The 72,089-nt window shown below is 42.7% G+C and overlaps 2 protein-coding genes across 2 annotated transcripts in view; both read left to right on the top strand.

Moving 5' to 3' along the window:
• Window positions 1–15,936: 15,936 nt before the first annotated feature.
• On the top strand, window positions 15,937–41,262 carry opn8a (opsin 8, group member a; the record flags this gene model as incomplete). The annotated part of the gene is made up of 4 exons (XM_080047482.1): window positions 15,937–16,009; window positions 29,926–30,219; window positions 37,567–37,892; window positions 40,870–41,262. The coding sequence occupies 4 exons, from the start codon at window positions 15,937–15,939 to the stop codon at window positions 41,260–41,262; spliced, it is 1,086 nt and encodes a 361-aa protein (XP_079903608.1).
• Window positions 41,263–62,830: 21,568 nt separating this feature from the next.
• opn8b (opsin 8, group member b) overlaps window positions 62,831–72,089 on the top strand; it is a gene marked incomplete at its 5' end in the record, with an annotated part of 34,747 nt that continues 25,488 nt past the window's right edge. The window contains one exon of the mRNA XM_080048455.1: window positions 62,831–62,900. Coding sequence (XP_079904581.1) covers window positions 62,831–62,900 — 70 coding nt within the window. The remainder of the gene's footprint in view (window positions 62,901–72,089) is intronic.

The raw sequence follows: 72,089 nt of genomic DNA, 5'->3' as shown, positions 1-72,089 counted from the left end.
AGTTATGTACAATTAGTCTGTCTTTCTGTCGAGAACCAATGTGCTTAAGTATCCGTCTCTTCAACGAAACGGGGCTCACTCTTGCAACATACTTACATGTGGTTGCATTAGTGGCCTCTCCGCGGAGATCCTTGCTGTATGATTGAATAAAACCTAATGCTACTATTAACGTATCACTATTGCTTAATTTTCCTATTACAGTTTGGCGAGCTAGCCAGGAGGGAGAGACGACCGGAGCAACACGGGGCCGACAACAGTTTTCTTGGTTGATCACCTGATTCTTTGAACTCATCTCGCACAAAAACTTCCTTTTTAAAACTCGGGAAAGAGAGGAATTCTGTTGCTCGTCCCGTGAACACTCTGCCGTCTCCTCCTAAAAAGAACCAGTAAGTGAGGGGTTTTATTCTATTAAAAAGCAAAAACGATTGGGTTAAAAGATTTGAATTCTGAAGTTTTCTCTGTGGGAAAAGTCACATACAGCATGCCAGGGTGAAGCACTCCGTTGTGTTTAATCCAGAGTTAACATTGACTAGTTTGTTTTGATTCTGTATGTTGTGTGGGGGACGGGTTTAACACATTTGAGATTCCTTTCGATTGTTAAGTGGCACGCGGCTGGTTTGACGAAGCAGTCTTAAAGTTTGACGGACAAACAGAGCCCATCGGTAAGGTAGGCTGTCATATAATGTTTTCTTGTAAGGGTCTAAATCGAAGGATTTTGGGACAAGAATTTGGCCAAGGAAGGCTTTCAGTTATATAGATATCGCCGAGGGAGGATCTTCAGAATTGTTTATCTTTGACAGACCAAGATACTGTTGTTTTAGCGGGGTTTTTCGTTTTAATCATACAGCAGGGACTTTGAAATTTCATAAGTGTTTATTTGTCTCGTCTTTTATTGTTTTGCCTTTGTTGCAACTATCCCTTTTCATTTTGCTGTGCTTTGTGGTCACTAGGCACAGAGCCGGAAAGACGCGAGAAAAAGGTAAGTGATAATTGTGAGGGTTATTGTTGTCTTTTGTTAACGTTACAAAATGGGAAGTTTTTCCAGTAAACGGGCCGATTTTGTCGCTCCAACTTCGCCAAACATACAATTCATGATAACAAATTATGGGCCTTCGGCTGTTACACAGATGCGTGCTTGGCATGAGCTTGGGTTTCCTCATGGGGGCAGTTTTAGTGTCGTTCAAATTAGCAGACTAAAGGCACAGTTGCAGGCGGAAGAACAACGGACTGCTAACAATAGAAAGTCAAAACGTTTCCGTGCAGACTGGCTTGCGTTTGCTCATTGGTCTGTCGAGACACTCCGACGGGCAAATTGTCAGCCTGCCGTGGAAGATAAGATTAACTGTGTCTCCCAGTGTTTAAATTTACAGGACGACTTAAACGATGTCAGGAGGCCTGGTCTGCTCCGGCGGACGGCGGAGGCTAGACCCGCAGGCTCCATTCCTGTGACCACGGAGCCGTCTGTAACAAGCATTGTTGCGCGGGTCCACACTTCTCCCACAGCGCCTCCCCCTGCCTTGCTCCAGCCTCAGTGCTTCCCTCAGTGGGCGCACTCGCAGGGTTGGCCGACAGCACCGCCACCATCAGCCTTGCCGACCAACACCCTCCGCCTTACGATCAAACACATTCAGGTTTGTTTTTCCAACCACAGCCGATTCAGTACCAACCGGTAAGTACGAATCCTTTTTGCACAAATACCACTGCATTTGCTCTTCCTGTGATACAGCCAGATACACAGGATCCTTTCTCTGAATTGCCTTTACAGCCACTTAATCCTTTTCTCCCCGCTAACACTGTATACCCTTTTTCCACTACCCCAGAGTTGCGGCGTTTATTACTGGCAGAGATTGGTAGTGATTGTGCTACCCTTTCTAACACATACGATCACGATTCCAACGCGCTCTACATATCGATGTTAACCGATTTGGCCCAGCATTGCATTTCTGCTTCTCCGCCCAAAATAGACATGATGGAGATCTCTCTATGTAAACAAACCGATGACGAGACTACTGCCTCTTTTCTTGCTCGTCTAACTATCGTCCTTAAGAACTTTTGTGAGCTTCCCACCCCCGTGATTCTGAACGAGGGACCCGTTACAGCTTTCGAGGCCCTTTTACGCGACAGTTTCTTAAACGGTCTGCTACAAAGGTATGCTGATATGATTAAGTCTCATTGTATTACTTGGGATTCTGCTAAACTGAGTGTTATTGTGGCTTACGCAACATGTGCAGAGCGGTTCTTCAAAGACCAATTACATAGCCAGACGCCAAGGCAGGCGGCGGATTTACATACTGCCCCCCTCGCCAGATTCACTGATTTTACCCGGTGTTCTAGACGCAAGGGGCGGGTAGTTAAGGTTAACAGGGGCCACACCAGGGTCGATCGCGATGTTTGTTTCCGTTGCAAAAAGGCGGGACACTGGAGAAATGAATGTCCTCTTCGGGACGTGACTTTTTGACTAGCGAAGGCTCCACAGGACGCTTCGCAGAATACGGATGACCATTCGCGGACGCCGGAGGTATGAACATCACACCCACTTGGCCCCTGTTTTTTCGCTGACACATTTTCTAGCCTAGCTTATGGATATTCCTTAGTCACTTTTTGCCTTCAACTTCAGCTGCCCATGTCAGTATTGTTTTGGTTTACACATTTGCGAATGTTGGTTTTTCAGCTTAGCTATTTTAAACACTTTTTGGGCCCAACAAAGGTGCCCACTTTTACCTTCTGCTTAGAGTATTTCTTTTGTTATTGTTATCATTCGTCTGCTGTGGCCCACTTCCAAGGTGTGAGTATCCTCCCTGTGTTTTGCTTAGTTCAACCATCTCATCATTTGCATCTTCCTTTTGTCTAATCCTGCGTCCTGGCCATGGCCTTTTGTCTAGCGTTCAACATGTGTAAATTGCTGGGATTGCCTGTGTTTTCACTCTGCCTGTTTTTACACCAAAGTTTCTCTGACTATGGGCACTTTTGCTAAACTTGCCTGATTTAATGCTTTTGTTTTTGTCCCAATCTTAAATAATTTAGTTTTTGCTTGTTTTTCAGTCTTCCTTCGGCTGGCAAATGACACTGCCTAAGCTGACTCTGTTAACCAATTCCTTTGATCACACTTCCTGTGCAAACAAGGAGCCTCGATTGCAAATGGCTACTCAAACTTTTGCAGTCTTGGAGGGACTAGCCTGTGAACCTGCTTTGACCCATATTCCATAGTTGTCCTTTTAGAATGGGTACTTCTTTTGATGCCTTGACTCTAACATAAATCTTATTTCCAACAGCCACCTTTTTGGATAGAGGGACTCATTAATTTGTTTTAGACCACTACATCTCCTGGTTCAAGTCAGACTCACTCATTTGCTGCTCTTGTTACCACAGATTAACATGCACAGTCACCCTTAGAGAGGCTGTTTAGTTATCTTTGTTTGCTCCTTTGCTTTTAGCTTCTCATCTTCTAGGACCAGAGTGCCTTGCCATTTTACTTCTTAAAAAGAGTAAAGGCCACCTTTGTTTTGTTAATTGAGGTTATGCAGCCACACACTGGTTAAACATGATTTCACTTGTTCTGCCGAGCTGTGATTCCTTTCAGAACGTTTTACTGTGGGCTCGTGCAAAAGCCATTTTCGCTATTTGGTCCTCATATGGGTAAGTACCTGCATACACACACTAGAGACCCTTTTTGGATCTACTTGTTGTATCTGCCCATTTACATGACCCCCTGTTGAGCTTGCCTGTTCCCCTTGTCGGCCCTAGGTGAATATTTTGCTTTGTTTTCCCTTGCTGCTTTTACATGTCAAAGCACAGCCATCTTCCTACATTTCTTACGCGCCCCACACACATCCTACCTCTACTGCGCGTCTACCTCGCGTCTGCGTCTGACTTTTTGTCACAGACTGTGAAATCAACGTAGAGCGAGCACACATCCAACCTCAGACGCACTGCTGAGGCGCGTCGGAGGCACGTCTGCAGCGACGCTCCCCTTCACCTCAGGAGGCTCGCCTATTTTTTTCTGAGAGCAGCGCGTCTCTCTCGCGTCTCTGTGCTTTAACTGATAGAGAAATACTCTGCTGACAGTCATACCAGCAGCATTCACTCTAGTTACACGTTTACCCGGTGTGTTTATTTCAAAATAAAACATCCCTCAGTCGTATACGCGAATAATCCCTTTATTTCACGATTTAATTGTGCAATCAAAATCCGAGGGATTTAAAACCTAATTTTCAATTAGTTCTGGCATTTCATTTTTGGATAAATGACACATATAGAGATCCAATATAGTGAAGAAATAAAAAAGATCATGATGAGCGCAACAGTTTTCCGTTGCTCTATCTGTGTCTACGGCCTTCTTCTTCCCCGACCACACCCCCCTCTCTCTCTCCCGTATAAATCAGTAAAGTGATTTTTGAAATACTCTGCTGAGAGTCATTTTGACTTCATACTGGCAGCTTTCGCTGTAGTTTCACCATTTCCTGGTGTGTCCCCTTCAAAATAAAACTTCCAACCAGCGAAAATATGGCAAAAAAAAAGAAAAAAAATGGCAATGGGGCGCACGGATTACAGTCCAGACTCAATATAAATCATATGCATCATAGATGACATGAAATAACTTCCTTTTTAATGGGAATTATCTATGAAAACTCTATGTAGAAAGATAGGGCTTTTAGAAGCAGCAGCTGCTGAGACGTTGCATGTGTGTCCGAGAAAAGTCAGAGAGAGGCAGCAGTAAGGTAACGCGACACGCTCCAGAGGTAGACGCAGGATGTGTGTGGGGCGCGTAAGTAACTGCCCACTGCTACAGCAGTTTTTTTGGTGTGAATGTCTCTCCCCTTGTGTCACTATCGCTTTGCATCACAATCGCGATACCACACATTTACTGAATGCCCACCCACTGTTTTGATCGGCCATCAAAGCCTTTACAACATACAAGGCTAGGCAGTTTTATTTCATTTGCACATTTCAGAAAATGCTTGAACTAACTTTTCCTTCTACAGGTTAGGCACTTCCTTCATGCTGCTTTTGGCCTGATGACTGTGGCATGTTTTCTGTGTTTCTACACAGTGAAGGCATGTGTTGTTTTGTACTCTGTGGTTCTGTCCCAGAGAAAGAGTGAGAGAGAAATAGGGAAAGTTAGTGTGTTTTGGTTATTTTGTTGTTGTGGTTCTTGTTGTTTGTTGTTATTGAGCTTGAGGTGGTTTTATGTGTCTAAAATACAGAGTTCTGATCTCTGGTTTTGTCACGGTTAGACAGTCGGTTTTTGATTATTTTTATTGAATATGTTTATTTCCCTGGATCTAATTCTGTTTCCCAAAACGTGTTTTCTTTTATGCTTCCTTTTACTATTTCCTTGATGCTAACACGACTAATTTTAACATAACTAACTTTGGGAGGTTTATGGTTTTGTTTTAATGCACATTATCCCACATTTTGCTGCACCTTTGTTGATGTTTTCCCCACAGGAGACTTGGTTGGCTTTGCTGGTCCTATGGGTATGTATCTGTGATTTAGTTTTTTCCCTTGATGACTACAAACAACCACGGTAAGTCTACATTGTTTATTTCTTTTGGCTCTTTTTCAGGCTGATTTAAGCTGATTTAGTGGGCCTTTCTCAATTAACCATGTTGATACCTCATGTCGCTGTCTCTTTGATTTTGGCTTGAACCATATCCTTCTCTCCTCTGCAAGATGCGTCACTGTGTATGCAGCAGTGTTTCCCCCTGTCCTGATCTGAAAGAGCCTCCACTGTCCCATCCAGCCCTGGAGCTTTGGTGGATGACTCTGCTTCACGGCATCCGGCCTCAGAGCAAGGCCCAGTTGGCTTCACGGTGATTTCTGCATCCGACACACACATTAGTGACAACCCTTTGATGCTATTTTCTCCCACCCAAAGAAGTTGCAGGGCGCATATGTGATACCCTTACAAACTGTTTATATTTAGCTGACATAGCGGCTATGACTGCCGTTAAACAAAATACTTGAGCTTCCCACAAACAAACTTTTCTAAGCACGCCTGCTGTCAACTGTCACTGTCAACTGTCACTGTCACGGTCACTCCCCTGTCCTCTCTTTCTGCTCTCCACAGACAGGTGAAGGAGTCCCTACCATGCCAGTCCCTGCAAGCAAAGTCCCTGCCGCCTACTGCCCGACGGATCGAGAGAATCAACAACGAGAGGACTACTGCCACCAGCTTGGACCAGACGACATCAGCGGGAAAACCAGCCACGACGAAGAAGAGGACGGCCAAACCACCTCGCTCCATGGAGAGCCAGACGACGCCCTACCTCGCGTTGGGCATTAATCTTGATGTGTCTGGCCTGTGCCCCCCCCCCCATCCAGATGTGAAACACCGCTTTCCTATTGTCTGACCCTCATCGCCGTCCAGGGTGCACAGTGTGCGCCCTCCATGCTTTCAGACCTGATGGAAAAGTCTGCCCCCCCCCCTCCCTACCAACAACCCCAAACCCCTCCCACTCCTCCGACTACGCAGCCATCACCCTGATGGCTGGATTTACCATCAGCTCCCCACATCCTCCACAGCTCCCCTATTCCCTACACCCTGGCAGTTTGGGCTGCCCGAGATTTGATGACCTTAAGCGAAGGTTTATCCTTATTCGGATGGCGATGAACTTGATTTTTGCCTCCAGTGGTGGCTTTTGCTGCATGTCCGTGCCTGTCTGCTACCCTTGGGGCTCCTTGAACTTTACAGGCATTCTAGGACTATTTTGCCTTATCGTTTTTTTGGTTTCAGCTTTCTTTGTATCTTTGGCCTTAAACTTTTGTTTTGTTTCTTTTACACAGAAATTTGGTTTAATGTTTTCCTCTATAACGCCTATTGAGGTTTTTTCCCATTGATCAAGTTTCTGTTTGTGTTATTTTTGGCCAGCGTTGGGTTATGGTTTAGTTTTTTTCCTCTAACTTGCCTTGTGGCGGTTTTATTTCTTAACCATTTTATGGCTGCTATGCTTTCGCTTTTTGCCTTTCACATTTCTTTGGTTCCTTTTTATGCCTTTTTATTTGAGTTTTACTTTTTTCTCAGCATGCCTGTTGGGCGTACAAAAAAAAAAAAAAAATTGTGGAGTGTGGTAGCAGATTTTGCATATGATATATCTCTGGACTCAGATATTGGAATGCTTACTTAACCATTGTTTTATATAGACTTATAAGTGTAATTGGATATATTGCATGTTGTTTGTGACTGAAACTGAGATGTAGATTGCCCAACGACCACTCGGACAGCCACGCCTATGGTTAACTTATGCACAATTACTCTGTCTGTTCTTCTATTGTCCTATGCTCAAACTCCTCCTATGGTTAAGTTATGTACAATTAGTCTGTCTTTCTGTCGAGAACCAATGTGCTTAAGTATCCGTCTCTTCAACGAAACGGGGCTCACTCTTGCAACATACTTACATGTGGTTGCATTAGTGGCCTCTCCGCGGAGATCCTTGCTGTATGATTGAATAAAACCTAATGCTACTATTAACGTATCACTATTGCTTAATTTTCCTATTACAGGGACAGCCGGGGAGGTGAGTCTAGTGAGGGGAACCGCTACTCGACTATAATCCCTGACAAACCTTCGGTAGAAGTTGGCAAAGCGCAAAAAGCGCTGGAGCTGCTTTCGGGTCGAGGCCACTGTGCCACCGCCAGTACCTTCTCGGGGTCGGTCCTCACCTTCCCTCGCTCTATGATGTACCTCAGGAAGTCCACGGAGTCCACATGGAACTTGCAATTCTCCGCTTTAACATACAGCTTGTTCTCCAGGAGTCGCTGTAACACCTGCTTCACGTGTTGGACATGTTCCTCCTGTGAACGAGAGAAGATAAGTATGTCGTCCATGTACACAAATTTTTAATTTAAGAGGTCACGGAGCACGTCATTAACCAAGGCTTGGAAGACAGCAGGGGCATTAGTGAGTCCAAAAGGCATTACCAGGTATTCAAAATGACCGAGGGGGGTTTTAAATGCAGTTTTCCATTCGTCTCCCTTCCGAATGCGGACAAGATGATAAGCATTGCAGAGATCAAGCTTGCTGAAAACTGTGGCACTGTGGAGGGGTTCAAAAGCAGAGTTAATTAAAGGCAGGGGATACTTGTTCTTGATAGTGATGTTGTTATATAAAATACGTGCCACTGCCCAAAATATATGCAGGGACGCAGGGAGCTATCTTTCTTGGCCAAAAAGAAAAACCCAGCTCCGACAGGAGATGACAAAGGTCGGATAAAACCTGAAGCAAGGGAATCCTTGATGCAAGTCTCTATTGTCTCTCGCTCAGGCCGGGACAGGTTATACAGACGACTGGATGGTAGAGGAGCACCTGGAAGAAGATCAATAGCACAGTCATAGGGTCGGTGAGGGGGCAGAGAGAGGGCACGTTGCTTACTAAAAACCTCTCCCAAACTGTGATATGCAGCAGGGACTTCAGACAGGTCAGGGCGCCCTCTGCTGGGGAAAGGGCGGACCGCAGGCAAGACGAGAGACAATAATCACTCCAGCTCTGAACACGACTAGTAGCCCAGTTGATGTGGGGATTGTGTAAGCTTAACCAAGGCTGACCCAAAACTAAGGGAGTGTGAGGGGAAGAGATAATGTGGAACTGGATTACCTCATGGTGATTACCTGACAGGACAAGGCAAAGGGGCTCTGTGCGATGGGTAACCCGTGCCAGCAGCTTCCTATTAAGTCCCTGGGCATTGAGGGGAGTAGAGAGCGGTCGAGTGGCTATGCCTTCTTTAGCAACGAAGTCAGCATCCAGAAAGCTCTCGTCAGCTCCAGAGTCCACCAGAGCGAACAGCGAATGGGTTTGTTGGTTACAGGAGGGTGTAGCTTGCAGTTGCATGCGAGTTTGGGGGAAAGGCACCGAAGTGATCTTGCTCACCAGTATTCCCACCGTTACTGGGGAGCACTCCCTTTTGGCCGCTGGGGGCATGAGCTCAAGAAGTGGCCGGGTTGAGCGCAGTAGATGCAGAGCCCTTCATTTATCTTCTGAGAGTGCTCAGTATTGGAAAGTTTAGCTCGGCCCAGCTGCATGGGCTCCGCCGCCGAGGAGGGAATCAGGGGATTGACTGGAGGAATGGCGTGGGGAGTGTCTTATAGGAGCTGGGGGAGAACGGGAGGAGAACGGGTCATGAGGCCGCCCGGCTCTTTCCCTGCGACGCTCTCTAAGGTGATTATCAAGTCTGATAGCTAGGGCCACTAACTCGTCCAAAGTAGCTGACTCATCCCGAACTGCTAACTCGTCCTTAACTGGATCGGCTAGTCCGCTGAGAAATGCCCCCTGAAGAGCCTCATCATTCCACCCCGTCTCTGCCGCTAGCGCCCTGCACTCTACTGAATACTCAGCTACGCTGCCACTGCCTGGTGGAGGGGGTTAGTCTCCGCTGTGTCCATGTTTTAGGGCCAGATTGTACTGTTACGGCTGGACAGGGAGGACACAGGGGCGGACACAGTACCAGTTTAAGAAGGTTTATTTAACAAAAAACAGCTGGGGGTTGGGCCGGGATCCAGTCCTGGGGGGGTTCCAGGGAGAGAGCAACAGAGAATGTCCAGGGGCTTGGGCGAGAGCAAACCAGAGCAGGCGGGCAGAGGAGTCCGGGGGGAAGTGCTCGCTGGTGCAGGTTGGAGCCGATAGGGGAGCTGCAAACAGGTAGGTAACGAGAGATAGAGCTACTGATTGTGTGAACTGAGACTACAATCTGGCAGTATCTGGAAGGTCGGGCCGAGTATATGAAGAGCGGTTGATTGGTGATTGCTGGCAGCTGTGAGTGCTTGAACTGACTCCCACGCACCTGCTCCAACCCTGCAATAAACCAGACAAGCAGACGGGCAAAGGGCAAAAAACAAAACAGAGGCAAAGAGGCCCAGGCAGAATCATGACAGTGACAAGACCTGGGGCCTGTTTCAGGTAGCTGGTTTTGAGGCAACCCAGAGTTTGTTCGCTCTGAGTTGGTGGAAACTCTGGGTTTTCCGTTTCAGGTAGCAGGTTCAGTGCAACCGAGAGTCAGTTACTGCGGCAACATACGCCGTGGGTCTAACCTGCTGGATAGGTGGTTAGACCTACCCTGAGTTTGTTTTCACTTTACGCTGCAGCTCCGACTGAAGAAAGAGTGTCACTGTCACACGCGTCCCTGTACAGTTTGAAGCAAAATCACTCTATAGAAATCTCCATCGGGATGTTTTTATCATTTCCTGATGATTTTACGTTTGACCAATCATTTATCTGATCAGTAGCCATGTTCTCAGCCCTCGGTCCGTTCATATAGGTGGCCACCTTACACATCGTGACATGCTCTACATTCAGATTAATAAACCTATTTGTAGCCTATTGTATGTTTTTTAACGTCTGTGCCACTGAACAGATTTATGTCAGGTGGATTCATGTAACGCTGCGGCTGCACGCGATCGTTGTTGTTCACTTGTGCGATCCTAAAGTCACAGACAAGCCTCGTTAAATAGCCTAATATGAATATAAAAATGATATAATAATTTAAACTGTGATCACTTGAGGAAAATGGATCTGGTAATAAATCAATCAGGCTCTTCAATGGAAACTGTCACCTAATGTGTCTTGACGTTAATGTATTTCACTCCCCATTTAAAAGAAGCGACAGTCTGTTCTGTTTACTGCACAGTAGGCTTTAGGCACTGTCAGTAATGCTGTGCCGCGCCAGCTTTATTACTTTACAGCTGATATGCGTAACTTTTTAAGATAGACTATGGCTTCTCATACGGAAGCGAAATGATTATCTTGACAAAAAATGTTTGCTCTGTTTTTTTCTGAATTGCCGAGGAGATTAGATCAGAGTTATGAGACAATATCCCGTTAATTCTTCTCCATAGGCTACCATAAGCTCATTCGTTAATATTTCTAACTCTAGTGGGAGGAGCGGAGATTTCTTTTTTTCTTTTTTGAGAAGTGGAGAAGTGGGAGGATCAATCATTTGTTTCTTCTGTTTCCATGGTGAATCATGTTATCAGCGATCCATTGACGATGGCTTTTATGCACACGCTCCACCCAGAGTGAACACGCTCAGAGTTGATTAACCCAACGCTGATCCACTGTTCTGAAACCGAAAACCCAGAGTTGCTCATCAACCCTGCGCTCTGAGTTTACCAACTCAGAGCGCAGGGTTAAACCCAGAGTATGTAAAACCAGCTACCTGAAACAGGCCCCAGGTGTCATCAAAGACCACATTCAAAAGACCACATTCTTGAATAAAGATACGAAAATAACTCCATGAATGCAACTATAATCTTTATATTTCAGTATGTATAAATATTTTATATACTGTATGCAGTATAGGCTACTTTATGTATTGTCATACAACAATTGTTTTTATGGTATGTACAGCGCTTCAAAATGTGAAAAATAAACACTTAGGTTGCGTTCCGAATCGCATACTCTTTCTTTTTTCTATTCTACATACTACATCCGACGATAAAAATTATCTAGTTAGGATGCAGTAGGCATACTATTTTGACATACTTTTACTCTCTCATTTCATCATAACATTGCGCCTTGATCTTGCCTCTTGCTTTTATATCCGTCGCATCCCTGTTTGTTTTCATATGGAGGCTTCGTCGATGTGACGTCACTTCACGTGCGCACTGGATTGTGGGTCAGAATCGCCCAAATAGGATAGCAGTTTTCAACACTAACAATCTTAGCCGGATTAAGTAGGACATCCGGGTACTTCTAACCATCGTAAATCTGGCCACAAGAATCGGGACATCCTAAATCTTTTTTCTACATACTATATAGTAGCAAGTATGCGATTCGGAACGCAACCTTAATATTAAAGCCATACAGTTGAATTTGGTATATATTTTCATGAGTCTATAATAATGTGCTTTATCGCAGTGTGACGCAACTTCTTTAATAAAGTAAAATGCCAATAAAAGCCCAACAAAACTACAAATGAAGAAACCATATTCACCTAATTCTAACAACAATTATTTTGCATTTGCAAAACAGTTGTGCCATAAATACACACATACATGCTACATAAATTAATGTTTCTAAAGTACCTACACTTTGTGATAGGCTATCACCTAATTATCATCAGTTCATGAGTGTTAAATGCCAGTTACCTCATGCACTTATTGATTTGCCAACAAATTAGCTCGCATTGAAAAGGACTGGTCAGACACTTACATTTGATCTGCATATCTGACAGGAGAACAGTATTTTTTCTACAGAAACATAAAGCTTTTACGCTGGATTTTAATTTAAAATTGTTGTCAAATACAACCCTGATTAATATCAATGTACTCACATCTCATTAAAATACACAGATACACAAAGACAACATAAGTAAAAGGGATGCATGAAATAAAGTCCTGCTTGAACGTACGTGAACATCTGGAGCCTTTTGAAGTTTTATTTAGTTTAACCATTATTAATTCATTTTATCAATACCAGTATTTGGTATATTGAATAACAGTTGTGTATTTTAATTTAAAAAAAAAAAAAATCCGGAAATCAATTCTGTGGTCAAAAGACTAAAATAAAACCAATTATTTACCAACTTTTGTATGTGCAAAAGTTAGTGAACCCTGGGCGGCATTGCTTAAATCGATCGGATAAACACAATCAGATGGGACAAATTTAACCAATGAAATGAACCAATGTAATATGAGTTCTTTGTGGGAAGAAATTGGCGGCACTATATAATCAAATCAGGTCAGTTTAGGCTCACCAAAGTGAACCCAAACACGTCAGACATGCCAAGAGGAAAGGAAATCTCAGAGGATCTCAGGAAGCTCAATTGTGAATTGTTGTAGTACACATAAGATTAAGGCCAGTACTGGTTTTGACACTAGTGGCCAAATTCTCAGTATTCCTCACATCTCATTTAAATACACAAACACACAAAGACAACATAGGTAAATAGGATGCATGATATGCACACAAAGACACACCGAAATCACCAATGCAATCACATTCCATTGGGCGAAAGATATGTGTCCAATAAACACCGTAAACAAGTAATGAAGGCTTCAGGAAATGGTATACTACATACTATTATCCCATCAACAAATTATTTTTCCAAAGTGGCATTAAATGCGCTGACTACAGAAATTGAGAGGGATTTCACAGCTGTTGATTACTTTGCCACTACCACTGACCTATTGTCAAGTGGAACAATGGAACCGTGCATGAGCATCACAAATCATTAAATCGACGATTATTTTGCGATGCAGAGTAGATGCCTGCAAACAGAACTTTCCCCACAAGACCACACATTGGAGAGTCAATTACCCAGGGACTAAGGGAAGCGAACTGCAGCCTATGATATAGGACAATTTGTAATGGTAGATGGTCACAGCAGCAACAGCAGTGACACTCTCAACCATTGACAAAATTTTTATTCCTCACAGGAGCGTGAACTCTGATGTTTGTACTGCCCTTTTCACACATACAGAGGTGCAAAGATCACTAAATGTGGAGAAGGTGTGAGGTAAAGGCTCAGGCTCTATTTTAACCAGGGTCAAGGGTTCAGTTATCCCTGCAGGCAGTACAAACACTTCCCCTAAGCCTCACCCAAAGATTTTAAAATAAGAAGGGAATTGCTGTTGCATACAGCTGTTGCTTAAAGCTTTCTAGCTTTGATGTTCCCGATTCTTATACCCATTTTCTACTGACCAAAAAAATCCATGTTCACCCGCTTTTTTTTTCTTTAACTTTTATTTGAATGATTTTACAATTTTTCATATACGGACAAAAAAACTGAATAAGTAGACACATTCAATACATACACAACCCCCACCTCTCTCCCCCTCCCTCACATAAACATACAAGAAATACAAAAATTATATAAATAAATAAGACGAAATGATTAAGAAAAATAAGCTATAAATACACACAAAAAAAAAGCAAAAACAAACAAAAAAACTGGGGCAAACCTCAAACGTCCACTACGAGTGACGCCAAGGGGGCAGACATTTCAGGCCCCGATGTGCTGCAGCACTGGGCCCCATACGGCGAGGAATTTGCAAGAGTTGCCGGACAGCTTGTATCTCAGCCTCTCAACATGCAAAATGCCCACCAGTTCCCTCAGCCAAGTGTCAAACTGAGGGCAGATTTCCACAGCTTCAGAATACATCTTTTAGCAATTACCATGGTATAGACCATGATTGTGCAAGCATTATGGTCCAGCTTTTCCAAGGCTGCGGAATGTCCAAGCAGAGCAGTTTCAGGATCCGGGGTTAAATAAACATTTAAAACACTAGAATACCATTGAAATACAAGACACCAAAAGTTGTAAAGTTTTGGACATTCCCAAAAGTGGTGAGCAAGTGTACCCTTGGTGAGCTTACACCTGTTACATAGAGGTGAAAGATTTGGGAAAATGTTATGTAGTTTAACCTTAGAATAGTGCAATCTAAGTGTAACCTTAAATTGAATTAACTGAAGCCTCGAGTTTATAGAGCAGGATTTTATGCTTTTTAGCGCTCCCTCTCAGACATATGTTGACCCGCTTTGATCCGGATTTGTATTTGCGATGGGAATGGCTACACCCTGCATTTAGATCCTGGTCAATTGACCCTGCAGTAGACTCAGTTGAGAAAAATCTATGTAAAAATCATACTATTACAAAGGACAGTATCCTACATCTTCATGTTTCATTATACATCAGCATCTCAAACAATGCCCACTACATCCATTCCTTTATAATAGCCTACATTCAGAATCTCACATTGATTTAAAGTGTCACAGTGATGGAGAGTTTCTCACACGCAAGTAAAAAAAATAAAAATGTAAAAAAAAGAAGTCTGAGGCACTTGCAGTCTAGACAGCATGTCTATAGTTTATGTAAAATAAAGTCAGTAATGATCACACTAAAAAGCAAAACAATTAAATTCATCTCTCTCTCTCTCTCTCTCTCTCTCTCTCTCTCTCTCTCTCTCTCTCTCTCTCTCTCTCTCTCTCTCTCTCTCTCTCTCTCTCTCTCTCTCTCTCTCTCTCTCTCTCTCTCTCGAATTCACTGCTGTATATCAGAGCAGATTCAAAAACCTGCGTCGACTCGCTAATTTTGGTGGGGAAAGGGTGTATCAGAGATTTGTGAAATCAATGTGATTGTAGACAAGTGAGTTTTTCAGGAGTAAGAAACGAGTCGTTATTCCTCTATGAAAAGCACACTGTAATTATATCACTTAGGGGCAACCACACACATGAGAATACACTCACAAACATTATATTGATCGACAGTCTGTGGCCTGGTTGCACCATAAATCCTCCTGAGTAAGATCCCAGTCTATCTTCTCTGCAACCCAATCCCCAATCAAAAGCATAAGCAATAGACAATACACCTTCTGTCCCTTCTTCACCTTTCATAATAAATGTTGCTAAAAAAGCTTCAGTGAGTAAGTATACATTTTTCTTAAGTAACATGGCATTTGATTAATTCATTTATAAGTAATGTATGTGATGTAAGAAATTAAACACAATCTTTTTATACTGTACGTACACTGCCAGGATCCGACATCATATCGTTTAGTTACCTCAGGCTTTAATCCTGTAAATAGTGTTTTTTTGAAGGACGAGCAAAATGATGGATAATAATCATAATCTGGATTTGTGTGTGTGTGTGTGTGTGTGTGTGTGTGTGTGTGTGTGTGTGTGTGTGTGTGTGTGTGTGTGTTCGTGTGGACGCACCATTGCATTTGTGCACATGTTAGTGGGGCTGGTGTATGCGGCTATAGGTGGAAGGGGTCTGTCATCCTTTTGAGACACTGTGTCCTGCTCTGCACGGTAATTGACTATACGGGCGACATGTCTGTATATCAGGTGCCAAATGCTGCATCGCACGGAAATGATATGAGGGCGGTCCTTTAAAAACACAGTACAGTGATATCTGGGACTAAACTTAACCTGTTAAGGAGGGGACTTCCTACTGGGAAGCACTTGAGTGTCAGCAGTGTGTTTTTAATCTCGCCTAGACAACCATGGATGGTAAATACATGTCCAAACTGTCGCCTACTGTTGATATCTGGGCAGGGATGTTCCTGGTGATAATTGGTAAGTACATTGCTTACTTATTTCACATTGGCAGATTGTGTCGTGTAAATGTGAAATGCCATCTAAGGTTAATGTTGAACTAGCTTATTTTAGGATCCAGAAAAAAATCCCCAGGAATTTACGGGAAAAATAAGAAATATTAATAATGAGAAATAATGATTTTGATTAGCATTTTGAGGGAAATTCTTGGGATGCTTCTTATTTTCGCTGGAGGACAAAAGGTATATAGGATGCATTATTTCAATTTCTAAACGGAAACAGTCCTATGAATCTCAATTTTGTGCAATGTTAGTTTGATTTGCTTTGCTTTGTGTTCCTATTAATTCAAAACTGATAAGAAGCCTTGTTGAAGCTGCGGGGCGTGATCATTTTTACTCATCTTAAATTAGGTCTTCCATAGAGCCTCCAACAAGCACAGGTATTTGCATAACAAACAGTAACATACTATAACGTGAAATAGGATATCTATTTAGATGAATGAGAGCTTTGCATCTCATTTGTTTCGGTTTCCATGCCTCAGTTTGATTTAGTGGCATTTCTCAATGTCATACCAGTACTTAAAATCAAATAATAGCTTAGATGTTTTCCATGTCATCTTTCAGTTGAATGAAGATCCAACGTGCTAAAATACAGAGCCAACAGAGAGAGTGTGTTAACATGCACTTGGGTGCCCTGTTTATCATCGGTTTTTTTTTAAATTGGATGTGTAATCTCAGACAATCTCCCAACAGGTTGTGCTTAGCATGTCTAAACACCTTATCCTGGTTTAAAACGTCCAGACATTTTAGCGCTATTGGTGTTGTTTTAGCCTGGAAATCCAGACCCTGATATCTTGAACGATAGAATGTCTGGCCACGATCAATAGTAATTTCCAACTCAAGGGGCGGCTCCTACTCGTGCATTTCAAATGCCACTGCACGCAGTTGGATAGCACTACAACCAATCAGAGCGATGCACAAGGTGACGTAAGCCCCATTCGTTTAGCGAACAGCTGTTAAACTGTTAAATTAAACGTTTGCCGTTGTCGGTCGGCAAAACAGAACATTCCACTTACTTGCTAATGCAAGATTTGAGTGCCGTCTTCCAAATCGTAAAGGGTCGAGGCCAAAGCAGTCTCAAACTCACACAACATATCCGCAGCCATCTTTGATGTTTACTATCACGGCTTCGACGTCGCATGCACGTCACTGTCATCATCCGGTTACGTCCTCCCCAGAGTACCATATAAAGGGCTCTGGCGCGCCCATATTAGATAGAACCAATTGAAAAGTGAGCCCGTATTTCTGGGCTTCTTGAAAAAGCTTCAACGGAGAGTGTCCAGACCAACAGGCGCAGCAAATTTTAATTTGCCAGCGCCTAGTGGCAGGTCTGGGAATGCCAGGCTAGTGTTGTTTTCCATTACAAGTAATCAGCCTGAGTGGTTAAATGTAGCTCAGACAGCCTATTGATTAGGTCACTCAGCTGGTACAGAAACGAGTGGCGGAGATGGTCAGGAATCAAGGCAAGGCAAGGCAATTTTATTTATAAAGCACATTTCAGGCACAGGGTTAAAATCAAATAAAGAATACAAATACAAATACAAAAACATGGATAAAAATACAACATTTAAATAAAAGAATTAAAACATTTTACCAAAAAAAATACAGGTTAAAAGGGAAACAAAAACGTTTTGAGACCCGATTTAAAAGAGCTGAGAGTCTCAGCGGACCTCAGACTCTCTGGCAGTCCGTTCCAGATATTGGGCGCATATACGCTGAATGCCGCCTCTCCCTGTTTAGTCCTAGCTCTGGGGACTTTTAAAAGACCTGTCCCAGACGACCTAAGGGCTCTGGGCGGCTCATAACGTATCAGCAGATCAGTAATGTATTTTGGCCCTAAACCATTTAAGGCTTTGTAGACCATCATCAATATTTTAAAATCAATTCTTTGAGTGACAGGAAGCCAGTGTAAAGACCTAAGAACTGGGGTAATGTGATCTACTTGTTTGGTCCTAGTGAGGACTCAAGACACAACTGCAGACAGCAGACAAGAAACCTGGATAATTTTATGATCATGTACAGCGCATACGGAAAGTATTCACAGCTCTTCACCTTTTCCACATTTCGTTATCACAGCCTGGAATAATGCTGATTTTTTATTTTTATTGTCAAATATTACACATACAGTAATACCCCATATTGACAACTTAAATAAAGTTTGTTTGAGATATTTGCAAATGTATTAAAAATAAAAAAAATAAGAAATCACTTGAACATACAGCGGGTGAAATAAGTATTGAACACATCACCATTTTCCTCAGTACATATATTTCCAAAGGGGCTATTGACTTGACATTTCACCAGGGGCCTATTTCAGGTAGCTGGTTTTACATACTCTGAGTTCAATCCTGCGCTCTGAGTTCTGGGTTTTCGGTTACAGAACAGTGGATCAGCGTTGGGTCAATCAACTCTGAGCGTGTTCACTCTGGGTGGAGCGTGTGCATAAAAGCCATCGTCAATGGATCGCTGATAACATGATTCACCATGGAAACAGAAGAAACAAATGCGTGATCCTCCCACTTCTCCACTTCTCAAAAAAAAAAAAAAAAAATTCTCCGCTACTCCCACTGGAGTTAAGGCTGTTACATACTCCGCGAGAAGAAAGAACAAAGTTCTCGGTGACAGAGCTGAGAGAAGAAAATGACTTCATTTTCTTCTCTTAGCTCTTGTTTAGCTGTTCTCGCAGCTTGTTCTCGACACATCACCCGGGCCGAACTTTCTTCTCACAGCTTGTCCGAGAACTATTCTGTGATTGGTCAGTCTGAAGTCAATGAGGAAAGCGAAGTGAAATCAGCTGGCGCTACTGAGTCAATTACCATGGTAACAATGCGCCGCGCTGAGGAGTTCGGCAGTTGAGTTCTCGTGAAGTATGTAATGTCAGACCAGAAAGAACTTCTCGCAGCTCTGTCACCGAGAACATTGTTCTTTCTTCTCGCGGAGTATGTAACAGGCTTTAGAAATATTAACGAATGAGTTTATGGTAGCCTATGGAGAAGAATTAACGGGGATATTGTCACATAACTCTGATCTAATCTCCTCGGCAATTCAGAAAAAAAAACAGAGCAATCATTTCGCTTCCGTATGAGAAGCCATAGTCTATTTTAAAAAGTTATGCATATCAGCAGTAAAGTAATAAAGCTGGCGCGGCACAGAATTTCTGACAGTGTTTTATATTCACTGTATAATATGTTGGGAAGCTATAGCCTAATAGCCCACTGTGCAGTAAACAGACTGTCGCTTCTTTTAAATGGGGAGTGAAAGACGTCTGACACATAAGGTGACAGTTTCCATTGAAGAGCCTGATTGATTTATTACCAGATCCATTTTCCTCAAGTGATCACAGTTTAAATTATTATATCATTTTTATATTCATATTAGGCTATTTAACGAGGCTCGTCTGTGACTTTAGGATCGCACAAGTGAACAGTATATCGCGTGCAGCCGCAGCGTTACATGAATCCACCTGACATAAATCTGTTCAGTGGCACAGACGTTAAAAAGCATACAATACAAATAGGTTTATTAATCTGAATGTAGAGCATGTCACGATGTGTAAGGTGGCCGCCTATATGAATGGACCGAGGGCTGAGAACAAGGCTACTGATCAGATAAATGATCGGTCAAACGTAAAATCATCAGGAAATGATAAAAACATCCCGATGGAGATTTCTATGGAGTGATTTTGCTTCAAACTGTACATGGACGCGTGTGACAGTGACACTCTTTCTTCAGTCGGAGCTGCAGCGTAAAGTGAAAACAAACTCAGGGTAGGTCTAACCACCTATCCAGCAGGTTAGACCCACGGCGTATGTTGCCGCAGTAACTGACTCTCGGTTGCGCTGAACCTGCTACCTGAAACGGAAAACCCAGAGTTTCCACTAACTCAGAGCGAACAAACTCTGGGTTGCCTCAAAACCAGCTACCTGAAATAGGCCCCAGGTGTTGGTAACAACCCAAGTAATCCATACATACAAAGAAACAAAAACAAAAACGTTCACAAATTAATTTATGTTATAATGTGAAATGACACAGGGAAAAAGTATTGAACACATTAAGAAAGGGAGGTGCAAAAAGGCATGGAAAGCCAAGACAACAATTGAAGTGTATCGGTAATTAAAAAGCAATCCAGCCCCTTGTCAATGCAAATAATATTAGCTGGTTCAGTCCCAACTGATGGCCTACAAAAAGCCATGATGGATAAAAGCAAAGAGCTGTCTCAAGACCTTCGCAACCTAATTGTTGCAAGACATACAGATGGCATTGGTTACAGGCACATTTCTAAGTGCCTGAATGTTCCAGTGAGGACTGCTGGGGCCATAATACGGAAGTGGAAAGACTATCATTTCACCATAAATGTGTCTCGATCAGGTGCTCCTCGCAAGATTTCTGACAGAGGAGTGAAAAGAATGATCTGAAAAGTTGTCCAAGAGCCAAGGACCACTTGTGGAGAGCTTCAAAAAGACCTGGAATTAGCAGGCGTTGTCTCAAAGAAAACAGTAAGTAATACACTCCACCCTCATGGCCTGTATGCACGCTCACCAAGCAAAACTCCATTGCTTTAAACTTGTTTAAAGTTTGCTGCACAACATTTTGAAAAGCCAGTGAAATACTGGGAGAATATAGTGTGGTCAGATGATAGCAAAATGTAAGAGTTTGGATGCCATAATACACACCATGTTTGGAGGAGAAATATCACTGCACACCACTCTAAAAACACTATACTAACAGTGAAGTTTTGAGGTTCGGAACATCATGATGTGGGGCTGCTTTTCAGCAAACGGTACAGGCAATCTTATCGAGACATTCTTGACCAAAATCTGCTGCCATCTACCAGGGTGATGAAGATGAAACGAGGGTGGACATTTCAGCAAGACAATGATTCCAAACACACAGCCAAGGAAACACGCAATTGGTTTCAGAATGGCCCAGCCAATCACCTGACTTAAATTTAATTTAATTTTTATTTAACCTTTATTTCACCAGGAAGGTCCCATTGAGTTACAGTAACTCTTCTCACTGGGAGTCCTGGCCAAGACAGGCAGCAGAAAAGAAGTTGCAGAATTTGCACAAGGCCACACACACAAACAAAGTACACCGCAATTGACACTATAATGCTAAAATTACACTTCCCAGTAATAGTCCCACTGAAAATCTATGTAAAGAACTGAAGATCAAGATTCATTAAAGAGGCCCACGGAACCTTCTAGATTTAAAGACTGTTTGTGTGGAAGAATGTGACAAAATCACATCAGAGCAATGCCTGCGACTAGTTTCTGCATACAGGAGGCGTCTTGAAGCTGTCATTACCAAAAAAAAGGCTTTTGTACAAAGTATTAAATAAATATCAATACTTTTTCCCTGTGTCATTTCACATTATTACACATAACTTAATTTATGGACATATTTGCTTTGGTTTCTTTGTATGTATGGATTACTTGGGTTATTACCAACACCTGGTGACAATATTATGTCAATAGCACCTTTTGAAATATATGTACTGAGGAAAATGGTGACGTGTTCAATACTTATTTCACCCGCTGTAAGTATTCACAGCCTTTGCGATCAAGCTCAAAATTGAGCTCAGGTCCATTCTGTTTCCACTGATCATCCATGTTTTTACAGCTTAATTGGAGTCCACCTGTGGTAAATTCAGTTGTTTGGAATTGATTTGGAAAGGCACCCGACTGTGTATATAAGGTCCCACAGTTAATAGTGCATGTCAGACCACTAAACAAGCATGAAGTTGAAGGAATTATCTGTAGACCTCCGAGACAGGATCGTCTCGAGGCGCAGATCTGGGGAAGCGTACAAAAACCTTTCTGCAGCTTTAAAGGTCCCAATGAGCACAGTGGCCTTCGTCATACGTAAATGGGAGAAGTTTGGTACCACCAGGGCCGGTTTCTCGAAGCCTTCTTAAAGCCTTCTTAATGCTACGTCATTCGTAACCCCTACTTAGGTGCTGTTTATGCAAAAACACGAAACGGTGCATCCGCAAAGCACTATATCATTTACAACAGGGGTCCCCAAACTACGGCCCGCGGGCCAAATGCGGCCCGCGGCCCGCTTTTTATTGGCCCGCGGCCGATTTTAAAAAGATAATGTAATGTAATGTAATGTAATTTTTTATTTTATTTTTTTTTTTTAATTCTTTTTTAATTTTTTTTTTTTGTTGCATTTCTTAGTTAACCCACTAGTGCAGGGGTGTCAAACACTGATTGATTGGCCCGTGGCACATTTTAAAAATATAATGTAATATGGCGCTTTTAAATAATTTAAATGCACTCATTATATTACAGACAAATATGTCCCATAAAAGAAAATTAGCAACAAGCCCATCCCAGAGGACCCTGCATAATATTTTATTTTAAATTAATATTATTATGGAAAATCTATGTGTCCTTCTCCAATAGCTTCTAATTCATCTGACACAGTGTCTCCATTTTTTTTCATACAAAATTCTTCAGATTTAGCCTCTTAATTTCCCTCTCAAAGTGCACCAAATTCATGCATTCCGCTTTAAAAACTTAAAAAAATCTCCCGGGGGGGCATACCCCCGGACCCCCCTAGGAGGGTCGGGACCTCTGCTGGATACTATTTTCACCCTGCTGGACATTGGATGCAAAGGCAGAAAACACTGGGTGTATCATTGGCATATAAACAAGAGGGGGAATGTGTCTGTTTAATGTGCAAGGAAAGTGTTGCCGTGAAGAAGGATTACAATTTACGAAGACACTATGAAACTAAACATCAGAGCAGCTACATGTCCTGATAAATGTGTTATTTTTGCAAAGTGGCCCGGCCCTTCGTAGATTTTTCTGTATGTGGCCCTCAGTGAAAAAAGTTTGGGGACCCCTGATTTACAAGAAAACAGCAAACGCAGGCATGAAACCGCAAGTTTTTGAGATCAACTCCCAGGGAGGAAATTTTGGAAAACACAACTGTTTTGGTTTCTTGTAAACACCAAAACCATTTTCCCTGGTAACGCTGACGTCACGGCTCCACTTCACACATGCGTAGGCTATAACATTTGCTGTCAAAATACCCACACGCGAGTTATAAAGTTAGAAGACAACATAACACGCAAGGTGTCTCCGCGGCACCATCACTGTGATCAGCGGAGAGTGTTGTGCAGGGCTCAAATATAACACTCGCGAATTTAGTCTAAGCGATAAGTAAGTTATTGAGACCACCCGCCGCTTTGGCTGGGGAAAGATTTTTGCTCTGCCGTTTTTTTTAGCAAAATAAACGTGTGTCACCACCTTTATGCCAGGGACACAGCTCTCTCTACAGTACATTAAAAAAACACTATCTATAGTTCAGCGGTTGAAGGTGCTGTAAGCGGAATGGTTCTTTGAGCTAACTTCCTGTCAGTTACTGCAGTTAGCAGTCCCCTCGCTCGTCCCTACGTCACCACATTAATGCACTGCGGTCTTCAAGCAGCGAGTTATCTAGCATCATCTCAGATCCATAAGTGTGATAAAACATGATAAAAACTATCAAAACAGACATTGGGAAGGAGTTTTACCTGCTCCGCCATTGTAGGCGCATAAACATTCACCCATCTGTCGCTCTGGCTTGCATCGGCAGTTAGACTATGAGTGAGACGGGTGTCGGTATGTAGCGTTCTCTATTGTGATTGGATATAAATTTCGGGTTCCTCCAATAAGTTTATTTGCCGATTACATGCAGAGCAGCTGACTGAGAGATCAGCTTTATGAAACGTGCACATGTAAATTATGTAAGTGATCACTGTATGAATAAAGAGCGATTTAACACTTATATTAACATAAATAAACCGCTTACTTCACCTTTAAGTTACTGTTCACACAAAAGGAGCTTTAAGGCTACGGCTTCACAGTAAAAGCATTTCACTGGACAAACGTGAGTTGACTTTTATTTTGTAGTACGCCTAACAGGAAGGTAGCCGCTCACAAATCCCCTTTACTATCAGCATGACTTCTGTTTTCACGAGTTCAATGCGGTGAAATAAGTAACTTGTCATTTACAATAATTGTAACCCTAAGCTTAGAGTTCTTACTTAACATTTTGGGTGTTTCCCGACACGTTCTATGCTACCAATCTCTTTCGTACGTCATACGTTGGTAAGGTTGGTCTGGAGCGCCCTAACACTGCACTCCGTGGCGCGGCGGTTGGCCGCGCGAATCGCAGGTTCCGCGCCGCGTGATCATATTGGGTCATATTGTGTCCGCCGCTCGACCAGAGTAGCCTTCTCCTACTCTGGGGATATGCTGGCGCTGGTGCTAACCGGTGCTGAGAGCACCAGTCTGCTGTACTGATGGTGCTTTACCCAAGCTAACCGGTGCTAACTTGGTTCATAAAGCAAAACTGATAACTGTACACAGCAGGCAACAGACACATAGGCTATTCACAGAACTTATGGGAGCAAACTGTGACTATTATGTTGTCATCCATCTTAATTTCCTCTGTCAGTCGTCCCGAAGTGAAATACATTGACTTTCTATGTAAACTCGCCGCGCGGCGGTGTACAGTGTGTTCGCACCTTCAGAGCCTTCTTAGCTCTACCGTAGTGATGTTTCAGCTCCTGGCGCTAGTCGCTGCCACTGTACAGTAACCCAGAAATCTGCGTTGCGCATGGAACTGCCACATTGCCAGCGTTGTGTTTCACCAATGGTTTTAAGTCATTCATAAAGAAAATAATTGCTGGAAACACACAAGCACCAAATAAAATGTGCATGCACTTCATCACAAGGCGCTGATTGAAAAGCAATTACACACTATTATAAAAACATAAAAATAACCTATAGTGTTTTATCAGTTAATGGAAGGAAGTGATGGGTGGCGTATCAGTGTAGACATGCAGGATAGGCTAAGTTGTTTAATTGTTCATTCCAAGTAGCATACGCATCCGTAGCCAATTGAAGCCAATTGAAACGGCATGTTTGAATTAAGCATGTAATTAAGGATGTAATTGGCTCAATCTCCTCCGCTGTTTCTGTAATTTCTATATCTTTTTTAAAATCAGTATAGGGTATGGCAGTATGTTCGACCATGGTTAAATAAATGTTTATGCCTAGAAGAATTTCTATCAATGTTTTATTTGAGAAGACTGCAATGCATTTTATAATATAGTGGAAAATCGAACTCTGAGCAATTGATTTCAGCATTTCTTCAAGTGGGTCTCGGTGCGATTGCTGTATTCACACCTGCCTGAAAGATGCGCACTGAAGGCGGATGTGCACCTGAGTTTGTTTCAACCGAACTAAACACGGAAGGTGTGAATACACCCTAAGACTGAGGTTGCGTTCCGAATCGCATACTTAGTTTCTACTATATAGTATGTAGATAAAAGATTTAGGATGTCCCGATTCTTGTGGCCCGATTTCGGATGGTTAGAAGTACCCGGATGTCCTACTTCATGCGGCCAAGATTGTTAGTGTTGAAAAGTGCATCCTATTTGGGCGATTCTGACCCACAATCCAGTGCGCACGTGAAGTGACGTAACATCGACGAAGCCTCCATATGAAAACAAACGGGGATGTGACGGATATAAAAGCAAGAGGCAAGATCAAGGCACAATGTTATGATGAAATAAGAGAGTAAAGTATGTCCCAATAGTATGCCTACTGCATCCCAACTAGATTATTTTTATCGTCGGATGTAGTATGTAGAATAGAAAAAAGAAAGAGTATGCGATTCGGAACGCAACCTGAGTGTCTAAAGGAAATTTTCAACGGGTCAATACAAGAGTTACAAAGTCTTACTTTTGTTAAGCTATACAGATATTATTATTCCATCCTCATTTCTTCATACTGTTCAATACTGTATTCTGTTTCAAGTGTGTGTGTGTGTAATTAAGTATGCTATGACAACTTATGTTAACCCTACCCTGTAATCAAAGTAATCAATTATAGCCTAAATCCGAGAGATCCTTGTCCAGAGACATGCATAATTGATCGTGACCTTTCCTTCTATGAGCCTATTGTTCTCACTCAACCAAAGCTTCTTTCTTTTCCAGACCAAGGAGTCTGAAGAGTCTATGTACATTGACGAGTGTGTCCAGATAATTCACCACATTATATTCAATGTCTGAAGAGGGCTTATTGTTGAAGCCAAAATGAGGAATAGTTCTTTATTTGCATAGTGTGTTGTTGTGACACACACGGTTAGCCTGGTCCAACCAGACCATCGTACTTCATTTCATTTAGGAAAAATGAAATTTGAGCAGAAGTAGGTAGGTGGGCGGAGCCAGGCTAACACGGTCACATTGTGATTACTATTCACTCACTGGAGTCCCAGTCCCAGTGAGTGATAAACTGTGAAAACTTGTTTCTATTTTTCATAACACACAGACAAAAAAGCAAGCATGCAAGCTCTCTCTCACACACACACAGACAAAAAAGCAAGCATGCAAGCTCTCTCTCTCTCTCTCTCACACACACACACACACACACACAAAATTACAATCTGGCTATAATTGCAATCAAGCTTTCTGGCTCCCCCCCACCCCTTAATCTCTTTGTCTATTTGCATGCTTCTATCACACTGACGCATATTGCTTCAGTTTGTTTGCCAGCTTGTCAAACTGAAGGTAGGACCTAAAGATCCACACACACATTTTGCTATTGGGAGATATGTATAATTCTGATTCTTACAATAACAACAAAAAAAAGTACCTGCAGGCCTCAGGTTTCACATTTTTGATCATTAGTTTAATCAAACTTTAATTGTAAATCATGAATATGTAACGGCTGGACAGGGAGGACACAGGCGCAGAGACAGTACCAGTTTAAGAGGGTTTATTTAGAAGGAATCTGGGGATTTGGGCCGGGCTCTGGAGTGGGCTGGCAGGCATGGGGGTCCAGGGGGAAGTGCCAAGGGGAGAATCCGGGGAGACGAGCAGAGGCAGGCAAGAGCAGGCGGGCAGGGGGGTCCAGGGAGGGAGAGCTGGCTGACGAGGGCTGGAGCTGGTGGCAGGAGTCAGGCTGGGAGACTGTGGCAAAAAAGAACAGAATTGGCAACAAGCTAAATGCAGGCGGAACTACAAAAGGTCTAGGTGGCTGGAGAGTTACTGACTGGGGAACAGAGTTTACAATCTGGCAGTGTCTGGAAGGTTGAACCGGGTATAAATAGAGCAGTAGATTAGTAGATTGGTGGCAGCTGTGGATGCTGGTGCCTGGCTCCTGCACACCTGACTCCAACCCTGCAATCAGACCAGACAAGGGAAAGGGGAGAACACCACAACACAGGAAACCTTAGTTTTACCTGGTGAAACAAGACGGTGTGGATCCGCACTTTACTTTAGTATTACCATGTAAACATCTGGTCAATTATAAAATTCCTTCATGATTTTCTCTACTTATGACATCTATTGCAGTATGTCCGTCCTGGGAGAGGGATCCCTTGCTTTGTCGACTCTCCCTGAGATTTCTTTAAAAAAAAAATGTAATCCCGGTAAAGGGTTTTTTACTGGGAGTTTTTTCTCAGTCGAGCTAAGGGTGTAAGGGCAGGGTGTCATATTGTATCATATTGTATGGAATGTAAAGCCCACTGAGGCAAATGTCTATTTGTGATATTGGGCTATACAAATAAAACTGGTTTCATTTGATTTGATTTGAGAAGAGGCAGAAGTAACCTATGTGGCCTCGACGCAGTCCTGTTGAGCTTTTGCATGCAATACATGTTAAAAAATTGTTTTCTATTCACAAAAGCCGGACATATAAATGAAATACATTTCATACTTTTTTCAGATCAAGGTAGATGCGGGAGAGAATAACAAAAGGAGAGAGAATAAATCCACATGAGTCGCATTCAGCATGGACAAAGACTCGGCATTTTCCGCTGTTACTTAAAAGGTGTGCGGCTCAAAGCACCTATTCGTGTACAAAAATACCAAAGCGCATTCACAGAAAAATGTGCTCCGGTATTACGTTAAAAGGAAGTTAACAAACAAGGTATGAATTCAGGTCATTTGTGTCAAGGTTGCTCTAGGAGGGAAAAACTCAATAGGGACAACTAAGGGACAAAAAACCTCCACTGCTTTTTAGCTGATTAAAAGGAGTATCTCAGAAATTAACAGGTCAGGACAATATTGCCTTTTTAGGCAATCAAATTTCCATAAGCTTAAGAGCGAAAGATATTATGTAAAGAAGGTTGAACCCAGAGCACATCTACCAATCTCTCTAATGGAGTAGACACAGTAATTTTGTAATTAAATGTCCAATATTGTTCCCATTAGCTGTAAGCACTTTGCTGATCAGGGGTAAAGGGAATGATTTTTTCTAAAATGAAATCAGTCACAAATTGGTTATCATTAAAGGTACTGTGTGTAAAGTGAATTGGCATTTTTCAGAACAGACAAAACAGTATTCTTTAATATCATTTTAATTAATGTTTAAAATAAAGGATGTCTTTTCTTTAATTACCTTATCTACAGTACACAGGAGCGGGCACGCCGCCATGTTGCACCACCATGTTTATACAGTAGCACAGAACGGACAAACTAAACGGCCTTATGCGTTTTTATATATAATGCATGGATGGGTGTATGGCAGAAATGCAGTTGTTTGGAGACAAAGAAGTACTATAGAATAGATAACTAAATACATCTTCACATCACTTGATATTGTGGAAAGACTTGAGGCAGTGATGGATGATGACATCTTTACTAGGTTCTTGTCCTTGAAGGCCACCGTAGCTTCTGGGAATTCTGGAGGGGTAGACATGGAGCATTGCAAGATGTAATGTGTTGAATAATGTGTTTTCCAGGTTGTGGTTGTTGTGAGGTTAGCCGTTTCTAGTAAGTTTGGCTAAGCCGCTGCTTGCTGTAGCATTACATTCACCACACAGATAAGAGAGTGAAATCAATCTTCCAACCGAACTATTGGCAAAAAATGTGTCTAACTATTTCTTTAAGGGTGTTAATACTCTGATATACTGTAAATCTATCAGAATAAAGAGTAAACAAGTGTAGAACGAAGTGAACAGCAAACAATACATAGTGAGGTAGTTGAATAATGTGTCAGTTGTGGCATGCGCCCACCATGAAAAACAGTTAGAAAACAGTAAAGAGCACTACATTTATGATCACTGGTGCCAGTCTCAATATCTTACAAACAAACAGCCAGCCTCCACAAACCATTTTAAGCTCTATCGCATCTGGAGTTAACCAAGCATGATGTGAGGAGCAGCTAGTCACTAAGCCTGAGCGGGTAGAAAACCACACAGCAAGTGAGGTCTGAGCCATAGTAATGTTTGTTCAATAACAACAAATATAAGCACCATAGCAAACAAAATCCAAGATCTTTCTCTCTGCTTAGAATAAACAATGTGTGATGATCCCTTGGGAATCCAACTGCATGTTCTAATGAATGAGAATCTTTTTTGTGAAAGGGTGACAGTGGTGTCAGAATTTGCAAGATGTCAAGTCAATAATTTTTGTTGTGGGTGCAGATTGCCACATTTAAAGCACCTTCACTACAATAAATAAATATATACAGTGGAAGCAAAATATATTCAGATTAAGTCAAATCTAAAACATGAGAAGTGAAGTGAGCTAACCATCAAGTACTTTGGTGCATATGAAACGTTCGCAAACAATACAGGAGAACGACTTTCAAATGCAATTGTTATTTCCAGTAATTTTGTCACGTTTGATTTGAGAAGACATAGAAATGAGTGCACTACCTAAGTAAGAACAGCGTATCATATGTAAGAGTGCAAATAAGGGACATGACTTGAAACACAATGCATGGATAAAGAAATCCTGCCTGCCCTTGTCAATGTTGGGGTTTGATCCAGCAAATCTCTACAGGGATTGGGAAAATAATCAAAGTGGGGTTTTCAGATGACCCTTTTTCTTGTTTCTCTAACCATTTTTTCCTGTATTCTTTCCTCCAGCTACTCTGTCTATCTTGGGGAATGCAGCGGTCCTAATCAGCACAGCTCGTCGCCTCACCATGCTCAAAGCTCCCGAGCTGCTGACGGTAAACCTGGCAGTAACAGACATCGGCATGGCGCTCAGCATGTATCCGCTTTCCATTGCTTCGGCTTTTAACCATGCCTGGATCGGAGGTGACAACTCCTGCCTCTATTACGGCCTCATGGGCATGATCTTCAGCGTCGCCAGCATCATGACTCTGACTGTGATTGGGATGGTCAGATACCTGGTAACAGGCAGTCCTCCGAAGACAGGTAATATAATGTCAGATGGGATTTATAGGACAACAGTTTAGGTCAGCGGGTCTTAATAAATATATTGAGTCGGCCTTAATAAGTCAATTAATAAGGGGGGGGGGGCACGCCCTACCAACTGAACTAAGGGCGCCCCCCCATCAATCTTTTCAAAGGTCAAAGGGTTTAGCCTCTGAGCTGGACATCAAATGGGGAAAGACTTTTCATTTTTCAGAGCTAAACTGCAACCCTTTTTAATCCTTCAGATTAGCATGGATCATGTACTTTATTGGTGTATCAACAAGGATTTTTGATGAGAATGAACAATTTGCACAAGCCATGCAGATTCAAATTTATTTAGAAATCAGGATCTTGTCTGACTGATCTTTGCACCCATGATTTGCGATATTGACTAATTCCTAATCGGAATTTTACCTCAATAGCAATAATATTTTGTTTGATTGTACACCAAATAATTCATACAGTATGTATGGTATATTCTGAGGTCAATTACCCGCAGGAATTGACCTAAGATTTGCCGGTTGGAGCACATCAAAGAAGCACTGGGTACAGCCATAGATGATCGTGAGAGTAATATCAAAGGTTCTCCACAAAAGCTTAAAATACAGACTCGTAAACTAAACTGACAATAATTTCCCATGTAGCCTACACAATCGTTAATCTTCAGTATGTTCCTGCCTATCACATGCAGTATTTTCCAATAAAGTTCCCCTTTTATTAGTTCTATATATAACAAAAACAGCCATAGTATGTTGAAATGACCTGGGGCAAGGAATACAAAAGAACACAGAGGGATTTTCCGAACCGAATGCTGTTATTTACAAAATGGATTATTTTTAGTACAAAGCAGGGCGGCCGCCTGCTGACAGCTCCCCAAGTAAGCTCTGAAAAAACACACAGAGCCCACACAGAAGACATAAATAATGCTCAGGCCTGCTGCTGACGATTAAGTGCTTCTGCAGAAAACATACAGGTGAAACTCATATAATTAGAATATCATTGAAAATGAATTGGAATTAAGGCAATAAGTCATGCAGAATGGACCCAAACCAAGTACTGAGTACACATGCATGATTATACTTTATAGAGGGCTGATATTTCTGTATTATTATTATTAAAAATCCCTTTTTTTATTGATTTCATGTAATGTTCAAATTTTCTGAGATTTTAAATTTGGGGTTTTCATAAGCTGTGTAAACCATAATAATCTAAATTATAACAAATAAAGGCTTTGAATATCTCACCTTTCATGTAATGGATCTATATACTATATTAGTTTCACCTTTTGAGTCAAATTACTGAAATAATTTTTTTTTGCATATTCTAATTTTTCGAGTTTCACCTTAAAGACAGTGCCAGGGTCCACTAGGATGGCACTGACTCGTGTGACTGACATCAAGTCAGCTTTTGAGCTGCTCATGCCAGATTCAATACAGAAAATCATTCTGGAAATGACTAATCTTGAAGGGAGGTGTGTTTTTGGGGAAAAGTGGAAGGAGCTGGACAAAACACATTTAGATGCGTATTTGGGGCTCCTCATCCTGGCTGGGGTCGAAGGATGAATTGACAGCCAGTATGTGGGATGCAGAGACAGGCAGGGCTATATTTCAAGCCACAATGTCTCTGGAGACTTTTCACATTTTCCCCAGTGTTTCAAAAGTAATAAAGTGGTGAAACATTACAAAAAAAGTTTGAACATGTATTTTTTTAATGAAAAACGAGTGAATTATCCTTATTGAACCATTACCTGTTAGAGGTATGGAACACCACTGTTATGGTTTAGTACTGGACCCAAGAGCAGACAGAGGCAGTTGTTGGATATAATAAAAAAGGTTTATTTAACGAGTTGGGGGAGCAGGTGGTGAGTGGGGAAGCCGGGGTGGAGAAGCAGGTGGGTATGCTGGAGAGCGAGGTCCGGGTAACTGCAGGCAGAGGAAACATAAGTTAGAATGAGCACAAAACACAACAGGAGACGAGAGAGAGAGCGAGGTAGACAAATACACTAGTAGCCAGGTACGTATAATTACCACTGAGTGCGAGGAACGCTCTGGCACCGACTGCAGGGAAATCAGGAGTAGATGTAGGTGTGTTTATTGCAGATGCAGACCAGGTGTGGAACGGAGACGGACAGGGGGTGTGGCAGTAGGAGGAGGAGGAACACACACAGCAGCCAGCTGTGATCACCACAGAATCCCCCCCTCAATGGACGCCTCTTGGCGGCCTAGGCTTGTCCGGGTGAGCCAGGTGAAAGTCCCGGATGAGAGAGGGGTCGAGGATAAGGCCCTGCGAAATCCAGGTCCTTTCTTCAGGACCATAGCCCTCCCAGTCGGCGAGGTATTGATACCCCCTGCCCCGACGACGGATGTCGAGCAACCGCCGGACGGTGAAGGCAGGGTGATTGTCAACCAGACGGGGAGGAGGGGGGGGGACGGCCGGGGGGGAAAGAGGGCTGGTGGAGACTGGCTTCAGCTTGGAGACATGAAAAGTGGGATGGACACGTAGGGATGGAGGTAGCTTGAGTTTGACAGCTGAGGGATTGATAATAGCAATGATGGGGAAGGGGCCAACAAAACGAGGAGTGAGTTTCTTAGAGCCAGTCTGCAGGGGGAGATCTTTAGATGACAGCCATACCAGTTGCCCAACCTGGTAGGCAGGAGCGGGAGCCCTGTGGCGATCCGCAATGCGCCCGTTTTGCTCCGCAGAGCGCAGCAGAGCGGAGCGAGCGCCCTTCCACACCCTGCGACAGCGGCGGAGATGGTGCTGAACGGAGGGGACGGAGATGTCGTCCTCTTGAGAGGGAAACAAGGGTGGCTGGTACCCCAGGGAACATTCGAACGGGGACATATTAGTCGCAGCACAGGACATTGAGTTATGGGCATACTCAATCCAGGGTAGGTATTCGCTCCAGGCAGAGGGGTTGCGTGCAGCCACGCAACGCAGAGCGGTCCCAAGGTCCTGGTTTGCCCTTTCCGCCTGCCCATTGGTCTGCGGGTGGTATCCGGATGACAGGCTGACCGAGGCCCCTAGCGCCCGGCAGAACGCTTTCCAAACTTGGGAAATGAATTGGGGCCCACGGTCAGAGACGAGATCAGTGGGTATCCTGTGGAGGCGGAAGACATGCTGCACAAGCAGCTGGGCAGTCTCAGTGGCAGAGGGGAGTTTAGGAAGGGCAATGAAGTGAACAGCCTTTGAAAATCTGTCCACAACGGTGAGAATGACTGTGTGGCCTTTTGAGGGAGGAAGACCAGTGACAAAATCCAGGCCAATGTGAGACCAGGGCCGGCCAGGAACCGGAAGGGGACGTAGCAGACCAGCTGGGGGTTGGTGGGAGGACTTGGCCCGAGCACAAACCGCGCAGGCCAGCACAAATGCCCGGGTGTCAGCGTCCATCGCTGGCCACCAAAAATGCCTCTTAAGGAGCGACAGGGTGCGACCCACGCCAGGGTGACAGGCAAAGCGCGATGTGTGGCCCCACACCAGCACTTGTGAGCGAACCGAACTGGGGACAAAAAGGCGGTTGGGAGGGCCGTTTCCCGGGTCCGGTTCAATGGCTTGGGCCTCCCGGACGAGGGACTCTATCTCCCAGGTGACAGCAGCCACCTTGAGGCAGGAAGGAGAGAGGATCGTGTCAGGGGGGGCCGGAGTGTTCACAGTGACTGACGAGAGAGGGCGTCAGGCTTGACATTACGGGACCCGGGACGGAAAGTGAGGGTGAAATTGAAACGTCCAAAAAACAAGGCCCACCGGGCCTGACGGGAATTTAGGCGCTTGGCCGTCTGAATGTAAGACAAATTCTTGTGGTCGGTCCAAACCACGAACGGCTGTTCTGACCCCTCAAGCCAGTGCCGCCATTCCTCCAACGCCAGTTTCACAGCCAGCAGCTCTCTGTTACCCACATCATAGTTCCGCTCAGCAGGAACCAGCCGGCGAGAGAAAAAAGCGCAGGGGTGAATCTTCTCATCAGAGGCAGAGCGCTGGGACAGGACCGCCCCCACCCCAGTGTCATATGCATCAACCTCCACGATGAACTGCCTGGAGGGGTCCGGTTGGATGAGAATGGGGGCAGACGAGAAAAGCCTTTTAAGCCCAGAGAAGGCAGCGTCCGCCTCAGGCGTCCAGGCAAATGGGCGGGCAGGAGAGGTGAGATGGGTGAGAGGGGCTGCAACCCTGCTGTAATCCCGGATGAATCTCCGGTAAAAATTGGCAAACCCCAGAAACTGCTGCAGTTTCTTGCGGGAATCGGGGATGGGCCAGTCAGTCACCGCAATGACCTTCTCGGGGCAGGTCCTCACTTGCCCGCTCTCAATGATGAACCCCAGGAAGGATACAGAGGTGACACTGAACTCACACTTCTCGGCCTTCACATACAGTTTGTTCTCCAACAGCCGTTGAAGAACTTGTCGGACATGCTGAATGTGTTCCTCCTGGTTGCGGGAAAAAATCAGGATGTCGTCTAAATAGACAAAAACTGAGCGGTTGAGAAAGTCCCGGAGGACGTCGTTAACCAGGTTCTGGAACACAGCAGGGGCATTAGTTAGGCCGAAAGGCATGACAAGATACTCAAAATGGCCGAGGGGGGTGTTAAAGGCCGTCTTCCACTCATCGCCTTCACGGATGCGAACCAGATGGTAGGCATTACGTAGGTCCAATTTGGAGAAGACTGTGGCACCCTGCAGTGGCTCGAATGCGGAACTGATGAGGGGCAAAGCATACTTGTTCTTCACTGTAATGTTATTCAGCCCCCTGAAATCAGTGCATGGTCGAAGTGACTTGTCCTTTTTGGCCACAAAAAAGAAACCTGCACCAACAGGAGAAGAGGAGGGTCTCATGAGGCCAGCCGAAAGAGAATCCTTAATGTACGTCTCCATGGCCTCCCTCTCAGGACGGGACAAGTTATAAAGGCGACTACTGGGCAAAGGAGCGCCGGGGAGGAGATCAATGGCACAGTCATAGGGGCGATGAGGAGGCAGGGTGAGCGCACGACACTTACTAAATACCTCTCCCAGGTCATGATAGATTTGGGGAACCAAGGAGAGGTCGGGAGGTTCCTTGGGCAAGGGAACATCTCCCACTGCCGGAGACAGGGCAGATTGTAAGCAGGTGGAATGACAAAAAGTGCTCCAACTCACCACTTTGCCAGAAGACCAGTCAAATTGGGGATTGTGAAGCTTGAGCCAGGGGTGCCCCAGCACCAGGGGAGTGAGGGGAGACAGGATGACATGAAACTGCAGTATCTCGTGGTGATTCCAGAAACAATTAACTCAAGGGGCTTAGTACGGTGAGTAATAAGGGCCAGGTGACGGCCGTCTAAGGCGTTAGCATTTAAGGGAGAGGGTAATTGTTCCAATTTAATGCCAACCTGAGACGCGAAGCCAGCATCAATGAAGTTCTCATCCGCTCCAGAATCCACCAGGGCTGAAACAGGAAAGGAATGCCCGAGGAACAGGAGAGTGGCATCCAGCAGTGAGCGAGAACAGAGAGAATCGGGGACGGGGGGGGGGGGCGTGGCTCAACAGGGCCCCGAGCCTCACTGTCGAGCCCTGTCTTTTGGCAGTGACGGACAGGTGGAGATGAGATGCCCGGGCAGCGCACAGTACAGACACACTCCGGTCTTAATCCGATGAAGCCGCTCTGCCTGGGTGACGCGTGTGCGGCCCAGCTGCATGGGCTCCTCTTCAGTGACAGCACGCGTCACGGGGGCAGAGAGGGCAGTCTTAGGGAAGAGTGGGGAACAGGAAGCAGCGAAAGCCGGAGGCACGGAGCTGCCCGCCTTCTCCCTACGCCGCTCGCGTAGGCGATTATCCAGCCGGATAGAGAGGGAAATCATTTCATCGAGAGTGTCAGCTTCCTCCCTAGTAGCCAGCTCATCCTTGATCGACTCACTGAGACCGGAAAGAAAAAGCCCACGTAGTGACTTGTCGTTCCAGCCTGACCTGGCTGCATAGGTCCTGAACTCAACGGAGAACTCAGCTACACTGCGGGAGCCCTGACGTAAAGAAATAAGCCGCTTGGCGGCGTCCCCTCCCTTTTCATTCCTGCGCTCAGGCGCAGGAATGAAAGGCTCACGAGCTCGTGGCAGGTGTGACGGGGAAGTGGGGGCGGCAGCAGGCGGAGGCGCCGCAGGCAGTGGAGGCGCTGCGGTGAGGGGAACCAGTAGATCCAAATGCTGACCCATCTGAGTGACACGGGTAGCGAGACTTTCGAAAGCCTCCATAGCGTCCCGGAGGGCTTGGCTGTGCTCCGCCACCTGGGTGCCTTGAGCGGCGAGAGCTCCACGAATCTTGCCTAAGTCCGCTGGGTCCATCTTGGCCAGAGCGTTCTGTTATGGTTTGGTACTGGACCCAAGAGCAGACAGAGGCAGTTGTTGGATATAATAAAAAAGGTTTATTTAACGAGTTGGGGGAGCAGGTAGTGAGTGGGGAAGCCGGGGTGGAGAAGCAGGTGGGTATGCTGGAGAGCGAGGTCCGGGTAACTGCAGGCAGAGGAAACATAAGTTAGAATGAGCACAAAACACAACAGGAGACGAGAGAGCGAGAGCGAGGTAGACAAATACACTAGTAGCCAGTTACGTATAATTACCACTGAGTGCGAGGAACGCTCTGGCACCGACTGCAGGGAAACCAGGAGTAGATGTAGGTGTGTTGATTGCAGATGCAGACCAGGTGTGGAACGGAGACGGACAGGGGGCGTGGCAGTAGGAGGAGGAGGAACACACACAGCAGCCAGCTGTGATCACCACAACCACATTGCACTAAATATTGATAGAATAGTTAGTAATGGAGTTGGTAATGACATGTGCACACTGCTTGTTAGGATTTTTTTTGGTTTAGGACATCTTTTGGAGATTTAAACATGCCCCGGGTCAAATTGACCCGGAACACCATTGCTGTTCCTGACAAATGAACATAACAGGAGGGTTAAGGCGCGACACGCGAGTTCTCATGCAGATCTAATAGATATACTAGACACCCATTTGCTGCCACAACTCCTTCCACTATTCCACCAAATGTACTGATCTGATGTGTGTGTGTTTTCATGTTTGAGTAGGGAGTCAGCTCCCCAATAATCCTCTTATTGCTCTTATTTGTAATCTCCTTTATCAATTCCTTAACGTGTCTCCGACTGTATTACAATGGTTTAGCACCGTATCACTCCCACATATCAGACCCATCATTACACGCTGTGCCACCTAAAGAAGTGACGTATTGTCACCTACAGTTCCTGCTTAACCTTTGTGATGCAAAACTCATAAAAGAGGAGTTAGCATGTATTCCGTAGTGCAAAATATTGGTTTTATTGCAATAAAGTGAACATACTCATTTAGATTTGAAATCTGTGTGTGCACAGGTATCAAGTTCCAGAGGAGGACCATCAGTCTTGTGATCGGTGGGATCTGGCTGTATGCCACCCTGTGGGCCTCGTTTCCCCTGCTGGGCTGGGGCAGCTATGGGCCAGAGCCGTATGGACTGGCCTGCTCGATTGACTGGACCGGCTACGGGGAGTCCCTGAACCACTCCACCTTCATTATAACTATTTTCATACTCTGCACATTCCTCCCCTCTCTGGCCATCCTCTTCACCTATTTTGGTATCGCCTGGAAGCTGCACATGGCCTATCGATCCATCCAGAGCAATGACTTTCACTATGGCAACGTTGAAAAGAAAATCACACTTGTAAGAACAACCTCATGCTGTAACCCTTTATAAAGTAAGGGTTTATTAACCCTAACCTTAACCCATACTTTGTCCAATGCAGGCAGTGATTTGAAAAGCCTTTTGTCCCTAACTATAATTCAAGACAATGTACTGTAAGAGAGAGTTAAATTTAAACTCTATTCTTAATTCATATTTTATATTCTCCCCATAAAAAGCCTCATTACTGGGAGAAGGTTCTCAGCAGCAGCCCTCTATGTTATATATGCCGCCAAGTGGAGTCCTAATTTGACAATACTGTAGATATCCAATCTGTTTTATGTTCTTTAAAACATTATTACAAAGATTTTTTCCTCTTTTAACCCGTTGAAGGGTCTATGGGCAGAAGCTGGCGTGTTCACAGAATTTTTAAATTGATGGGTAGTGTGCATATTCATGAGTGTGCGCTTATGAGGGAACGATGGGAGAGGAAGACGTTATGTATATAGCTTGTAAGCAACTTGTGAAACCACATACAAGGCAAACAAACAATTGAGACATTTCCTGCAATTCCTGGGATGTAATTTGAAGCTATTACACATTTCTATTGACCCTCTGTATTTTTTTGTATAATTCTTTTTATTTTGGTTTTAACAACAAGCAAACAAACAAACATGAACAGACACAACATAATGAAGAAAAAGTAAAAAAGAAAAGAGGACATGTGTATGCTGTTCATTGTAACAGTGTTCCCTGCTCTATAAATTGAGAAAAAAATTAAAATTAAAAATAATAATCTTTACATATACTTATGCATATTCCTGCAGAGAAGAATCAGTAATTGATTGCATGTTCACACACACACACACACACACAAACACACACACACACACACACACACACACACACACACACACACACACACACACCCCAACATATACCACATAACATTCAAAGACACACACAAACACAAAAACTAATTACAGTATATGTCCTGTGATCTCCACCGCACTTCCCCCCCTCCCTTCTTGGCAATGATACGAGCTTTATTTCTCATAGTGCTTCAAATATGTGTTTCCATACTTCATTAAATTGTTTTGTTTTATTGTTGTCCTCAGATAGTGTATTTTCTATGGTCAGATAATATTTCATAAGTTCTTTCCAGCTCATTAATGTTGGTGCCTCTGGATCTTTCCAGTATTTTAAAATTAGTTTCTTGTAAACAAGGGAAGAAAACATAATTTGCCATCCCATAGGGTACCTCACACCCTCGGGATTCTGAAAGATACACAGCTGAGCTGAGAACTGCATTTTTGTTTTACAAATGGCATTCAATCCTTTGTTCACTTTCGTACAGTGCCACAAGGCGTGTATGAGGGAGTCTTTAGAGCCACACTTCACACACTGGTCAGAGGAGTCAGCATACAACTTATGTAATTTATCAGTTTATATTGTATCACTATTTGTAAGATACAAGCATTTCTTCCATTTTATGTTGGCTTCTTTGAATTGGAGATCTTTATTCCATTTTTCATAGAGCTTATGCATTGAGTAGTGTTTAGATTCTTCCTTCAAGAGAATATTATATATTCTGCCAATTAACTTTTTCTTTTTTCCTTTTTTAAACATAACATCCTCAAATTGTCCTGGAACCAAATCATATTGTAAATCAAAGTTTTCCGTTAACCAGTTTTTTAGCTGTAAATATCTAAACGATTCTTGGTTTGACAGTTTGAATTGATTCATTGCGCCTTGATCCTGCCTCTTGCTTTTATATCCGGTGCATCCCTGTTTGTTTTCATATGGAGGCTTCGTCGATGTGACGTCACTTCACGTGCTCACAAATAGGATGCAGTTTTCAACATTAACAATCTTGGCCGGATGAAGTTGGACATCCGGGGAATTCTAACCATCCTAAATCTGGCCACAAGAATCGGGACATCCTAAATCTTTTTTCTACATACTATATAGTAGAAAGTATGGGATTCGGAATGCAGGGTTAGAATCTATTTAGTGTTCTACTAAATAGAATATTTATTGAACTGCTTTGCTCAAATGTTCTCATAACTTATTTTTTTATGCCAGAAAACCTTCAGGTAACATCTCTAGAAGTAGGAAAATACCACACAGTGTAATTGTGAAGCAAAGTACGCTTTCTAAGCATTCATTGACATCTTGTTATAATAGTAAAAGAAAAACAATTGTTTAGCAGTTGGAGCAGTTGTTTATTATCCATCGTAGGGAAACATTGAGTATCTTCTCAAAAGATGTCCACATGCAAAAGGAGTTAATTATATTTGATGAACTCATTTGATATCTTTTGCATTTCCGTATAACTGATAATCCTTGATAAGAAGATGAGAATATTGACGATATGGAGTATTCACGTGAGGTCTTTATATCCGTTGGGAGGCGGCTATTTTTAGAGGGTTACCAATTTACATGTCACCTTCCTGCTCATTAAGAAGCTTACTTCCTGATAAGTTAAAGGTGTGGTCAACGACTCTGGAGTAAGCTTGTTGTCAAAAATCACTTTTGGTCAAAATCAGTGAACATGTCCTCACAGTCTGCCTCCTGCGCGCTGAAAGAAAACGAAATCTGATGTTTATACACATTCTAGGCTCTGTAAACTTCTATGTAAACAAAGTGTATGTAAACAAAGTGGGCCTATACCATAGCTCACAACATTCCCCCTTTACAGAGCCTCGGCTGTGTATCAACCCTGGATTTTTTTTCAGTGAACACAGTATTGACAGGTAGCGGATCGTGAGGAGATAATCACTAATTTTGACAAAAAAGGGAAATTGACAAGCATTCTCCAGAATCACTAACTCCACCTTTAAACTGATCTTTATATATATTCCTCAAATCACCAAATCACTTGCATGCTTTTTCTCTGGCCTACCTGTTTACCCCCTGCACACATCTTCAGAGAGCCTCCCTCTGATTAATTATCTGTCCTTCTCCCTTACCTGACCTGCCCTCCCCTTTTCTTCTGCTTTCTTTATGTCTGTTTCAGATGGCTGTGATGATTAGCTCAGGTTTTCTTATTGCCTGGGCCCCCTATGTGGCGGTCAGCTTCTGGAGCATATTTCACTCCCACGAGCAGGACCGTATGAATCCATTCCTCAGCCTGTTGCCATGCCTCTTCGCCAAGAGCTCCACCGCCTACAACCCTTTCATTTACTTCCTCTTCCAACGCACCTCCCGACACAAGCTCCTGCGCCTATGGGGCCGGATGTTTTGTTGTTCTCTTCAGGTGGACACTCATGCTGAGGGCCAGCAGCCAGAAGGAAAAACGGTCAAAGCTTCGGACTGCACCACTTTGAATGGCGGCACTGACGAAACCTGCTTGGGCCTAGTGGGAGCTCCTGGCAGACGGCCCGAGAGCGAGACGATGACTTTCGAATAACAACACTGCGTTAACCGACGTCCACGTTCCTATTCGACCCCTCTCTTCAAGTTGTCATGGAAGGAATAAACAGTAGTTCAACAATTAGTGAAATTTCCTTATTCACTTTTTCTTTTCTTTTTTGCCAATACCCCCTCAACCCCCCGCCATAGCTTTATGGTAAATATAGGCCTACGGCAAGCTTGGCTTATATTCAGAGTAAGACTTGTAAACTGCGGGTCTTGCCCTGTTCAAATGTAGCAAAGTCCACCAAAAGTTCAGTAAATAAATCTGCACTCTTGGTCGTGAAATATCATTGTTTTTGTATGACCTTCCCTTGGGCGCCCACACACTCTGTAGCTGGATCTCAATCCAGAGACCGGGTCCTTGGAAGGCTATAGCCTATGAAGGCCGATTCGAAGGCCGAACCAGGGCCGAACGAGCGTTGTTAAACGGGACGGTCTCCGCACCGCAGGTCTCCGTTTACGAGCATTTCCGGTTTGCGTAACAAGCCGTTACCTTGCGTGACGACTCGCCGCTCCTGTGCTGCCTAGCAACCCTGATTGCTGCCAATGGAGACAGCCTTGTCAACGGAGGAAAAAAGAAAAAGAAATTGCCTACCAGACGAAAAGAAAAAAAAGTACAAGAAAAAAAGAAAGGAAGATAAAAGTTAAGAAGATGGAGCAACACGTTGCTGTTTTGTTATTTTTTATTTTATTTTATGCCATCTCTGAAAAAAACGCAATGAATCTTGGGATATGTTGGGCCGCGAATGATACATCTGATGCAGCCTTCAAAACCGTGAAACGAAGGCTGCATTTCTCGGCCGCATATGAGGAGCCTTGCAAGGAGCCTTGCAAATGGAACAACCTTTGCGCGCCGCTATGACGCAATTGGTCTTCAAATGCAGCCTACGTAGACCGCAACCCCTGTATTGAGATTCAACCCCAGTGTTGCCGTCTTCTTGACCACACAATTTGAGCAAATACTTTTTCAAAGAGAAGTATACTGAATAGACATGTCCACAAAGTGACAAAGTTTCCTCCCTATGTTATCAATATGCAAAAACTGTTCTACTGTGGAATACCTGTTTGAACTGCCATAGCTTTCACATAATGCTATTTCCCTATATCTTACTCCTATAATAGGAGCCGTGTCGGCAGGACTTGCAACACTTACTCAATGCACGGGGGGATCGGGGGGAAGCAGTGCGCATGTGCGCACAATGGGGAGGCGGAAACGGGGGAGGGGGGAACGGGGGCGGGGGGAACGGTGACTTGTCATTTTCTGCTACCTATCAGATTTTGCTCCCTAGTGGTTTTGCGCATGCGCATTCCGAAAATAATAATCCTGCGTGAGCAGCCGTCAGATTCTGCTACCTTTTTGGCTGATGGTATTTTCTTTTAAAAAAAAATTTAACTACGCAATTATGCTACACATGTTTAAATTGCGCCTTTTGACCTGTGAGCGTGTACAAATGTGCATGTAGATACTAGCTTTGCTGCTGAATATAGAAATAAAATGATAGGCTAGGCTAGTGTTAACTTTACCGGACTCAGAGTGGAGAAAGTTTTCGCCGGTGGTGGGAGGGGGGTGTACATGGGTAGTGGTGTAAAATAACGTGATTCTGTAGTGGGAGCATTATTTGATAGAGACAATTGATCTCACATTATACCCTACTAAATCTATAATAACGTTATGAAGGAGCATCAAAATATGCTCCCCAAGCTTTCAGTGTAGGCTACAAGGGGTGAGTAGTGGTGTAAGTAACGCGATTCTGTAGTGGGAGCATTATTTGATAAAGACAATGGGTCTCACAAAGCTTACTGTACCCCTGAAATATTCAATAAACACGTTATAAAGCAGCATCAAAATATAATAATAATAATAATAATAATAATACATTTTATTTATATAGCGCTCTTCTCTCACTCAGAGCGCTTTACAAAAACAAAACAATAAAGAAACAAAAATAACATGTAGAGTTGGGTTGGTGGGTGAACTAGGGGTAGGCAGAGGAGAAGAGATGGGTCTTGAGTTTGGACTGGAAGATGGTGAGGGACTCAGAGTCACGGATATGTTGGGGGAGGCTGTTCCAGAGCCTGGGAGCTGCCCTGGAGAAAGCTCTGTCACCAAAGCTGCAGAGTTTAGATGTGTGGGTGGAGAGGAGACTGGCTGAGGAGGATCTGAGGGCCCGAGGGGGTTGATAGGGGGAGAGGAGCTCAGTGAGATATGGGGGGGCCAGATGGTGGAGGGCTTTGTAGGTGAGGACCAGGAGTTTGTAATCGATCCGTAATGAAATGGGGAGCCAGTGGAGCTATTTGAGGACTGGGGTGATGTGGTTCCACGAGTTGGTGTGAGTGAGGAGACGGGCAGCAGCATTCTGGACCAGTTGGAGTCTGTTGATGGAGGTGGTGCTGATGCCGGCGAGGAGTGAATTACAATAGTCAAGGCGGGAGGAGATGAAGGCATGGATGAGTCTTTCAGCAGCATGGGGTGTGAGGGAGGATCTAATCTTTGCAATATTACGGAGGTGATAGAAGGAGGTTTTGACGGTGTGACGGATGTGGGGTTCAAGGGAGAGGGTGGGATCAAAAATTACGCCAAGATTGCGGGCCTAGGGGAGGGGGAGACCATGGTGCCATCAATAGTGAGTGGGGGGGGGGGGGGTTGTAAATTTGCTGAGGGTGGATTTGGAGCCAATTAGGAGGAGTTCAGTTTTGTTGCTATTGAGTTTGAGGAAGTTATTTTTTCATCCAGAGTGTAAGGGAAGACAACGCGCGCGCGAAAACTCTAGTTTCTATAATGCTGCTGATATATACAGGCAAATACCACGGATAAAATGGGTCACACATTGTAAGATTCCTCTACATTGATTTGCTCTGAAGGACTTAACCACAGTTTTACACATATTGTTCCATCCGATTATGCAAATTGGGGCTTGAGAGTAGGCTATATAGCTTGCAGCACTGTGTATGTATGTTGAAAACAAAAATAGAACTGGAAGAGAGCCGGACTGTAGGAAGAATGGTTTGGGAAGTGGGTTTTGTGTGGTGCACACAAACAATCAAAGGGTAACTAATTACAGAGCTCAGAGAAAGGATGATTAATTCATATTCACTGTGAATCAAGCGCCACAGTGGTGTCCAAATAAATTGGGCGCCCGTTTTACAGAAAATTATAATTGGAAATGGACTTGTGTTGGCCTGTGTGAGGCATGGCAACTTCTTTCCCTGTCTTCTTCTTATTTTCCTTACAAACACTACATAACAATGATTGCTTATCATTATGAAATACACTCTTCTAATTAAGCACTGGGTTTTAAATGACTTACTTATTATTGTGGCATTCTCTGCAGCCCAGTTTAAATAACATTTGCGTAGCTGTTCCGCCAAGCAAAATAGCAAATATACCCTTTGAATGCAGTCTGGGCTTAAAATGTGTGATCTGGTCCACAGGGGCTTTTAATTTGTCAGTTGTCGGTGTCATCCCACAATATTATATTATTTACAATTAATTGCTCTGACGCATGATGCTGTTCAGCACTAATGAAGAATGATAATAAAAGCAAATTGTTAGTTGGCTCGGTATTTTCTAAGCTAAATGTCTGGGAGGCACAAATCTGTTGCCCTTAGACATTAATTTCCTTTTTTTTTATTAACCCTAAAGCAGTAGTTTGACACTGGCTGAAATATGTGTATCTTCTCTTTCCACGTGTTACATGAGATGATTCTCATATGTGTCCATTCAATATGAAGCTACAGCAAGTAGCTGAATAGCTTAGCTTAGTTTAGCTGTTTCCCTCTGTTTACAGTAAGCTATTGTCACTTTCTTCTTGGTTGCAACCTCATATTTAGCGTATCTCCATACTCCATGTTGATTTATTCCTTTAAGTTTACAGTTGAGCTGGCAAACTCAGTCTATAATATGGCAAGATAACAGTTTATCGGTTGTTCACGGTAATATTTTTTTTTTTTACTAAATGAATACTGACAGAGGCTTTAGTCCCTCCAAAACTCTGAAGAGGCATAAACGAAAGTGAATTGATTGAATTAAAGTTGAATTAGCTGTTTATCCTAATATTACTGATGTAATTACCTTGCGAATACCTGGTCATTCAGATATCTATATGTAAAGCTAGTCAGATGGACAGAATTGCCTCTGTAGAGAATAAGATGTTTCATAATGTAAACACTGCAGTGTGTGTACATTTATGTGACCTTTTGAATGCTGAACCAAACTCCCTGTGCGAGTCTTCTCTTTGAAAATGAGTTGATCGAACTGCATATGGCATAATGTTGCAGGCGGGTTAAAATCCTATTCAGGTTGGAATCCTATATGTCAAATCAATGTAGAACACACAATTAAATAGACCTAATCCATAATCCAAGCCGTGTTTACTGTCACATTACATGTCTTACATGTTGCTATTTTTCACACAGATTTCTGCATGACCCTGGGGCACATATAATTGTTTTGACCTTTTTCAAATTTGTAAAATAAAGGTTGCTCAGGTTAAATTGGTCTGTTATGTAAAATAGTGCATGTATGTTCTATCTATGTGGTTCTAGGATTGATGGTATGTAATTATTTTATGTACCTACAGAACAAAACGCCACTAGTGCTACAGCTTATAACACGTATTTTGTCTCCACTATGTAATATACATTAAATAGAAACAAGCAAATTAATTAATTAATTAATTAATACACAGATTGGCCTGCTCTTTCATCAGATGAGTTACCGATCCCTCAATATCACTAGGCATAGAACATCTTCAAAACTGGAAATGTGTTTGCTTCTCTAATTTCCCCCTCTTTCTAATGACACAAGGAGATGTGTGAGGCCATTGTTGTTACAATAACTGCCCCATAGAGATAGTCGTGGTATCCTGTTGTGTTCTTATTATAAGCAAAGATGTTTGTTTACATTCAATGCATTCATGTGTCTCACCAAGCCTCTTACGGCACAGAACCCATGTGTAAAGAATAATGTACCCCATTGAATACTGTGCTCTGAAGGCGAAGGCTCCATCATTGTATTTACACCGAACCGCCGTCTCTTTCTGCCTCACATGTGTTTACTGTTAATGTTAATAACTATATAACATAGCATCAACACGGCTGTTGTGACTATCTGCACTTATAAATGTGATTTAGTGGTCCAGGGAAAATCAGTGCCACCAATGCAATTATACAGAATCATTTCCAGGTGCAGTTCATGTTCATGTGCAGCTAAATGCTAGACCTCTAACACTTCAGCTTTTGAGGACTTGAAGACATGTTTGTTTATTTGGCCATGAGATTCCACCAACGACAAGAAACATAAATACAGCCTTCTTCTACACCTCTCTGAGTCACCAGCCACGTCGTACGTTGATTTTCAGTTTCAGATCGGTTTGATGTGGGGTTGCTGTCTTTCGAAATAGCTATCTACATTCATGAATACTGAGTCAATAATGAGTGAACGCAGATTCACAAGTTGTTCTGAGTCAACACAGAAATAACAACTCTTGAATATTAATATTTTGCTGATAAATGTGTATACATCTTTATTTATTGTCTCCTAGCAACCCCCACCGCAGCTCATCACTCAACAGAAAATGTGAGGACACGGAAGATTTCATCCCTGTGAGGGCACAGAATATTTCGCCTCCGTGAGAATGGTGACTGATTCACTCACTGCAATCAGGTGTGTGCACTGATTGGCTGATTGAGCCCAGATGTGAAGAGGTTATCTATGCCCTGAGACCCCAGTGCTCTGTGCTGCTCATTGTCTCACCTTCAGAGGTAGTGAGAGGTCGTCTCCGAGTGCGCTCTGTGTTAAGTGTTGCAAAGTCAACTGTTTTACTTGTGTACCCTGTCAGCTGCTTAGCAGCGGTGGTTTTGTTGTTGCTTTAGTTTGTATTATTAAAAGGTAGCCTGTGTGGCCCTTTACAGCTTTGTGCATTTTTGTTTTCTCCCCTTCCCTGTAGTCGCTTTGCGATTTAGTGGTTATCCCTCCGGGGATAACTTTCAGACACCCCTTGGTCTGCACCTGTGTCCCAACACGCCCCCCCAAGTCATTACAGAAAATTGCTGGACTTGTAACTCATAACTGGTTGGTCAGGGCTAAACAAATGCAAAAGAATCCCCAATCCCAACATGAAGTATGCCAAAATGAAGGTCTGTATGTTATAATAGTATGTACATGGGCTCTTTTTTTCATGGTAGATTTCTTTGCCTATTTTATACCTCCAACTATTGTATTATTCCTGAAATTACACAGAATCAGAATCAGAAAAAAAAAATATTTATCCCAAGAAGGGCAATTTAGTTCACAGTTCCAGTCTCACAGTAAAAAAATCATTTAAATAAATATTATAAAAAGCAGTATGAGGTAGAAAATAACATATCAACAGCAGTCCAACACACAAATTCAACTCACATTAATTTCAACCTGTCAGTATTAACCACTCAGCTACACTGGTGTGCACTACTCCTGACTCTTGTGATCATTCAGTAACCTGATGGTTGCAGGGATAAATGAGTGGGAGTACCTCACCGTTCTTGCCCTGATTGAATGATAGCGCTGCCCTGAGGGCAAAAGTGTGAATTCCTCATTGAGGACATGGTCAAGTAGCCTGGAAATCCAGACCCTGATATCTTGAACGATAGAGGGTCTGGCCACGATCAATAGTAATTTCCAACTCAAGGGGCGGCTCCTACTCGTGCATTTCAAATGCCACTGCACGCAGTTGGATAGCACTACAACCAATCAGAGCGATGCACAAGGCGACGTAAGCCCCTTTCGTTTAGCGAACAGCTGTTAAACTGTTAAATTAAACGTTTGCCGTTGTCGGTCGGCAAAATAGAACATTCCACTTACTTGCTAATGAAAGATTTGAGTGCCGTCTTCCAAATCGTTAAGGGTCGAGGCCAAAGCAGTCTCAAACTCACACAACATATCCGCAGCCATCTCTGATGTTTACTATCACGGCTTCGACGTCGCATGCACGTCACTGTCGTCATCCGGTTACGTCCTCCCCAGAGTACCATATAAGGGGCCCTGGCGCGCCCGCCAGATTTCTGGCTTTCTTGATAAGCTTCAACGGAGCGTGTCCAGACCAACACGCGCAGCAAATTTAATTTGCCAGCGACGAGTGGCAGGTCTGGGAATGCCAGGCTAATGGTCAGGCTGACTGATAATGCATTTAGCTTTCTGGACTGCATGTTTGTTCCACAATGAACGTATGCTCTTGAGCTGGATTCCGGTGATCTTTGAAGAGATCTTTACAATGTTATTTAAACTGTTCTGGTCCTTCACTGACAGACTGTTAAACCAGCATGTAAATGAGAAAGTTAAAAGACAATGAAAGACTGGTAAAAAGTTCTCAAAATAACTTTGGAGACATTTAAAGAGTTGAGCATTCTCAGCAAGTGAACTCTTTGCTGTCCCTTTTTAACAATGACCTTGGTATTTGCATGACATTTAAACTGGTTATCAAATACAATTTTTCTTTGACTCACTTGTTAGACAGGCCGTTTTCAAAGTCTTATTAAACCTATTTAGAGCCTGGTCCACGAAACCATTCTAGTCTGTATGTTTAGGTCATATCTCCATGACAACACTGAGGGGGGTGATTTTTTTTCTAGCAGACTAGTTTTTATTCTTTGGAGGTTAAAATTAGGGATGGGCATAATTAATCGATTAATCGATCATTGCTCGTTAAGAATATTGTCGATCACGTGAAATTGTTATCGATCATATAGCCGCCGTTGTGTTGCGCAGTGTGAGTCCGGCAGCACAGCAATGAGTTTCACTATGTGGCAGCACCAAAGCAATTAAACATCCTACCAGCAGGGGGAGATACTTAGTAGAAGACAACAGAACAGGCTCAGGCAGCAGCCTGCGAGCTGCCGTAGATGGCAAAACTTAAACAGGAAGAAGTTAAGGCGAAGTTTGGCATCGGACCGGACAGCTTTAGAACCGAAAATAACTAAGTTCATTAAGCATTGTGAAACCTTGTATAAGTACAACACTTAAACAAACCGAATTATATACCACTTGTACATTGAAGCCTACATCCGACCCCGTTTAACGTGTCACGTTTGCGCCGCTAGCATTAGCTGCTAACTTTAGCGTCTATGCTTTCCTACTTCGCCTTCATCAGGGAACTCATTTGCACATTTTGTTTATTAGATGAAGTAACGTTAGGTCCTTTACCACTCAGAGAAACGTGCCGTGCCCTTATGCAGTCTTTGGCAGCATCTTAGGAGGCGCATATTGTTAAAGGTCCCATATTATGCTAAATGCACTTTTTAAATGTGTTCTAACATATCCATGGGGCCACGGTGTGCCTAGAGACTGCCAAAATATATAAAAAAATAACAATCTCTCCTTTTCTCACTCTCCCCCTTTCTGAAAACTTTAAAACTTTAAAAGGTATCGTAGCATTGGCTCCTTGTTGGCTCATAGCCTCGGGCTTTAACCAGCGCCGCATTTTATTATTTTATTTAAAAAAGTTGCCTTGTCTTAATAGATTGTTGTTTGCCTAGAAGATCTTGGAATAAAGATGTAATTGAGTAAAATCCTCTTGTATACAGTCTATGGTAAAAACGCTGTATTTTGGATGTTCTGTTGGCATTTTTTAATATGTAAAAAAAGATAACGATTAATCGATAATTGCTCGTTAATTTTCCCGATCGATCAATTGAATTTCTTAAAATGCCCATCCCTAGTTAAAATGTATTGGCGCGATCTCTTGAGTGACCGCTCTCCGCCCGTTGTCCCTCACTTTGCCTCGGAGGTATACATCAGCTAGATGGGCGTATCTCCCTCCCCCCGACGTGAGGCGGAGTAAAAATCTCACAAGATGGCGTCGCGCATAAACCAGGATTATTGGATGCCGTGTGAATAATTTAGGTCAGCACGGATGATACATCCATATTATTTACACTCAACAAAAATATAAACGCAATACTTTTGTTTTTGCTCCCATTTTTCATGAGATGGATTTAAAGATCTAAAATTCATTCCAGATACACAATTGTACCATTTCTCTCAAACATTGTTCACAAATCTGTCTAAATGTGTGATAGTGAGCACTTCTGCTTTGCTGAGATAATCCATCCCACCTCACAGGTGTGCCACATCAAGATACTGATCTGACATCATGATTAGTGCACAGGTGTGCCTTAGACTGTCCACAATAAAAGGCCACTCTGAAATGTGCATTTTTTTTGCTTTATTGGGGGTCTGGGGACTCAGAACCAGTCAGTATCTGGTGTGACCACCATTTGCCTCATGCAGTGCAACACATCTTCTTCGCATAGAGTTTATCAGATTGTCAATTGTGGCCTGTGGAATGTTGGTCCACTCCTCTTCAATGGCTGTGCGAAGTTGCTGGAGACGGCTTATGGTGGAGAAATGAACATTCAATGCACGAGCAACAGATCTGGTTGACATTCCTGCTGTCAGCATGCCAATTGCGCACTCCCTCAATGCTTATGGCATCTGTGGCATTTTGCTGTGAGACAAAACTGCACATTTCAGGGTGGCCTTTTATTGTGGACAGTCTAAGGCACACCTGTGCACTAATCATGATGTCAGATCAGCATCTTGATGTGGCACACCTGTGAGGTGGGATGGATTATCTCAGCAAAGCAGAAGTGCTCACTATCACACATTTAGACAGATTTGTGAACAATGTTTGAGAGAAATGGTACAATTGTGTATCTGGAATGAATTTTAGATCTTTAAGTCCATCTCATGAAAAATGGGAGCAAAAACAAAAGTGTTGTGTTTATATTTTTGTTGAGTGTACTATCAATGCTTCCTCCCCGTGGATAACACTCGGTTTATTGTCTGTTAAGAAATGTAAAAGCAACAACAGAATCTCATGGGGTAGCTCAAACTCAGCAGCATGAGATCTAACATGAGATCCAGGCTTTTCTAAATGTGTATACATTGTATCTAAAATGAAGAGTTTTGCATCATCTACACTTTTTCCAGTTTGATGAGCAAACTGTAATGGGTCAAGTTTACCACTGACCAGAGACATGATTTCATCCTTAAATTTTCATTATCAAGGATGTAAGTGCTACAGGAAATCTGAAATCTTTTAGCTCTTTCGGATTTTTAGATTTTGCTACTGGAATGATAGTGGACCGTTTCCATATCTGAGGTATCTGGCCTATCTTAGCACAAATATTAAAAAGTGAAGTGAATACCACACTAAGCTGGTCAGCACAGTAATGCAGTGGGCGTGCACAAACAGCATCAGGGCCAGCAGCTTTGCTAATAGTCACTTTCCTTAACAGAGTTTCCCTCAACATAGAAATATTCTCAGAGAAATCAGACGATTCAAAACGTGAGTAAAACACATTAAAAACATTTGGCAAATCAGAGACGTCAACACCTTTAACAGTTATCAGCTGCCTGGATTCACAAGAATTCTGATTTATGGATGCTATTGACTTAATTCCCCTCCAAGCAGCTCTGAGATCCCCCCCCCCATACAGTTTTTCAACCTTCTCTCTATATTTCATTTTTGCCTTCCTAATCCTAAACCTTTTTCACTTCCTTGGAGACAGTCGTTGTGTGTGTCTGTGTATTTTAATAACATGTGGCAAAGGGTGACCCAGGAGGGCAAACTGGTGAGTGACAAAAAAAAAGCTTCCTAAGGGTTACTAGCCCTGACCTTGTGGAATGGGATTACTACATAATGGCCCTGATAAAAGGGAAAGAAAAACACACTCGTCTCTCTCCTCTCATCACAATGCAAGGTTCGTCCGCATCCTAATTAGTCTCCAGCATAGAGGAGCTCCTTTCAGGTTTGTCATTGACATGCAGCGTGGGCATTAGTGTAGAAAATGACTCTTGAGTTCTTAAGTGCTAAAAACCATGGAAATACAAGAAGGCACAACCATTATTTAATGCAAAGAAAGGCAAAGGTATGAAATCCTGACCTGTGTCTTATACAATTATAGATTGCATCACATTTGATCTTCTTTTTTATTTTAATTTAATAATTTTGCTTTTATTTGCTTCTTTTATCAATTGAGTTTATTTTTGTTTAATCTTATTTTTGTGGTATTCCATCTGTTATATTTTCATCCATTTCTGTTTCAACGTTAAGCGCTCTTGATTGCATGTCATTTCTATATTGCAAAGCACTTTGAACTGCATTATTTGCTGTACAAATAAAGTTTGTATTATTATTATTATTATGGTTATTATTATTATTATTAGCATGTTGACAATGCAAGTTTTACCATCTTCAGAAAAGGGGCTTGTTTTTATCAATACCAGTATTTTTTATAGGAAATAACAGATGTTTGTTTATCAATTCAAAAATTTTCTTTCCCGGAAATCAATTGTTAAAACTGAAAAAACAAATGATTTACCAATTTTTGTATGTGCAAAAGTTTGTGAACCCTGAGCTGCATTGCTTAAATTGAGCAGGTAAACACAATCAGGTGGGCCAAATTGAGTGATGGAATGGACCAATGTAATGGGAGATCTTTAGGGAAGAAATTGGGCAGCACTAGACACAACAGAGATAAAACCAGGTCAGTTTAGGCTCACCAAAGTGAACCCATACAGGTCAGACATGCCAAAGAAAAGGTAAATCAAATTTCAGAGGATCTCAGGAATACAGTAGTTGTGATGTTGCACATTTGTCTGGGGACAGCTATAAATTACTTTAAAAAAGTTTTGAGCTCAAACGGTCCACCATGAGGCAAATTATCTACAAATGCAGAGCTCTAAGAGTGACTGAACATCTGCCTAGAAGTGGACTTCCTTCAAAAATATCCACAAGCGCCACAAGAAAAAATATTTTTCAGTTAAAAGCCAACCCAAACATCACTTGTGATTTGAAGACCTCTATTGCAGCATCTGGGACAGACGTGCATGGTTCCACAATAAGAAGAAAACCCAGTCAACATGGCTACCATGGGAGGGTTGCTGAAGAAGCCTCTGCTCTCAAAAAAGAACAAAACTGCTTGTCACAACTGTGATGGCAGAATTATTTGTAGTAATGTATTTCTACAATTACTCTCTTGTAATCTTGCTCTAGTCTTTATGTGTTAAGAAGCATTAGCTGACCACAGGGTCAATGTTTCTGATACTACAGTATGTAATATAACGAATAAGGTATTGGATACCCAGAGGTGGGTCGTAACGCGCTACATTTACTCCCTTACAAATACTTGAGTAACTTTTTGAATAAATTGTAATTTTAGGAGTAGTTTTATTGCAACATACTTTTACTTTTACTGGAGTAAATATTTGAAGAAAGAACGGTACTTTTACGCCGTTCCATTTGGCTACGTGACGGTCGTTACCTTATTTTTTTATATATTTTATTTATTACATGCGAGAGCTATTTCTCTCATGATTTCTCTCCCCGGGGACGTCTTCAGCCAACATCTCTATCACGTGACTATTTCAACCAATAAAAACCACATTACAAAAGCTTGCCAATCAAATGCAGCCACTTCAGTCACATGCCAAGTGTTGTCATGTTGTCATAGGGCTCAACCATGGGCTCAACAATGTCCGCAGACTTTTTTAAAGGCTGCGGTTCCGCACCAATGTTGTGTCCGTGGCCGTGCCATGTAGGTTAAACGCATATTTTACCGACTATCTGGGTGAGTCGAGAAAATGGAAGAAACCGCTGATTCCGAGGAGCAATAGCCACACCCCTGGCCTCAAATACAAACTCACACACTCGCAAGCTCTCAATCACACTAAGGGGCCACTCACACTAGGGCCGCGGCCCCGTGCCAAAGCTCATTAGCATACTAAAGTCTAGAACAGGGGTGTCCAAACTTTTTTCACTGAGGGCCACATACAGAAAAATCTACGAAGGGCCGGGCCACTTCGCAAAAATAACACATTTATCAGGACGTGTAGCTGCTCTGATGTTTAGTTTCATAGTGTCTTCGTAAATTGTAATCCTTCTTCACGGCAACACTTTACTTGTACATTACACAGACACATTCCCCCTATTGTTTATATGCCAATGATACACCCAGTGTTTTCTGCCTTTGCGTCCAATGTCCAGCAGGGTGAAAATAGTATCCAGCCGAGGTCCCAACCCTCCTAGGAGGGTCCGGGGGTATGCCCCCCCGGGAGAATTTTTAAAGTTTTTAAAGTGAAATGCATGAATCTGGTGCACTTTGAGAGGGAAATTAAGAGGCTAAATCTGAAGAATTTTGTATGAAGAAAAATGGAGACACTGTCAGATGAATTAGAAGCTATTGGAGAAGGACACATAGATTTTCCATAATAATATTCATTTAAAATAAAATATTATGCAGGGTCCTCTGGGATGGGCTTGTTGCTCTTTTGCTTTTATGGGACATATTCCTCTGTAATCTAATGAGTGCATTTAAATTATTTAAAAATTAAAAGTGCCATATTACATTATATTTTTCAAATGTGCCACGGGCCAATCAATCAGTGTTTGACACCCCTGCACTAGTGGGTTAACTGAGAAATGCAATTTATTTATTTATTTATTATTATTTTTTTCGAAGGGCCATATTACATTATATTTTTAAAATCGGCCGCGGGCCAATAAAAAGCGGGCCGTAGTTTGGACACCCCTGGTCTAGAACGTTTGGCTAGTGTGACCACGCCATCCGTATTCCAGCACGGAACAGCCCCTTGGCCACGGCACACCTGGGAGAGGTGTGCCGTGGCCAAAGTACAGATGCTAATGAGATGACACGCGCACAAGCAAGCGCACAAGCAGGCGCACAGGCGGAGTTCCTGACGTGAATTTAATATGGATGCGCATAGTCCTTTAACGCCCGCTGCCTTACTAGTCGGCACCAGAATTGCCCACCACTTGGACTTGTAGCTACATAAAATGTGTGAGAATTAACGTGTGTGTAGGCCTAGGTGTGGGCTAATAAAAGAGGGAGAGAGCTAAATAGGTGAGCGCAGAAAGCAAAGCAAAAAGGTTTTCGTGTTTACTCACGTTCGTCAGATGATTTTTTTCTTTTTCCTCCCGTCAGCTGTCATAACTGCCTTTACGCATGGCGGTGGAGACGAACACAAAACAACAAAACGGGACTCCGCGGCCCGGTGATAAGGAAACAGTAGCCTACACTAAGGTTTAACAAGAAACTTTATAAAGACACTTAAAAAAACGATCTCTGCCCATACAAAAAGTTCTGACTTGGATTTGATGGAGCGATCGATGTGTATAAAACCATCCGGTATGGTCTGATGACGGGCCGTTATATTAATAATAAACAGCGTGCTGCACAAATATGAGACTGTCCACCGCGACCTATTACGTCAAGGCAATATTTAAAAAAAAAACAATAGCTTAAGGATTCTCGTTGCTCTAATGTGGAAGTGGAATATTTGATGCAAATTTGGCCGGATGAAAATATTCACAAACAGTCGTATAGCCTACAAGTAGACTAAGCTCCAAATCCTAAACGCGCACGGTGACGTAGGCAAGGTGCAAGTGTGCCCAGGCCACGAGCAGTGTGAGCACGGGCCAGCGGGGTGAGTGGGGAGGGGGGGGGGAATCGTGCTGAATCGTGCTGAGCACGGAACAGGCAAACGGCACACAAAATAACAATCACACACAATCACAGTGACACAGACTCCCACACACTCGCAATTACAGAGAAACTGTTCTTCTTTGACACATGTCCTGTTCTCCCTGTAGCCTACTCACTTCGCATGCCCCAGTCTGGCTGTGTGAGAGTCTGAGGCTGTATCTCGATTCAGGGGTTGCGGTCTACGAAGGCTGCATTTGAAGACCGATTGCGTCATAGCGGCGCGCAAAGGTTGTTCCATTTGCAAGGCTCCTCATATGCAGCCGTGAAATGCAGCCTTCGTTTCACGGTTTTGAAGGCTGCATCAGATGTATCCTTCGCAGCCCAACATATCCCATGATTCATTGCGTTTTTTTCAGAGATGGCATACAATAAAATAACAAAACAGCAACGTGTTGCTCCATCTTCTTAACTTTTATCTTCCTTTCTTTTTTTCTTGTACTTTTTTTTCTTTCGTCTGGTAGGCAACTTCTTTTTCTTTTTTCCTCTGTTGACAAGGCTGTTTCCGTTGGCAGCTATCAGGGTTGCTAGGCAGCACAGGAGCGGCGAGTCGTCACGCAAGGTAACGGCTTGTTACGCAAACCGGAAATGCTCGTAAACGGAGACATGTGGAGACCGTCCCGTTTAACAACGCTCGTTCGGCCTTCGAATCAGCCTTCATAGGCTATAGCCTTCATAGACCGCGAGACCGCTCCTGTCCTACCAAGGAGGTGGTCTCTGTAATGGGATACAGCCTGTGAGTGGTCTCTTTGTTCAGCCACTCTGTAGTTTCATACGTTAAGTGAGTGTGCCAGCAGGTTTTGATGTGTAACAAAGTTTAATTTTGTGTGTTTTATATTTTTGGGGCTAAACACAACCTAGATAATTTTCTCAGGGCCAGTGACATATTGTAGGAATTTGTTTTAAAATGTGTATGTGCAAAACAATTGCAACAGTGTTATAAGTGTATTGGTTTTAATTAATATAATTTTGGACAAGCCTAATTTATTATCATTTTATTTGAAGGGTGATGTATTTAATTTGGCAGATAATTAATGTATTATTGTTTGAGTTCAAGGGTTATTCATTTGATTTTTAAATTCCTTATTTATTGTTTTATTTAAAATTATGTTATTTAACATATCTTTATTTGAACATTGCTGTTTTATATTATGTTCGTTTCTATTCTGTACCGTTTGTGTTGCTCTGTATATTTCAAAAATAAATCTGGAGTAATTCAGTAAGCCTACTTGTACTCTTGAGTACTTGAGTAGTCTTTTCACTGCATACTTTTTTACTCTTACTCGAGTAATAATTTTTATGAGTACTTTTACTTCTACTTGAGTAATTATAATCTTAAAGTAACTTACTTTTACTTGAGTACATTTTTTGGCTACTCTGCCCACCTCTGTGGATATCTCTCAGAAATGCACAATTCCAAAGACCCACAATGTTAAAATATGAGATAATGGTAATGATAATATGAATACTGTTGTATTTTTTCAGTTTCGGGTAATTTTGAAAACATCGCTTGTGTTATGGATCCAGAATGTGTTTGGCTCATTTGACTTTCATATGTTGGACCTTAGAATGAAAATTATAGTTCAGATGTTTATCCTAGTTTTTATAACCTTTGATTAGACATTAATTCTGATGTTTGTTTAGAAAAACCTATCCTTTTCCTTTCAGTTCACTGTGTTGAAATATATTGATCCATCAAATTATGATGTATTTACCTGAACCTGAATTGAATGATTGTGTTTTCTGTTCTTTAGACTTTCGCGTTCACATTTCACAGAATTACATTGTTAAAGATGAGGTGTTATTTTGTTTTTGAAACATTCTAGGTAAACTCCTCTTTCAAGACAAATGGAGTAAAAGATTTTCTCCTTTTAATGGTTGGGCCTTATGAAAGAAATGATCGCTTAAATGATTTTTTTTAGTTTTTGTTTCTTGATATTAGACATTGACTGATAATTACTGTGTAATGTGTTGTTTCTTGATCCTGGATTGTATCGTCTGATTGAATTAGCTACACATTTTAAAGAAGAAGGAACAAATGCTGAATACATATAGCCCAAGTATTGTAATAAACAGACCTGTGGTGATGTGAAATTTCTGAGCCCTCTCCCCCCCTCTCCTGAAGAGGCATAAAAAGGTCTATGAAAATACTGTTCAGGAGGCAGTCCCTCCTGGGCTGTCTCCCTGCAGGTTCTGTAACAATTTTACTCTGTGACTCTGTTGTTTTGTCTTATTGTATTGTGTAATTAAGTTCTTAAATTCTCTGTGAGTTTAGTCTTCTATTACAGATATGTCGGAATATAGAATTTCCCCGACAACAACTTTGCCAGAGAGCAACTGGAGATATCTGAAGTCTTCTGGAAGTCTATTCTGTGGACAAATTAGTCCAACTGTTTGGTCATAACCAAAACCGCCATGTTTGGGCAAAAACGCATCTCTGCCTACCACCAAAAGAACCATCTCCAAAGTGAAGAATGGTGGTGGCAAATGGTCTGCACATCACTAGATGCAATGTTTGGGTTGGCCTTTACCAGAAAAATCTCTTTTCTTGTGGCGCTTGTGGATATTTTTTAAGGAATTCCACTTCTAGGCAGATGTGGAAGCTCTCTATTTGTAGATGATTTGCCTCACAATGGGCCGATGGAGCTAAAACTTATTTTAAAATTAATTTATAGCAGTCCGACTCCCCAGACAAATGTCCAACATAACAACTATTCCTGAGATCGTCTGAGATTTTTTTCCCTTTTGGCATGTCTGACCTGTATGGGTTCACTTTGGTGAGCCTAAACTGACCTGGTTGCATCTCTGTTTATCTAGTTCGGCCCAATTTCTTCCCAAAAGATCTCTAATCACATTGGTCCATTTAATCACTCAATTTGGCCCACCTGATTGTGTTTACCTGCTGGATTTAAGCAATGCAGCTCAGGGTTCACAAACTTTTGCACATACAAAAGTTGGCAAATCATGTGTTTTATCTGTTTACACAATTGATTTCCAGAAAAGAAAATGTTGAATTGATGAACAAACATCTGTTATTTCATATAAAAAATACTGGTATTGATAAAAGTAATGGTTAAACTGAATAAAATTCAAAAATTATCAAGGGGTTCACATACTTTCAAGCAGCACTGTATGTATACAGTGTATAGTATACAATGTGTTACTGTGGCAGGCGTAGACCGTAAACACTAAAGCTTTTGTTTATAGTGAAAACTCCACTGGCACACACACACTGCCTTGAACAGCCAATCACAAACCTTTAAACGTATTTGTCTCATTTCAGTCTGTAACCCAGATCCTGATGCGTTTGGATAACACCTAGATTCCTTAAAGTTTAACATCTAACAAAGTTGTATTAGCACGACCAACACAGTATAGACACTCTCCCCTCTGGCTAAAGAGACAATCAAGACTCCAAACAACACTTGTCACCTGGCAAAATCTTTGCACAGAAAAAAACAAGCCATTGAAAATAGCGTATAACTTTTGCCACAAAAAAAACATGTTAAAACCTTTTGACCCAGACTTGTAGTATCATGCTTTCCCCTTTCACACTCACCCACTCTTATGCTGCTGTCAAATATTCCATCTGTGCCCTGCACCTGGCTGTAAATCACAATGTCACTGCTGACAGGCTGTCAGGACAATGTGGGTCACGAAGTCTTCACAATCAAAATTCTACTGCAAGTGCCATTCTTTCTTTACATTGTTACGATTTGACTTGGATTGTGTCGGTCAAAAGGCTGTGGATTTTTTCTTATATGAGATAACCATTGTGACAAAATCACTGGTGTCCTAAATATGGCTCCTTGTGCTGCAAAGCTAATCAAAATCCCACTAGATTAGGATCAGATTTGGACTTCAATGTACACTGACAGCTATGAACCAGCGAAAGCCAAGGCTCTGCTGTGGAAAAAAATTGGAAATTAAATTCAAGGTCCCCAAGCTGACGAACCATTCACAGTGCTATGACCCCGCAGTAACATGAAACAGTCTGCGTGGAGAGATCTTTGTATAGTGTCAAGGCCCTCTATATGAACTGATAAATATTGTGTTTTCCTTGCCTTCCAGCTGATTGCTGAGGATCTAAATCATCCCCATTTCTTGGACTTTTTATATTCAATAGCTTACTTTCTCCACACTGCCAGAAACACTTCTGGTGAAGCAGATTCATTAATCTATCTTTGTCAATCAATTGTATCCTGTAGGCCCTGTAGGATTCCAGGGCTGGTAATATGATTTATTGCTCATATAGCCTAACTGTGATTTAGAGCGCTTTATGCCTACAGTTCAAGATATTTTTCCTCTTTTTCACTATCCAGCACTGGAGACGCTGGATGGTAGCCCTGCCCATACGCTTATAGGCAGTGGCGCAAAAAGTGGGTATGCGCTATGTGCGGCGCATAGGAGTGTCACACTAGAGGGGCGCCAAAGCGATCGGGGGAAAATTATTTGGAGTCGGCATTTATCTGTATTTAACAGCGTTTGTGTAAATTACATGATCAGTAACCAAGGCACGTCACTGATTAGGCGCCCCCCCGCTCCTTCGCCTCCTCCTCCCCACATAGGCGCTCAAGTGCGCGCCCCCTCGAGAGCAAGATCTTTCATTTGAATCGTGTTGTCATCTGATGACAGTGATCTACAGATGGATAGGCAGTAAAGAAAGCACTCGGGGGGGGGGGGCACAAAACAGAAAACGGGAAGACTGAGAAGGAGAAAGATTGCGTGGATGAAAAAAAGCTTTTCAAAGTGGTTGAATGAATAAATACACCGTACACAGAGTTTGCCAACCTTTGTTTTATATTGCCGATTGTATTGATCAATGGACACTGATTATTGGCCGCGACTCGCGGATTGTCACTGCAGATTAAGTTTTTGACTATTGCTGTTTTCACAGTTTTTGAATGGTAGTGTAGTGATTACAGCAGGTCAGCGCCCAAACAACACACTCACCTGTTTCCCACTATTATTGTATGTGTTTGATGGTTGTGTAGCAATGATAATGAAAATCCTGTTTGCCACAATCTTAATAGTTTATTGTAAGGGAGTTTGGTGCAATAGGTTTGATGCTCTACGTTATTTTCTATCTTATTTAATGCCTTTTCTCTCATTCACTTGAAATATCAATGTGGTAACCGTAGGTAAGATATTTAAGCAATAGCACACGAGAGGGAGCATGTTGTCGCTCTATATCAGCACTGCTGTGATTCGGTCGTAGGCACGAGGCCGCAGGCCGAGTGCCGAAGAGAAACACGCAGCAAAGAGACCACTCTCAGACTCTCACACAGCCAGACTGGGGCATGCGAAGTGAGTAGGCTACAGGGAGAACAGGATATGTGTCAAAGAAGAACAGTGTCTCTGTAATTGCGAGTGTGTGGGAGTCTGTGTCAATGCGATTGTGAGTGTGTGATTGTTATTTTGTGAGTTAGTGTGATTGAGAGCTTGCGAGAGTGTGAGTTTGTATTTGAGGCCAGGGGTGTGGCTATTGCTCCTCGGAATCAGCGGTTTCTTCCATTTTCTCGACTCACCCAGATAGTCAGTAAAATATGCGTTTAACCTATGGCACGGCCACGGACACAACATCGGTGCGGAACCGGAGCCTTTAAAAAAGTCCGCGGACATTGTTGAGCCCATGGTTGAGCCCTATGACAACATGACAACACTTGTCATGTGACTGAAGTGGCTGCATTTGATTGGCAAGCTTTTGTAATGTGGTTTTTATTGGTTGAAATAGTCACGTGATAGAGATGTTGGCTGAAGACGTCCCCGGGGAGAGAAATCATGAGAGAAATAGATCTTGCATGTAATAAATAAAATATATAAAAAAATAAGGTAACGACCGTCACGTAGCCAAATGGAACGGCGTAAAAGTACCGTTCTTTCTTCAAATATTTACTCGTAAATAGTAAAAGTATGTTGCAATAAAACTACTCCTAAAATTACAATTTATTCAAAAAGTTACTCAAGTATTTGTAACGGAGTAAATGTAGCACGTTACGACCCACCTCTGGTGCTTAGTTTACCCGTAATGAGGCTTCTTACTGGCCACAGCAACCCTGCGTCACGTTCAGTGACCTGAAACAATACAATAAAAACGGGTGATATAAAACGGACATGAACCAAAAACAATGCAGTAGCGCAACAGGTTATCGAACAGGTGGTTAAAACACTCAGAATTACCTGCCAGAACTGGCCCCAGTTCTCTCCGTTAAGAGAGGAAACGTGTGTCCTTATATCGCTAGGCAGCACAGGGGGAGAGCCGAGGTGCACACAGCAAAGTAGCGAGAGGGAGTGTGTTGACACCGGCAAACTTTTATTGCTTCCTGCCTAATTGTGTGCCGGTCATGTGACAGTCACGTGACTTACTTCATGATTCCCACATCAACATACTGGTTTTTCCCATTTCCTGTTTTTCTGAGCTGTTTAACGTTTTTCTAAATACCTACACACGTTGTATGGGTAAAGTCAAGAAGGTTGGCTGACTAACTTGTTTGGCTCATTTTACTATTCATTTGAACTGAAATAAAAGTTTTCTTTGTCTTTAATTCTCTTCACCAGAATAATAATAATAAATAAATAAAATGCAATAATAAATTGCATGCCTGACACTAGTGAGGCCACAAAAACCTAAATGCCCAGTATGGTTTTAATTTCTGCTGACCAATTCTTCACTGTGTCCTTTACTTTTAATCAGTGCAGGCAGACATGACATGGTTGAGCCGATCACCTGCTCTAATATGTAACTTAAAATGGAAGTCTGTAATTAATTCGGGGGGGGGAGGGGCGGGGCGGGGGGCGCCTGCTAAGTGTCTGCATACCCCCCAGAAAGTGAGTAGTTGCGCCCCTGCTTATAGGCTACACGCCACACGCTGCAGCTGGAGTACCGGCGCGCTGCAAGCACCTCGGCTTCACTCGAGGACAGATGGATCTGACACATTCTGACTTTTCACATCCTAAGAATACTGATCACTTATCACCCGTTTTTTCTCCTTTCACCCTTGTTATTGATATAAAAGACCCAAATGGATATCTACACATCCGCTTTATCCCCAGCGATGGACATCGGCGCAGGTTTTTATCTGCTGGTTGTAGGTAAGTTAAAAGCCACGCGTACTGATTACATGGCATAATAAACTGCGATTGCGTCCCTGCTTGTGCTGAAATTATACTATTTATTCCCGAGGATTTTGGAGACATAATCAAAAATCTCTGAATTATACTTTTACATAGCCTAGTCCATCTTTACGCACAACACTTCGCTTAACCACTGGTGAATACAGAAATCAAGAGCTTATTCATGAATTATGAAATCTGTTGAATTGCTCGAGCAACAGGACCCGCACTTTATTAACCGTTACATTTTCAGACTTACTTTTCAGTTAAGATAAGGGAAAGGCAGGCTACTGTTGACGTTATGATTGAAGTTAAAATGTGTGTCCAGAGAATAAGTGTAAGTCTTCCAAAGTGATATATATAGCCTATATAAAATAAATACAAAATGAGTGCTTGTGTAAGAGGGCTGCGTTTAACCTTCGGATACATCAACTTTCAAATAACCTCATAGAACCGTGTGCAGTGTCTATATAGTGATATCATTGAGTTAAGTAGGGAAATAAAAAGATACATTAGGACCTATGGTGGACTCTTTAGTGTGACAAGTTGGTGAGCAATTAGCCAAATGGATGTTACCCCATTAATGCACAGCAACGTATAGCCTGTCATACTGAAATAATCAATGCAGCGAGATATTTGTTATTCTGTGTGTAGAGGGTTTCAATATACAGTTAAGCCTCTCATCTAGATAAAGTATGACATGCATCTCATTAGTGCTCACAGCCTTCCTCCACAGGGGCACTTTTATCTCACACAGCCAGGCCCGCCGCTCCCTATATCCAGAGTACGCAGAGCGCGTATAGGGCCCCAACTACCTGGGGGGGCTCCAAAATTAAGCTTGCTAAAAAATTTCATGATAATTATTATATTGTTACATTTAAAAAAATATATAAATTAGTTTTTATAAATGTACTGTTGTTTTTTCTTAAAGGTGTAACCTATCACTCAATTTGGGCAAATTAAAAAGAGGCTCCCCCCGCTTCCCTGACCATAATGGTACACAGCTACGAAAATGTAGTAGTAAGAGTACGACTGACATAGAGTGACCCCCCCCCCCCCTGATATTTCCCTCATAATATGTTTTTGGATATGTATGATAAGGTAGTTAGTCTACTGAGTAACCAATGGCAACTGGCACAGGGTAATCCAAGATGGATAATAGTGGCTTTGGCTTTGGGGCTGTGATATTCATTTCACATGTATAGTTGATCCCTGCTCTTGCCCCTTGACATCCACCGGGAGTGTTTGGCTAATTAGATGGATAGAGTGACTTTATTGTTCACCACCTTACTTTTTGACCTATCCCAATGAACATGGGTACACACATTACACAGACAGAGCACAGCAGAACATTAAAAAGGATATAATGGTACAAAAGAGCCATCTAAAAGAACAAGTGTTCTCAGTAAAATCAGATTGTGTTTAAAGGGAATAAAAGACTTCAGAGAAGATTGTTTGAGATTTTGGACTCCTATAGAGCAGCAGACATGATTGATTGCACCGTAAACACTGTAATTCGGGAAACAGACTATCTCTACCATGCACTTTCTGCCTTCTATCCAAATGGGCTGTTTAGATTCCTCCTCCCCCTTGCTCCCCGGAACCCACTCCGTTGTGATTGGTCACTCTCCGGAAGACTTTCTAAGCTCTTGCAGAGCATCACTGCTCCATTGACAACTTTACGGTATATTCTCAGGTTTTCTCAGGTCAGATTTTTGCCGGTCCAATCAGCGGACAGAGGGAGTGGCTCAGAAGCCGGCGCATGACATACGTCACGACCAAACATTATGCGATTGGTTTGCAGATCCAGAGTGGCACTGGGTAGATCCAATAGTTTTAAACTTCAACAGACACCAGCCTTCAAGTGAGTTAAGGTTTGTCAATTGAGCAATTTCAGACCTTCTGTACAAATTAAATAAAGTATGATGGTTTGGTAGGACCAGGCTAACATTTTCAATAAGGTACACAAAATTGTAGGTAGTTATTGAGTAACAAATGAAAAATTAATGAGTAACTACTTATTGAGAAACTACTATATACCAATATTGTTACTAATACATACAGTAGTTATTCAGTACTAATATACCAATATGTTAACTACTATGTATTTATTCACTACTCAATAACTATGTAGTTATTTGTATATAGTTACTGAAATGACCATATTCATAAGCCCTTTTGTCATATTAAAGACACATAATAAACACAGGTAGGACAATGATAACATTCCATTTACAGCTGGCTCTTCTGACAGCGCAACCTTTGTATTTAAGATGTTCTCTAGTTTGAAGAAAACAAGAAATAACATTGTGTGGGAGGGGGTAACGGCTAGATGAAAATAAATAAGGAAGATAAATAAATCATGCAAGCAAAAAATAACTTTAGTAAAAAGTCAAAAGAGGGCTTTATATTCTAAGAAGATAAACCTTGCTGTGTAAGCAAAACACGCCAACATATATATTTTCAATATCTCACTCATATTATTGACGATCATTGTTACACACACGCTAAATGAGTAATTTCACGCTTTGTTTGGGACTTTGCCATTGCGTGTCTTTCACTTAGGATTTACTCATTTTCATTAAAGGAATTTGGTCTTGATCTTATTATTGGCTTAGCATGAAGTCTCAAATAAACTGAAAATGGTTTTCAGTAATTGACTTTTTCTCACATAATGCATGGATAGGATTGCTCAGTGATAATGTGCATCAATGTAATGAATAAAAACACATGTAAGATTAGCTATACTACCACCTTGTAGAGAGAAATATTCCACAGTGTTAAAAGAAAATCCACAATTGCAGAATTACAATAACATAGCACGAAGCAAGGACATGTCCTGTGATTTGTTTCCTGCGAGGGACTCTTGATCAAGTGTAGCATGTTTGTGTAGCAGGCCAAGAGGGACTAAAGGGAAGTGGAAGGTTACATGATATACTCTCCTATGAAATCTCTGCCTCCTACCACCAGTGTAGGCTTCATTGGGATGAGGCAAGCCTCCTCTCAGGCCAACCTGGTATCACGCCGAGGCGTCACTTCCAGACGCATGGACCGGCGGCCGCCATTTTGACTACGGGAGGTCCGCGACCGCGGCCGGCATCTTGACTACGGAGGTGCGCGTGTAATAGAGCCGCCCTGGTCAGGCAAGGCGTGAAATAGAGCCGCCGGTCCATGCGTCTGGAAGTGACGCCTCGGCGTGAGATCGGGTTGCTCAGGCATAGTGAGGCTAATTAAGTGGTCACATCTCAGAAAAAAATAAATATGGAAATATATGAGTGCCAGTGAATGCTTGTATAAAGCCCCTTTCACACATGCAGCCCTTCCCAGCAATTTTTCAGCAGAGGTCATGAATGAATGAAAGCAAAAATAGATTTTACAGCATATCTGCACCAGCAATTTCTCGGCCCAAGACCAACAGTATATTACAGGGAAAATGCAGGGAAGGCTGTTTTGTGAATGTCCACTCAACCGCCTCCTTGCCGGACGACTCCACCGGTGAGCCTGGCGTTTTTAAAGGTGGCAGCGACAGCGAGGTGCTTCGGTGACCGTATTGTTTTGAAAGCCCGACCAGAAGTCCACCACACTCTCTTACAACATGTATAACAGTGTTATAGTCTCTCTATATGAGCTTTTATGAAGAATAAAAGTTGAGAGAAAAAATACAGTTTCGTCTAAAAAAATAATTCCCCTAGAAAATTGGCTTCAATCGCTGGTTCCACATGTTTGTGTTTAATGTAGAATATATATATTCAATCTTTTTTAAATGCCAGACACTTTAACATTGAACCAATTCATGGTAGAGCCGTGATGTTTAGGTCCGGATACTCAGTTTGCAACGATGCCTTGTACAACCGTCTTGTCGCCGGGCGGCTGCCACCGAAAGTTTCAACACTGGGAAAGCTGAGCTGTTGAGCAAAATATGTGCGCGTTCACGTGGGCGGCAACCGCTTCCCTGTTTAACCGCCGCGGTTGTAACCGCCTCCCCTCAGCCGCCCTTCCTTCATTGAAATTAATGGAGGCAGCGAGTTGCCGCGCAGCGGTGGGAAAGGGCCTTAAGTCAGAACATGCGCCTATGTGAAGAAAGACCGCTGCGATTTTGTAATTAATATACAACTTGTTTACAACAGCTTAAGTGCCTTAAAACCACACCGAAAAACCAAAGTCTTAGTTTATTAAGCTTCTTTCTTTATTCATGGCTGTAAATGAGACAATCGCCAGAAAAAGCTGTGTGTTGGCTTTGGCAGTGTAGGTGTAGATGCTGCTAGGCGTATTACTGCCCCCTGCTGGACAACTACAGCAAGTGGTATGGTCTGGAAGCACACCGTTTAGAGCCGTCTATTCGGGGGGGAAACTGGGCTGGCCTGTTTTTATTTCTTTAAACCAATCACAATCATCTAGGGCAGGGCTAACCCCAGAAAACAGCAGCGGTGTCGATGCAAAATAGTGCCGGGGGGGAACTTATTCTGATGGAACATCTTCACGTCCAGAGGCTGTCAGAGAAATGGCTAAATCTAACCCGCAAACACCACAAAAAAACTATTAAAGACAAAAGCAACATACAACCAGCATGTCAAGACACCATACACTTTAGCCCCCGAGGAGCTCACGGGATAACTTAACCGGAATTAACTAGCCACGTAGTCACGCAGTGTTATCTCTGGTAACATTATCATCGGCGGCCCGTTGTCCTGTAAATCACCAAAGAAAGGGAACGGCGGATCTTAATCTAGCTGGTTATAAGGTCCGGTGCTCAATTCAAACCACCACGCTTCATTTTCCAGAGTTTATGAGGGTATTTCTGCCCGAGGGAAGTTGTACAATGAAGTTGGATAGCTAGGCTAGGCTAAGCTAGGCTAAGCTAGGCTAAGCTAGGCTGCGCAGCGTCCCGGACCGTCGCCGCCGATATTATTATCCCAAAGTATCGCCACACTTTATTTCTGTCTACAGTAATGTGACTTCTCACACCCTGTGTGTGTGTGTGTGTGTGTGAGAGAGAGGGAGAGTGCTGCACAGAAGCACACAGGTTGACTGTGAGCGAATTGTTTCCTAGTTTGAGGGGGAGCTCAATACGGGAATGCCAGCAACAGGAAATGGAGGCGAAGCGTTGTGAGCCGCTGGCGGAAACGGTTCAGCCAGACTAAGGTTGCGTTCCTACGGTGGCGCTGAGCATTCACCAAATAAAAAAAAGTTTCACAGCAGGATCTCGTAATTACGAGATAATATCTCGTAATTACGAGATAAAGATCTCGTAATTACGAGATAAGGATCTCGTAATTACGAGATAAGGATTACCCTCTCATTCATCAATAACGATGTCTGTGTATGTGTGTGTGCAGACGAGGTGAACCTAGCCATAGGAAAACGTAGGCAATAGCCTTGGTTTCCGGACTACAATGGGCCCCAAATCAATACACTAAGGGTGTATTCACACATGCCGTGTTTAGTTCGGTTGAAACGAACTCAGATGCACTTCTGCCTTCGGTGCGCATCTTTCAGGCAGGTGTGAATACAGCAATCGCACTCGGGTGCGGACCAAACAAACGCTCCGAGACCCAGCTGAAGAGGTAGTCTCGATGCGTTTCCAAACGCACTCTGCTGCAGTTCGTTTGTGGTGTGAATTTGTTCGGACTCGATCCGACCCAAATGCAGGAGGCACTGTGCCTTTTCTTTCTTTTCTTTTTTAATAAATAGCCGTCAGCTTCACATTATGGGAAAGTGTTGTTGTCACCATTATTAGGAAGATTAGTTGTGGTTTGACCGGGAGCCCAGAACAATATAAATGCTGAATGTGTTCAGCGATCAGATGAAGGAGAGGGGAGCGTCTCTCGCACAGTGCCAACAGGTTCACGCTGCGCAAGAAGTGTGTGTTTTTATTTTGCTTCCCATGTACGGGACCGTCAATACTATCCCCGTGTCAGTTTGGAGCTGAACTGCGCCGACCCAGCTGATACACAGCTTAATCAGCTGAGTGTCAGCTTGAGCCTATTCTTCTCGCGTGACGCGCATCCAGCACCAAAAATACAGTAAAAATGATGTTTCACATCGTAGGCTACAAGCCACATAACGTGGCATTGACATAAGGCTACACATTATGACCATATGAAACAACAATAATTTGATGTTTTTCCTCTTTATTTATAGGTTAGATGTAGGCCCTTTTATTATTTTTGGCCCCATATTATATCAATGATATATATTTCGCAGTTTAAACTTCGTGCTTCCTGTTTCTCTCCACCCCAGAATGTCTGTCCAATGAATGAATGACCTCAGATCACGTGTGGTTTTGCTTCGTAATGCTGGTTCACTTGCAAAAGGGGCAATATGAAAGTGGACCACACCAAACAAAAAAAATCAAAACTCTATTTGGTCTGGACCAAAGCAAGTGCACTAGCGGACTTTCCCAGTGTGAATACACCCTTATTTTAAATATTTGTTTACTGTTCATTCATTAATCAGCGATCGCATCGGGTACTGAGAGACACACTTTCGGCTTTACGCCCGGACAGCTGCTGAGGTCCGACTGCTTTTCTCCTGAATAGTCCCAGTGACTGCATATCTGCACAAAGTTGACATGGCTATTCATTGTCATGCCCTCCTTGTAGAAAGTTCTTATGTGTTTGTATGAGTCATGGATTACACCGAGTTTAACGACTGCATTTAATCAAAGCATTCAATAAAACTGCGTTCCGATACAGTAACAAACAGGAGGTAAAAGTGAACTAGCCCACCGGGCATTCTGATTGGATGAGGCAACACAGTACGGTGGCTCCGGTGGCTCATAATGAACAAACTGCATATAAAAAGTGAAAGTGTGTCCCTCATTTCCCGATGCGATCGCTGATTAATGAATGAACAGTAGGCTAAACAAATATTTAAAATAATTGTATTGATTATGGGGCCCATTGTAGTCCGGAAACCAAGGCTATTGCCTACGTTTTCCTATGGCTAGGTTCACCTCGTCTGCACACAAACACACACACACACACACACACACACACACACACACACACACACACACACACACACACACACACACACACACACACACACACACACACACACACACACACACACACACACAGACATCGTTATTGATGAATGAGAGGGTGATCCTTATCTCGTAATTACGAGATCCTTATCTCGTAATTACGAGATCCTGCTGTGAAATTTGTTTTTATTTGGTGAATGCTCAGCGCCACCGTACGTTCCGAATCGCATACTTTCTACTATATAGTATGTAGAAAAAAGATTTAGGATGTCCCGATTCTTGTGGCCAGATTTAGGATGGTTAGAAGTACCCGGATGTCCTACTTCATGCGGCCAAGATTGTTAGTGTTGAAAAGTGCATCCTATAGAGCTGTTAAGCGGAAGTGGCGGAATTACGGGGCATGGGGCATATCGGCTGAAAAAAAATGAATGGGAGTCTATGGAAAGTAATCTACTATTTTCTGGTCCCAGTCATTAAATGCCTTGGATTACATATATGTTTTGTATGGGTCTAAATGATCATTTTTCATGTGAAGAGTTTGACGGTATGTTGTATGATTATTCGTCTAACGGCTTTTGAATTTTTTTTACGAGAACAACTACAAGTCTTGTCGCCTCTGTGACGTCACCTCAACACATTCCCTCCACTTCTCGACTGACAGTGCTAATGCTAATGCTAATGGCTGGCGTGGACAACGCCAACAATCTCCCCACTCGAGAAATTGAAACTCTCCACATGTCCACTTGTGTAGTGGTTTTCGCCACGCTGAAGACTTTTGTCTTGTCATTGAAAGAAGGCGGTAAAGTGCATTAAAGACACAGCCATGTTTCTGAGCTAAGCGGGTGAGAGTGGTGGTGACGTATATCATAAGTGTCAAGAGCAGCGAAGAGCTGTAGTCCACAAAAGCGCTCTGCACAAAACCTGACCATATCCAGCTTCTACTCGCTAAATTGTTCCATTCTTTGCACGAAAAAATACCATCTAAATCCATACAAAACATATGTGTAATCGAAGGCATTTCATGACTGGGACCAGAAAATAATACATTTCTTTCCATTGACTACCGTTGTAATTTTTCGAGCCGATAGGCCCCATGCCCCGGAAGTAAGGGACTTCCGCTTAACGGCTCTATTTGGGCGATTCTGACCCACAATCCAGTGCGCACGTGAAGTGACGTAACATCGACAAAGCCTCCATATGAAAACAAACGGGGATGCGACGGATATAAAAGCAAGAGGCAAGATCAAGGCGCAATGTTATGATGAAATAAGAGAGAAAAGTATGTCCCAATAGTATGCCTACTGCATCCTAACTAGATTCTTTTTATCGTTGGATGTAGTATGTAGAATTGAAAAAAGAAAGAGTATGCGATTCGGAACGCAACCTAATTAGCAGGCAATGCATTGCCATGTGTGAACAAGCACAGCACATGAATCTTCCGGGATGGAGCTGCATGTGTGAATAGTGAAAATCACTAGTGGAGCATGGAATGTATTCCTGGTAATTTAACTGGAACTATGTGTTAAAGAGGCTTAAGTAACAATTTGATTTCCACAGCTAACAAATATCTACATTTAATGGACTACAAAAAGTATTATCTTAGTGGCTACGAGAAACGTTGGGTTTCTGTAACGTTCTGAATACGTCTGTGGGAAGAGACTGCAGATACGTCGCAATGATGTATTTATATGTGACTTTGTAAGATGAATAACGGTAATATGACAAACTGAAGCAGATAAAACTTTGATTAAGTACCGTTCAGAAAACACAGGCTGTTCCGGTATGTATGCCGTAGTCCCCATAAGTACAATACAATAGCCTCCCTCTTTTCTGAGCCCCTCTACCCCCTGGTCATTTTCCAACCCAGTCGCCAGAGAAAAACTTTGTCAGGGTACTGTTCTGCAAGCGAGGGATACTTAGGCATTTTCACACAGTCCCTTGCGTCCAATAACATACACTTATACAACATTAAATACATACACACTAATATGTCTATATTACTGCGGATATTTAAATAACATGGCCCAGAATGTAATTATTTTCTTGCCTCGGGAGGAATTTAGATGAATACAATTAGGGTGTGAATAAACTGAGGAAAGGAATAATGGAGACCTATTTGAATAATAAGTTTTGTTTAAGTCAGCCCACTTTTTATTTCACTGGCCTTGTTCGGCAAGGCA

This window comes from Ammodytes marinus (genome assembly GCF_949987685.1).
Source record: "Ammodytes marinus genome assembly, chromosome: 19".
In the NCBI taxonomy this organism is placed as follows: domain Eukaryota; kingdom Metazoa; phylum Chordata; class Actinopteri; order Uranoscopiformes; family Ammodytidae; genus Ammodytes; species Ammodytes marinus.
Note: the sequence above shows the minus strand (reverse complement) of the source record. Positions and strands in the feature narration are given on the sequence as shown.